General features: G+C 53.4%; 4 protein-coding genes and 1 long non-coding RNA gene across 11 annotated transcripts; 1 reads left to right on the top strand and 4 right to left on the bottom strand.

The window, feature by feature from the left end:
• Positions 1–3,105: 3,105 nt before the first annotated feature.
• Positions 3,106–8,933, bottom strand: LOC124226700 (uncharacterized). Its single transcript, XR_006885347.1, has 3 exons — positions 7,126–8,933; positions 4,569–7,016; positions 3,106–3,761 (listed from the first exon to the last, which is right to left on the bottom strand). It is a non-coding gene; the product is annotated as an uncharacterized LOC124226700 (long non-coding RNA).
• Positions 8,934–9,202: 269 nt separating this feature from the next.
• SFTA2 (surfactant associated 2) lies at positions 9,203–10,352 on the top strand. The gene is made up of 3 exons (XM_046640342.1): positions 9,203–9,402; positions 9,655–9,743; positions 9,886–10,352. Exons 1-3 carry the CDS (start codon positions 9,342–9,344, stop codon positions 9,970–9,972), a joined length of 237 nt encoding a protein of 78 aa, XP_046496298.1. The 5' UTR covers positions 9,203–9,341; the 3' UTR covers positions 9,973–10,352.
• Positions 10,353–12,858: 2,506 nt separating this feature from the next.
• VARS2 (valyl-tRNA synthetase 2, mitochondrial) lies at positions 12,859–24,670 on the bottom strand. Of its 2 annotated transcripts, XM_046640336.1 has the most exons (30): positions 24,552–24,670; positions 23,817–24,044; positions 23,599–23,680; positions 23,384–23,484; positions 22,977–23,098; positions 22,831–22,897; positions 22,633–22,730; positions 21,959–22,040; positions 21,677–21,796; positions 21,128–21,239; positions 20,314–20,402; positions 19,697–19,787; positions 19,334–19,461; positions 19,111–19,214; positions 18,799–18,880; positions 18,414–18,490; positions 18,256–18,331; positions 17,867–17,972; positions 17,599–17,669; positions 17,348–17,473; positions 17,047–17,151; positions 16,818–16,886; positions 16,614–16,692; positions 16,365–16,492; positions 16,070–16,222; positions 14,782–14,988; positions 13,952–14,063; positions 13,619–13,794; positions 13,330–13,458; positions 12,859–13,227 (listed from the first exon to the last, which is right to left on the bottom strand). In XM_046640336.1, exons 2-30 carry the CDS (start codon positions 24,015–24,017, stop codon positions 13,132–13,134), a joined length of 3,189 nt encoding a protein of 1,062 aa, XP_046496292.1. In that variant the 5' UTR covers positions 24,018–24,044; positions 24,552–24,670; the 3' UTR covers positions 12,859–13,131. The 2 variants fall into 2 exon arrangements, with proteins under 2 accessions (XP_046496292.1, XP_046496294.1); XM_046640338.1 differs by lacking the exons at positions 23,817–24,044; positions 24,552–24,670 and having other exon boundaries at positions 23,384–23,453.
• Positions 24,671–24,809: 139 nt separating this feature from the next.
• On the bottom strand, positions 24,810–30,400 carry GTF2H4 (general transcription factor IIH subunit 4). 2 transcript variants are annotated; one of them, XM_046640341.1, is made up of 15 exons: positions 30,197–30,400; positions 29,743–29,878; positions 29,432–29,574; positions 29,069–29,173; positions 28,588–28,719; positions 28,228–28,324; positions 28,046–28,134; positions 27,714–27,825; positions 27,495–27,563; positions 27,205–27,288; positions 26,827–26,959; positions 26,494–26,624; positions 25,813–25,860; positions 25,582–25,660; positions 24,810–25,115 (listed from the first exon to the last, which is right to left on the bottom strand). In XM_046640341.1, exons 3-15 carry the CDS (start codon positions 29,569–29,571, stop codon positions 24,943–24,945), a joined length of 1,392 nt encoding a protein of 463 aa, XP_046496297.1. In that variant the 5' UTR covers positions 29,572–29,574; positions 29,743–29,878; positions 30,197–30,400; the 3' UTR covers positions 24,810–24,942. The 2 variants fall into 2 exon arrangements, with proteins under 2 accessions (XP_046496297.1, XP_046496296.1); XM_046640340.1 differs by lacking the exon at positions 29,743–29,878.
• A 4,353-nt stretch (positions 30,401–34,753) lies between these two features.
• On the bottom strand, positions 34,754–50,379 carry DDR1 (discoidin domain receptor tyrosine kinase 1). 5 transcript variants are annotated; one of them, XM_046639630.1, is made up of 19 exons: positions 48,725–48,993; positions 48,227–48,315; positions 45,839–45,971; positions 45,644–45,746; positions 45,221–45,449; positions 43,677–43,824; positions 43,303–43,411; positions 42,630–42,816; positions 42,284–42,530; positions 41,637–41,732; positions 41,372–41,523; positions 40,306–40,471; positions 39,380–39,490; positions 38,050–38,294; positions 37,747–37,874; positions 37,283–37,501; positions 36,564–36,798; positions 35,869–36,018; positions 34,754–35,753 (listed from the first exon to the last, which is right to left on the bottom strand). In XM_046639630.1, exons 2-19 carry the CDS (start codon positions 48,227–48,229, stop codon positions 35,613–35,615), a joined length of 2,802 nt encoding a protein of 933 aa, XP_046495586.1. In that variant the 5' UTR covers positions 48,230–48,315; positions 48,725–48,993; the 3' UTR covers positions 34,754–35,612. The 5 variants fall into 5 exon arrangements, with proteins under 5 accessions (XP_046495586.1, XP_046495588.1, XP_046495587.1 ...); XM_046639632.1 differs by lacking the exons at positions 48,227–48,315; positions 48,725–48,993 and adding an exon at positions 50,355–50,379; XM_046639631.1 differs by lacking the exon at positions 48,227–48,315.
• Between the last annotated feature and the right edge of the window lie 17,483 nt (positions 50,380–67,862).

Here is a 67,862-nt window from a genome sequence, read left to right on the forward strand (position 1 = left end):
CGTGGACAAAGTGTCTAGAACAATGTCCTGGTCACAGTAAAAGCTCAGTAGGCATCAGCTCCCGGTATTGTCCAGGCAGCATCCTTCCCATTCAACAGATCTGTGGGAGTCTAGACTAATTAAAGGGTCAGAGTCAAGACTGGAGCCCAGACAGGAGCCCGGGGTGGCACAGGATGAGTTCTTGCCAGAGAAAGGCATCTAGTGCCGCCTGAAGGCAGCAGGCACTGTAGGGTGTCGGGATCCTTGCTTGCCTCCATGACTTCAGGCAAGCCCTTTGCCTCTCTGAGCCTCACTCTCCTCATTATAAAATGAGTTATTATTGACCACCTCAGGGGATGTGAGGGGATGAAATGAGAGGAAGCCCCTCAGCACCTGTGAGTCCCTTGCAGGTGCTCAGGGAATGTCAGGTCCCCACCGCTGCCCCCCCCCCCCCCAGGACCTCCAGCCCCTACTGTATCTTTATGCAACCTAGAAGAAGCCCCAGTCTGGCTGGGAGAAGCCTGGGGAGCCATGTCTTGAGGAGCAGAGCATAGGCTAGATTTCATCCCCTACATGCCCCTTAGCCAGCAAACTTGAGCAGTGAACACCACAGACAATTGTATGGAACAGCCCCGTACCCACTCCCCTTCCCATTGCAGTCTTCTGCTGTTCATTTCTATGATTGGTCATTCAACCCTATAAATTCTAAGAAACAACTCCTTTCTGTCTTCTATCCCCCTGTGTAATGGTGGCCCTTTCACCTCCAAGGGCATCTTACCTGCCTCCCAAGAAGCTAGAAGGAAGAGGAGGCAACACTGGAGGCCAAAGGTAGAGCGGATGCATTGGGCCGGCTGGGCCATGTCAGAGCTGGGCTGCTGCTTGGGGCTGTGTGGGCTGGGGTCCCCTCACCTTATATAGAACTAGGTTTGACGTCATGGGGGCTGGGGCCCCTCAGGACTAAACCTTAAGCAAATGGAGCCGCCCTACCCCACTGGAGTGGCCTGATAACAGGAGACCGCAGCTGGTGCGTCATGGAGCCAGGTAGGGTGCCGGCAGAAGGGGTGGGATCTGGGAGGGGGCCGACTCCCGAACCAGCTCCCGCAGAGGGAGAGGGAACCCAGAGAGGGCGGCCTTCAGGGCTCCTGGGAGGTGGGGAGCAACAGCCAGGTTCTAGAAGACCTGATTTCTGGCAGGACAAGGAGTGGGGGTGACTGGAGGCCAGAGCTCTGGGAGGAGATTCAAATTCTGGTTCTTCTCCAGCGTCAAGTTTGCCCTCTGGCCTCTCTCACGTCAGCCCAGCTCTCCACACCCCTTACTCACACATGGTCACTCTTTTTGCCCTGGGTGGAGCTGTCCATGAGTATCAGGTGAAAGAGCAAAGAAAGGGGAAAGACCTCACATGGCCCGCTGCTGTGGACAGGTGCTTCCGGACGCCCAGGGATGATAAAAGACGTGGACACAGTGGGGTGAGTGACAGACACAAGGCAGATACAGAACCCCAGAATGATCCTCACATACCTCACCAGGGATGCAGACAGGTCCTGGCCACCCAAAGGGTCTGAGGCCGAGACCTTTGGCAGAGACGCTCAGCGTACAGGAGCTCTGCCTTCACTCCGCTTCCCTTCCTGTCCCACCTCAGCCCTGCAGCGTCTCTTCGCCTCCAAACCCCCATCCACCCCTCTACAGAAATGCAGAAATCCAGTTCTAGGATTTCCCGGGAGCCTCCCTCTTCCTCCCTCTTGGTTCCTTGTCTGAAGCAAGCATTAGCTCAGAGAGTGTCAAAATTCATGTACTGAGCCCCCAGGTGACAGTGCCTGGGCTGGAGCAGGGGGAGGACAGACTTGACTACCAGGGGCTCTAAGGAGAGAGAAAGCTGTGGGTCCAGGTGTCTAAGTCACCACCCCATCACTCAAGTTGTTCACCGTGGGTCTCTAATGGAAAGTAAGCCCCTGCAGGCGCCGTTTCTGCCTTGACAACTGCTGCATCCCCAGCACCTGGGACAAGGCCTGGCACACAGCCAACAATGAATAAGCGTTTACTCAGCTGAATGGAGTGGATGCCAAGGCTGGCTACTGCCCATCTGGGGGACGTGGAGCAGGCAGAGGGAGTGGAGAGGGCCAGGACCTAGAGGGCAAGATGCCAGGGCCTCAGGCAGCGAGGCTCATAGGAGGACTAGAGGGCCGAACACGAATTCCTCTCATTACTTGGTGTGACTCGTCCCTAGGCAGGGCTGAAATGGGTGGGATGAAAAGAGGCCAACTGCTCATTAATGTGATTAATAGGAGATTAATAAGGCTCCGTGGAGTCAGGCCAAAGATTGACTACTCAGAAGTGGACAGCCTGCCTCCCAGGCAATGCATCCTGCAGGATAGGGAAACTGAGGCAGAGCCAAGCCCTCCTCTGCAACTCCATCTGAACTCATCAGTGACTGACAGCCCCCTATTCCACTAGTCCGATACCCCACACCTTCCTCCAGGGAGCCAGGCCTCTAGGAGAGTGGTTCTCAACAAGAAGAGGTAATTTTGCCCCCCAGGGGGCATCTGACAATGTCTGGAGACATTCTTGTCACAACTTGCAGGGGGTTGTTACTAGCATCTGGTGGAGAGATGCTGCTAAACATCCTATAATACACAGGACAGCCCCCACAAGAACTCACTCTCCAGCCCAATGTGTCAGTAGTGCTGAGGCTGGGGATCTCTGCTTTAATTGTGTAAATAAACATCCCCCCTTCTCTTCGAGCCACAACTTCCCCCAGAGGACATGGGCATCTGGGGTGGGGGAACCTGGAGGTAGGTGGAGCTCAAGTTGACTTCTTAGTGTAAGCAGAGGTTGTTCTCTCTGAGCCAGAGGCTGAGGGGCCGGTCACAAAACAACCCTATGAGCTACTGAAGTTTTAGCATTTTTGTGTACCTTGTTATAACCTATGAAGTTAGCAATGTCAGCCTCATTTAACAGATGAGAATAAACAACCTCGAATCAGGGAAGTGACTTGCCCAAGGTCACACACCTGGTAAGCAGCGGAGCCCAGACTTGGCCTGCACCTGCCCGACAGCAAAGCCCACGGACCTGGGCACATACACAGCGGCTGGGAGATCAGCGGAGGGAGTGCTGTTTTATTTAGCAAGAATTGTGTCCACCACCACCCAGAGGGCATCACAGAGCAGGTAAGAGAATCGGGGGTCTAGGGAGGATCAGGAGTCAGTCCAAGGGGACTCTGTATGGAAGGAGACGTGTAGGGGGAAAGTCCTGGGAGGTCCAAGCAAAGTGTCCTCAGCTAAGGAGCTTCTCTGATAGGGAAGAGGATGGGAAGAAAGGGTGAGGGCGAAGATACCAACTGCCCAGGCCCAGACTCCGTGAAGACCCCTAGACATCATCTAGCCCTGGTCCTTCCTCTTACTGATGAGAAACTGCAGCAGAGAAATCAGGTGCCAGACGGCAGGCTGGCGGCAGAACCAGGACTGGAATCTCAGCCTTCTGCTTGGTGACTGACAGTGGACTTCCTTTTACACTGTTGATGGAGAAGAGCTGGGGAGCCAGTGGTCCCAGGAACCCACCTGCAGGAAATAGCCCCAGCTAGTGTGAACGGGAAGGCTGAGCCTTGAATCAGGAGTCTGTTTAGGAGGGGAAGAGGGCAGGCCAAAGGCAGAGGGGCATTTGGCGATCCTGGCCCCGCCCCTTCACTTGATGGAGTAGCGCTGACCGGGGACCTCGCGGTGGCAGCTATAAGGGGTCACAGAGCCACAGCCACATCCCACACTCATCTCCTTCCGGAACTGGCAGGCCTGTGGGATGAGGGATGGATAGGATGGGTTAACTGAGGCCCCAGGAACCGGCTGCCCAGCCCTCAGCTCTCCCCATGAACAGCTGCGTCCCCTCAACAGCTCAGGGTCTCAGTGCTCCTCTTCCAGCAAAAGCAACAATAATAATGAACCAGACTAACTTACTGAGCACCCACTACATGCCAAGCACCTAAGTGCTTTATGTGCATGAGCTCATTTCATCCTCCAACAGCCCTCTGAGATGGACGCCATAATTCTCATTTATCCAGGACTCAATTACCTCATCTGTAGAGTGAGGGGTAATAATATTACTACATCACGGGATTGCTGTGAACTAAGATATGTACAGCACCTGGCACATAATAAGTGCTATTTAAGTATTAGTTATTGTTGTTGTTATTATTATTATTGTTTTATTATTATTATTAAGGAATCTGCAGCATAGAGAGGCTAAATAAATTTCACAAGGTCACACAGCTATAATGGCAGAGCCAGGACTCAAAACACAGGTTAACATGGCTCCACAGAGCTGGTGCTTCATTGCCTAGAGCTGAATTCAGTGCCTCTATGGGCTGGGCAGCCTCCAGCGCACGCCCAGTGTCTCTTTCAGTAGCCCCAAGCCCCTGCCTGGTCAATGTTTCCTCTCAGCCACCCAGACCGGGGTTCCTTTTTTTCCCTCATCCCTCCCTAAGTGTGGCAAGCTGTCATCCTTCCCCCTGAAGCCCCTGTTCTTCTCAGAGTCCTGGGGCAGCCGAGTCCCAGTCCCGCTGGCCTTGGGGACCCACACATTTGGACCACAGTTTCACTCACCTTCTTGATACCGTACAGTAGACCAACAATGGCTGCCGCCACAGTGAGGGTGATCAGCACGATGGCCCAATCCGGGACAGAGCCCTTCTCCTGAGGCTTCGGGCCTGAGGAGCAGAGAGGGACAGTGACTGAGGCAGGTAGGACCTCCACCCCCAACTCCTCACTGCCCTCCGTGACTTTCCATCTTTCCTTCTGTGACTCTGATGTCCACGTGACTCTAAGACCCCGTTTCTCTGTGGAATTCTTTCCTATTATCTTGGGATAAGAATCTCAATGGAGGAGGTTGAAGGCCCCCTTAGGGCTTCGATCTAAACCCCAGTCATCTCTTCCTCAACACCTGCGGACGTGTCTGTCGGTCTCTGACTCCTCACTGACATCCACATCTCTCCATCTTTCTGAACCCTCCTCCATATCTAAGGCTCCACTGTCCACGTCGCTCAATCGGTGATGTCTCTTCACTGTGAGGGTCCCCATGGGGGCCTCTCTCCTTCTGAACCCCAGTCTTCCCCACCACTCCTGACAGACGGTGACTCTGGTCACTAACAGGAGCCAGAGGCATTGTCCTGTCCTTCCTCCACTCATTTCTTGCCCTCGGACAGCCTATGGGGAGGCTAGGATTGAAGGGGAGGGGAGTAGGGAGACAGAAGGAGGGAGGAGGATGGCAGCTCTGGCAGGGATGCTTCTTGCCCTGGAAAGATAGATTCAGCAATGAGGAAGGAAGTTGAAAACCTTTCGAGGAAGCAATCAGGTAACAGACATCTGGGTATTGGTCTGATCAGAGGCTTGAGGGGGCACTGAAATGCCTTTAAGAATTGGAGACATCCTCAGACATACTCAAAACACAGTTGGAAGCAGGCACTAAGGCCTGTCCCTGTTCTCCACTCCAGGAGCCAGGGCGGCTGCAGGGGAATAAGAAAGAAGGGGCCCAACCAACATTTTCCTGGTAGAAGACCCAATGCGAATAAGAGCGCCTTACTGCTCGGGACACTGAGCCCAGGGGACATGGTGGCCGCTCCAGCCGTTGTGGGAGTGGAACCTCCTGAGACAGCCCCACTCGATGTGGAAGTCCCAGGCACAGCTGGAGCAGCTCCAGGGGCTGTCGTGGGGGAGACAGATCCTAGAAAGGCAGCGGGGGAAAATGACCGGAAGAGACCCAAGCAAGAGCAGAAGCAGAAATTGCATCTAACGCACCCTCAGTCAAAATCCTAGCAAGTTTTTGGTCGAAATTGATGAACTGACTCTATGGAAGTGAAAGGACTGAGAATAGCCAAGACATTCTCAAAAGAAAAACAAAAGCGAAAGACATACTACCATATCTTGAGACGTGCTACAAAGCTGCGGTCATTGAACACTGTGGCACTGGAATAAGAACAGACAAACAGAGGAACAGAACAGAGTCCAGAAATAGACCCACACGTATGTGGGCACCTGACCTTCGATAAAGGTACTCACATGATTCACCGGTGGGGAGAGAGGGAGGGTCTTTGACATAAATGGTTCTGGGGCAGTTGGTAATCCATAAGGGAAAAAAAATTAACCGTGACCTCTACCTCACTCCATACACAGAGATTAATCTGAGATAGAGCACAGGCTTAAATTTGAAAGCTAAAATAAGACAGCTTCTGAAAGGAAATGTAGGAGAATATTTTCATGACCTTGAGGTAGGCAAAAAAAAAAAAGCCTGAGGCAGGATACAGAAGACACCAACCACAAGAGAAAAGGTTGATAAATTGAAAGCAAAGAAGGGGGTCCTTGTACAGCCACCAAGGCCAGGGCCCTGGTCCAGGAGGTTCTGGGGCACTGCTGAGTACCCGTGGTGGAGCACAGGAAGGACCCCCGCCCCAGAGGTACAGCTAAAGAGTTCTTCAGAGATGGGTTGAGCAACAGAAATATTACCTGGCAATGTTGAGACTGTTCCTGAAGTGCTCCCAGAAATGGTCGGAGCCAAAGTCTGAGGACTACCCGAAAAACCCCCAGAGGCTGAAGAAACTGTTGAGAAACTCGCAGAGACAGTGGGGAGACCCACAGAGGCCCTGGGGAGACCCGCAGAGGTGGTGGGGAGACCCGCAGAGGCAGTGGGGAGACTCCCTGAGACGGTGGGGAGACTCCCTGAGGCGGTGGGGAGACTCCCTGAGACGGTGGCGGTGGGGAGACCCGCAGAGGCGGTGGGGAGACTCCCTGAGATGGTGGGGAGACCCGCAGAGGCGGTGGGGAGACCAGCAGAGGCGGTGGGGAGACTCCCTGAGACGGTGGGGAGACCAGCAGAGGCGGTGGGGAGACTCCCTGAGGCGGTGGGGAGACCCGCAGAGGCCGTGGGGAGACCCGCAGAGGCGGTGGGGAGACTCCCTGAGATGGTAGGGAGACCAGCAGAGGCGGTGGGGAGACTCCCTGAGACGGTGGGGAGACCAGCAGATACTGGATTAGAGATCCCCGATGGGGTCAGCTGAGCTGTTGGAAAAAAAGGAAAAATTATATGATGGGGTTAGAAGAGTTGGCTATCCTGGGCCCAGAGTCCACACGTCACCCCAACACTCCATGTTGGAGCCCCGGTTCTCACCAAGTCCCGCCAAGGCCTGCAGGCTCAGGAGCAGCACCAGTGCAGCGTCCATGGTGCCAGCTGTGTGTCTTTCCAGGCCCTTCTCCCTGGCTCTTTAAAGGCTCCCAGACCTATTACAAGTCTTGGGAGAGCCAGGTGTGCCGGGGCCTCCATCACCAGGATCTCCATCCCCAGGGAGAGGTCACCAAGCTGTCCCCAGAGGATTAACCTGTCCCAGCCTGATCCCAGGAAGCACTGGGCCAGGGGAAAAGTGAGTAAGAGCCTAAGGACTCCCCTACCTGGCCCCCGGGCTCTTCCCAGACTGGGACCTGTCCCTCAGGCCCAAGGCAGGCCCCAGCCCAGACCCTCCTGGGAGAGGGGACACCCAGGTGCCCTATCCCAAGGTCCTCCTCTTGCTCCTAGAAATACCACTGGGGGTGAGGATATATGGGTCCCTGGGGGAAGCAGGATTTGGGAGCTGGGTGGGAGTAGAGAACGTCATGGCCTGGGAACTGCAGCTGACCCTTAGGACACCCCAGGGCAGGTTAAGCAGATGAACACCTGAGCCATTACTCATCTAGACTGGCAGCAGCCCACGGAGTTTTCCATTCCTTTGGTGAAGAAGGGGCGAGGGGAGACGAGGGACACCAGGGAAGACGCAGTGTGTGCAGCGACAGTGCAACGTGGAGGCAGACTGTCCTGAATCCACTGCACTGGGATCCACCAGTTCCGAGCTGTGCACACTCGGACAAGTCACATGACCTATCTAAGTCTTAGTTTCTTCACCCCTAAAACTGAGTAGTCTAGTACCTAGTCTAGTACCTAGTTCAAAGGGTTGTCACAACATTAAAGGAAACAATGTTTCTAATGTGCCTAGCACACCACAGCGTCAGCTATGATTACATGGAAAGAGTACGGGCCACCGGCTGGGAAAGACACAGGGGCACTCCTACCCTCAAGACTCAGATGCCCCAAAGCATCTCTCTGTGTTCCCGCCTTCTTCCCCCTGCTCACACCTCCTGTATCTGCTGATCTTTTCATCCATTTATTCTTCCCTCCCTGGGCTTCTTGCTCCCAGTGCAAGTCTTAGTCCCTGGATGTCTCACTTTATTTACCGTGTAGACCGTGTGTCTCTCTCCATCTCTCCAATTTCCTCACCTTGCTTCTGGCTTCTCTCCTGACTCTGCCCAGTGCTCTCTCTGCCTCCATCCCTCTGTGCTGGGCCCACTGGTTTTCTGGGAAGAGGGGAAACGATGCTAAGGGAGGCGGATAGGAAGATGAAGTGTGTGTGCCTTTGTGTGTTCCAGGGGGTTACGTGACTGGTGTGTCAATCTGTTGAGTTGACCGCTGTGTCTGGCATTATGAGGGATGGGATCTCATCTCTCTGCTGCTGATTTGCCATGTGACCTTAGTAGGTCATTTACCCTCTCTGGGCCTTAGCTTCCTAGTTTCTAAAGAAAAATGGTAAACTAGATGGGCTCCAGACTCCCTCCACATGTCTGTCCTCGGATTTGCCACTCTGAGTGCCTATGTGTGAGGGTGTTGCTGGGAGTATGAGGCGTCCCTTTTGCACGAGTGCCCCGGGTGGGAGGGGGGAGGATGTCTGATGGAACTCATGTCTCCACCTGAGTATCCAGGATATTTTAGAGCAACTAAAACAAAACATTCAAAGATGAAAGTTCCCCATTACCCACATTTCTCACCCCAAAAGTCACTGTGACGGGGGGAGCAAGACACCTGGGTCTGGGAAAAAACTTGGCATAATCCACCCCTCCCTTTTGGGCCCACATTCCTGAGCCCTTCAGTGGCATGAATGATGAAAATTAACTGCAGTTAATAATTAATCCCTAAAGAGCAATGAGAGGTTCAGGCCTGGGTGGGGCCCAGACACCTGCAGGAGGGACACCTCCCTGGTCCCCACTCCCCTCTCAACCTCCCTCTCTGTGGGACCAGGCACCCACTCCCTCAAGCCTTGAATCATGGGGGAGCGGGAGGGCACAGGACTGAGAAAAGGGGACCACCCTCTATTCTCCCCTACAGCCCAGTGAAGGCCTCTCCTGGGTCCTCAAAGCCATGTTGGGAGAACTGGAAAATCCAGTTCCTGCTTCCCCCTCCCCATTCCCCCCAAACGTCTGTACTAAGGATTGAGTAGGGTATAGAAAGGCAGGCCTGGTCAGGAGAGGCCAGCCGGGGCTTCAGGCATCTCTTCCGTCCATCGGAGAAGCGAGGTGGCCACAATGGGGGCCGGACTGCCCCTCTTCCTCCTGCTGACCTTCCTCGGCAGCTCACATGGAGCAGGTGAGGGCTGACGGCTGGACAACGGGTCCCCAAGGAAAGAAGAGGCCAAGAAGGGGAGAGAGAGAGAGAGACGGAGGCACCCCAGTCCTGAGCGCCCGAGGGTTCGGGGCTGAACGGCCACCTGGAGAGGGTCTGAAATGGCATTGCCGGGGAAGAGGAACTTCGAGGGAGAGGGGTAGGAGGGGGTGCCCGCATCTCTGAGGGAATCTGGCCCTGACGGCTGGGTCCTAAGCTGTGCTTTTGGATCCTTAGGGCCAGGAATGACTTTGCAACTGAAGCTGAAGGACTCCTTTCTGGCAAATGTCTCCTATGATTCCAGCTTCCTGGAATTTCTCGAAAAGGTAGTTTTTCGGGAGGGGAAAGGATGGGGCTGTGTGGAGTGTGTCTGAATCAGTGTGGGCCTCCCTGCTGGGGGCTGGCTGTCTCCGGGGTGGGAGTGAGAGCCATCTTACACCTTGCCCTCCAACCCCTTGTCTCCCCCAGCTCTGCCTCCTCTTCCATCTCCCATCCGGGACCAACGTCACTCTCCATCGTGCAGGATGCCCACACCACGTCATCTGCAGAGTCTGAGAGCAATGGAAGCCTGTGCCCCTCTTGGCCCCAGGCATTTGGCCCCTGGAGTGCTGGGGGATGTGCTGGCCCTGTCTTCCAGCAGACCCTCACCCTGCTGAGTGGCATTAAATACGCTAAATCCAATGATTTGAGGCTGTGGGCTCATGAGCATAGGGCCGGCAACTGGACGCCCTGGTCTCTGATTCTCCCCCTTGTTAAGCAGAGGGGTTCCGGGATGGACACTCTCTCCCTCAACACCAGTGACAAAAGCCTAGAAAGAATCTAGGGAATTAACTGTTAAGGGATACACGCACCCCGCACACATATATGCATGAACATGAACACACACTTCAAGTGAGATCTTCAGAACCCCTGGGAATAAAGGAAAGAAACAAGTATTGAATTCCTACTTTGTTCCAGACGTGATGCCTTCTCATCTCCATGCTTGCGGCAATCTTGAATGTAGCAGGATAGGTATCAGTACCCAATCTTACAGATGAGGAAATTGAGGCTTCGAGAGGGTAAGTCCCTCACCTGAGTCCATTAGCAGTGGAGAGGTCAACCCCAGACAAATGCTGGCTTAAATGAGACTTTCATTTCATCTCCCTTTGCTTAAGCTTTGGGGCTGGGGGTTCAGGAACCCCAGACAGGGATGTGGACAGAACACCCGAGGACATGGGCCCCTGACCCAGGGATCCCCACAGGTCAGTCAGGGCAGGAGGTGGGTGGGAGGCAGCTCAGGTGAGAGATGAGGGATGAGGGGTTCAGCTTGTGAGCGGGTGGTGGGCCTGGCATAAGTCGGTGGTGGGGAGGAGAAGAGGGCGCCAGAGAGCTTGTCCTGCTAACCACGAGAACATGTAGTCACGCAGGCCCACGTGCGAGTCCTAGGTAAGTTCCTTATCCTCTCAGAGCTTCCACTTCTTCACCTGCAAAATGGGGGTAATGATAGTACCAGCTCATAGGATTATTGTGAAGATGACATGGATAAGCTACCTGAGGCACATGCCACAGTCTGTCAGATAAGTGGGCCTGGGATTATTAGGGTGGAAACCCGGTCCCAACACCTAAGTCCTAGTCTCCTCGAGGGTCCGGTGTCCTCCTGCTCCTGATTTTCTTGATGCGGGCACTCATCTGACTCCCCACTCAAAATTGTCTTGACTTCTTACCAGCTCTCTCAAAAGGCCAGCATGCAGCCCAGACATGCCCATTTGGAAGTATTGATATGATTGCTTCCTGTTCTCCACAGTACCCGTCCCCGCCTATTATACCCCCACACCCCCCATCACCACCATGTGAAATTAGAAACAGACTACTTTGGAGGGAGGTGAAGACAACAGTTTGGCATGGAGCATCCCTGAAGATGAGGGGAGCACAGGTATGGGAGAGTGAAAAGAAAAACTTACAGAATTCCTCTAGTTTCCTTTACAACCATCCTGGGACAATTAGCCCAAAGGAGAGGTAGTAGGGGGGCCCAAGGGGCCCCAGTATTTCATGGCTTGCCCCTAGCCTGCACCAACGGGCAGGTGACAGCTCTCTGCCTCCACATCAGCCTCCTTGCCATTCTTCGAGCACTCCAGGTGTGCTCCCATCTTACCTTTGCTCTGGCTCTTCCCTCCACCTGGAAACTTCCCCCAGACATCCGCTTGGTAACTGCTGCACCTCCTGCAAGTCTTTGCTTAAATCTCACCTTTACAAGAAGCTCTGCCCTGAACCCCTATTCAGCTACCACCTGCCCCCCAACATGTACACCTGGGTCCCCCCACTTTGTCCTACCCTTTTCTCCCCATAGCATTTATGACATAGTTTTACTTATTGACATGTTACTTCTGACTCTCCCTGCTGGAAGGAAAGTGCTACAAAGGCAGAGACCATGGTTTCCCTCATTGATGAACCCGAGCGTCCAAACTAGGGCCCAGCACATAGTGGGTGTTCAAGAAATACCCGTGCAACTGGGAGAGGAAAAAAAAGAAACCACCACCTCCTCCTTTTCCTCTTCCCTCTGGGTGGGAATGTGGATTTGGTGGTGGGAGCTGGAGCAGATCTTAGACCCAGAGTTGGAACGAGTGTAAGAGAATGGCAGGAAAATAAGATTGAAACAGGCATGGGCCCCCATTACTGCAGAGCCCTGCCCTGCTTCTGCTCAGCACTAGAAATGTCCATCTCATCCAAGCCACCATTATATCTGAAGCTTGGTCACAACAGCTAGAAAGAACCTGCACCTAATTTATTGGGTTGAATCCCAGCTGACACTTTGGCCAAGGTACTTTTATTCTCTAACAGCTTTCTCCAAAATGGGGTGAACATCCACCTCATGAGGTTCTTGGGAGAATTAAATGGCACCACAGAGGACCTCAATAAACGCACCATACAGGGTAGCTACTGAGAGCTGCTGGACAAAATGTAACTTGGGCGTGAAGGGCCAGACCCCTGAATTCCACTGAAATGAGACAAAGTGTTCAGGGTGGGTAGGTGGGCATCCGTGAATGAGGGGCTGGGCAGTGTGTCCCTGCACTCTGGTCTCAGGAGCACACAAAGAGGGAACTCAACTCCCGCACACCCTGCAGCCCTCAGGCCTGGAGGAAACCCCTGCTCCTCTCAGCACCCCTGGGGAAGGGCCAAGGAGCAGGGATGCTTCCATTCATTTGGTGAGGAGGAGGCAGGGCCTGCAGAAGTCAGGGCATTGTCAGTAATTCCGGAAAGTAGGTGGAACCCAAGTCACTGTGCCCAGGCCCTGCTGGAAAGCTCCACTGACCTCCAACAAGGCAGGCACCACCCAGCACCCACACTCCCACTGTGGCCCAGAGCCTGAGGCTAAGAGGCAGCCCTATTCTTTCCCCAGACCAAAGTCTCAGGAGCCAAGAAAGTCACCACTAGGGAAATGAGGGATAAAAGGACCACAGCCAGACGTGTTCAGGATTTTATAAGTTTGTCTGAATTTCCTCATTCCCAAACTTCCAGGTGGGACTGAATAGGAGGGAGACTGGGGCAGGAACGTGAGCATCTCGAGGCCACCCACAGGCAGGCTGACCGAGCTAGTCTGTGTCCTCATTTACAGAATGAGAGAGGTGGACCACACGGTCTCTCAGGCCCCATCACGCCCTGACAGCTGCCAGATCTGTTTGTCCTCAAGGGTGGGTCTGGGAGGGAAGGAAAGCGCCAGGGATGTTAAGTTAGAGCTCAGGGCTCCCTGGGGCTGGGAGACGCATCCATCAGCTGCCGGAGGTGAGAGGCTGCCTTGTCCAGCTTCGACAATTCCAACTGGAGGGAAGAAAGCTGGACGAGAGAAGCAGGTAAGGGGCCAGGTATGAGGCCACCCCCACCAGCCCACACTCCCTCAAGGAGGCGGGCTTCCCGGGTGGCCTCCCCCAGCCTCACCCTCTGCTGCCTCTGAGTCTCTGCCTCTCCCTCTGATGGGGTCCGGGCTCTGAGGCCATCAAGCTGCTTCTGCAACTTGTGTCTTCGGGCAGCTAGCAGAGGTAGATGGGTCTGGGGGTCCACGAGGCCCTGCAGAAGAAGAGAGAGAGAAGGCTCAGACATCTGCGGCCCGCCCAGCACCTCCCTCGTCTCCATTCTAAGGAGCCCCTCCTCACCTTCATAGAACCCACCACTTCCCCTCCTCCCCACACTCTCTTCGACTCCTCCCCCTCCAGTCTCTTCTGGTCACCTGCAGCTCCATGTAGACCTGAATGGTGTCACTGAGTGGGGCCTGGGCCCAGCCGGAGGGAGCTGCTGCGCCTGGGGGTAAGAGGCCCACGGCCCCACAGTAGCCCAGGGTGCCCAGGGGCTCCAGGAAGGCCTCGAAGAGGCCCTGCTCTCCAGGCTCTGAGCTCTGCAGCAGCACTGGGGAGGAAAGGGAATCCGTCAGGGTCAAGACATCAGATCCTGCCTCCCTTCCCACCCTGCACCTCCTAACTCTGGGCTCTGCCCTCCAGGCTTTCCCCTCTTCCCGCCAGCCCCTTCTTTCTGCAGGGACTCGGGAGCCCAGGACCCGACTCACCTCGAGGCCGGGCCTTAGTGAGCTGGTACGTGGCTCGGAGAGCCCTCAGCGCCTGCACGGCCTCCTGGACCCAGGAAAAGTGCTGTTCCAGCTGGGGCTGGTGCCAGTGTTCCTGGAGATGGGGACCCAGAGTTAACAAGCGGGCTCCTGGAGACTCAGTTCAACTCTCCTGGTTCTATCCTCCATCTGCCCACCCCTATCTCCTCAGAGCAACAGATCTGTCCTCTCCACTACACGCAAAATGCACCACCTCAAGGAGCACAACACAGCGAAAACTGGAGCGTCATCTAAGAAGGTCTTAGATGGTCGGGGGTTGATGTCTGTTTAGTCACTCTGATTGAAGATGGCAAACCACCAAAAACAAATTAGAATTGAAAATGTATTATTCAAAACTCACAAAACCAAGTATGTATAAAAGAAACTTGAATAAACTTTAAAATGACTTTTTGGGTGAGTTTGTAGCATTTACCCTTCTGAAGTTTTCAAAGCTTAAAACTGCACTGACATTTTTGGGATATCCTATTACTAACATCTAATCCTCATCACAACCATGACATGTACTATCACTATCCCCAGTTCAGAGACAGGGGAAACTGAGGCAGAGTCACACAGCTAGTAAGTGTCAGTCTCGTGACAGAGTCCTGCTCTTGACCACTTTGCTAATACTGCCCCCAAGTCAGCCCTGCAGGAACAATCCATGTCCCCAAAGACTCCAGGGTAAAGTACAAACCCTCACTGTCAATGACTCCACCGCAGCAAACTTTTAGAAGATGGCTCCCCAAGTCTTCAGCAGCAGCCCCCCTCCCAGACACCACAGGCGCGTGACTCACCAGGCTGCGGGCACTGGGGTAGGGGGCAACAGAGATGCTGGGGGCAGGGGGCGTGCCAGGCCTGGGGGGCAGCCTCTGCCAGAGCTCTTCGGCCAGGAAGGGCATCAGCGGGGCGAGGAGGCGGAGACCGACATCCGCGCAGGAGAACAGGACCTGAGGAGGCCCTGGCGGGCGAGGCGAGTGCAACAGCACTGGCTTCACAGCCTCCTAGGGAGGAAGCCAACGGGTCAGGGGACGGCCCACGGCCACGTCCTTCCTCCACACACTTGCCACCCTACCAGTGGGGAATCTGTGGGCAGAAGCACCATCAGCTGCCCCAGAATATACTATGGAGCACGTGAAAAGTGGAAATCTAAGGCAGGGATTCTCAGACGTGGGTGGGAAATAAAACTGTCAGGAATGTTTGCATAGTTTAAAGAAAAGCACTGAGTTTTTTGCTTATCAAAAAGGGACAGAGGGGGCCGGCCCTGTGGCCGAGTGGTTAAGTTCCCCCACTCTGCTTCGGCAGCCCAGGGTTTCGCCGGTTTGGATCCTGGGGGCAGAAATGTCACCACTCATCAGGCCATGCTGAGGTGGCATCCCACACAGCACAACCAGAGGGACCCACAACTAGAACATACAACTATGTACTGGGGGGCTTCGGGGAGAAGAAGAAGAAGAAGAAAAGATTGGCAACAGTTGTTAACTCAGGTGCCAATCTTTAAAAAAATAAAAGGGACAGAGGTTTTTAAAAAGGTTGAGAAACAGTGAGCTAGGGCAGGGATCTTGAGCCAGCAGCATCACCTGTGACAAAAAATGAAAATTCTTGCCATCCCAACCCCCGCCTGCTGAATGAGCCGCTCTGCGTGGGGCCTGCGCTCCTGGTGAACGGCCCTTGGGCAATTCTCACGCAGGATCAAGTGTGAGAACCCCTGGGCTAAAGGACCACTATTCCTCCTCCCCATCTGCTCACAGCTCCCGGCCTGCCCAGGGCCCAAACTCAGCAGTCACCAGGGCTCAGAGAGGATCTCCATCTGCCTTCCAACCCTGCTCTGTTAGACTGTTTTCTAGAAGTCTCCCCTGGTCCTCCTCTCTCCTCAGATGACAGGCAGGGAACGGCGCCCAGGCTGCACTACAGACACCAGTCCCGGGGAAGAGGGGAATTGGGATGTCCCGTCTCGTCTCCCTTCCTGTCCTAACCTAACGGGACAATCAGGAACCCAGTTCAGAGCTCTCTGCCAGGGAACCCGATTTCAAGAAGCAGGTCTACAGGAGCGGAGCGCCACACCTGGCCCCCAGCCTCACTCACCAAGTAGACATCACAGAGGTTGTGGAGCCAGAAGTGGTGCAGGGCGTGAGTGACAAGCGAGAGCTCTTGGGTCAGAAAGCCTCGCTCACACTCCCGGGCAGTGCGGGCAAGGCAGCTCAGGATCCAGGCGTCCACAGGGGAGGAGGGGGACAGCTGCAGGCAAAAGGGGGCTCAGGACTGGGACGGCTCAACTCCCACCCCCTTGCCTCCTTTCCTTCCAGACGCCACCTTCAACGCTCAGACAGCTGACTCCCCACCCCAGAGGGAAGAAGAAAGCATCTCTTCTTTCTTGTACCTCCTCTGCAGGCTGGGGTACAAATTTCTCCCCTAGAGCATTGAGGATAAAGCGCAGGGCATTCCAGATCTTGTTGCAGAAATGTCGGGAGCTCAGGACCTCAGAGACAGACAGATGTAAGTCGCCCCCTGGGAAGGAGAGAAAGGAGAGAATCTGTATGTGGGTGGTGGCAGCACAGGGAGTCCTGGGCCCTGCTCGCCCCTCTGCGCAGGTGCCCACTGCCCCAACACCTCCCTTGCCCAGGCTTACCCAGGGCCCCATGGGAGCACAGGGTGAATCTCAGGGCATCTGTCCCACACTCAGGGATCCCATGAGGGAAGTCCTTCCTCTGCAACCAGAGGGAGAAGAGGAGTGGCAGGAGCCTATGAGGCTGTAGGGTCAGAAGCCTGGGTGGTACAGGAAATCAGCGGCCACAAGCTAGAAGCTGGGACAGGGTAGCCACTGCGGACTCACCTGTGCGGCAGCCGCGATCGCCAGCTCCGCAGGATCCAAGTTCCCATCCTCCAGCTTTTCCTGCAGCACCTGGGATGGGCAGTTCACTAGCCTCGGCTGAAGTCCCTGCCCCTGCAAGGGTCCCACCCACTGTCCCTCACAACTCCAGCTGTCCAGTCAGCCCCTCTCCTCAGGCTCCCTCCCTCTCTACTGCAAACCCCATCCCTCATGCTGGGCTCCGCATCCTGACCTGCAGCTCCACACCACTGATGATGTCCCGTGGGTCCAGCACATTCCCCAGGGACTTGCTCATCTTCCGGCCCTGTCTGTCCCGAACCATGGAGTGAAGAAGCACCTAGGAGCATGGAAGAAGGCAGCAGAGGGGGGCCTAGAGAGCCTTTCCCTGGAGGGTCCCTTGGGGTGGAAAGTAAGTCAGGAAAAAGGGATAGGGAACACGAATACCAACACATTAGGGGTTAGAGCGGAGGACAAGTTTTGGGGAACACTGAGGGGGTCACAGAGAGGGACAGGGGCATTGAAGGACCAACTACCTTGCTGAAGGGGAGCTGCCCTGTGAGCTGCGTCCCCAACATGACCATGCGGCCCACCCAGAACAGCAGGAGGTCACTGCCCGTTTCCAAAAGTGATAGGGGGTAGAAACGAGCAAGGTCTTGGGTCTAGGAGAAAAGACAGAAGGAGTAAGAGGCCCAAGCTCTGGGCCTCCAGCTCTTCTCAAGACTCAGGGGGACCCCTTTGTTGACATCATCCCCACGTTCACGCCCTTCCTCTCAACCCGCCTCACCTCTTGGGGCCAGCCCAGGGCAGAAAAGGGGAAAAGGGCTGAAGAGAACCATGTATCCAGGACATCAGGGTCTGGGAAACAGAATAGGGAATGGGGACAATTGGAACCTCAGCTTCTAGAACCTCAGCCAGCTACTGCCCACCCTGCCAGCCCAACCCCCATCCCCAGAGACCAGGGGTCAGGCCTTGGCCCCATTCCCTGTTTTCCCAGCCCCACCTTCTCCACTCAGTATCTTCCCTCCCCGGCCCTCCGGCCCTCTGGCACTCACCCCTCGCCAGGGTCAGCTCGGTCCCTGGTCTCCCTGTCAGTTCTGCAGCTACCTCTCTGGCCTCGGCCTCTGTCCGCCCAACCACCCAACAGTCCTTCCTGCCGTCCTGCAGAAGTCAGGGGGAGGGGGAGCCTGAGGAAGAATAATACCTGATAGGTGTGAAACATCACTGAGTTTCAAGTTCTCTTCCGTGGTTTGACAATGGCCGGCCCCCTCTGGTGGTGAGATGACGAAATGCCGGCTCAGGGGTCCTCTTGGCCGCAGGTTACATGACCAAGCCCCAAAAGTGCAGGAACAGGTCGGGTGCTGGGCCTGGCTGGAAGTCCTCTGACTGGGGCGCTAGGTCTCCTTCCGCCACGCCTGCCCTCCCATCCCTTCCTCCTACCAACCTCTGCATGCTCTTCTACGACTAGGTAGGCTGGAATCCGATGGCCCCACCACAGCTGCCGGGAGACACACCAGTCCCTGCCGAGAAGCCATGAGCTATTTCTCAGAACAACCAGTGGGTCCTCCCTCCCCATCCCCACGAGAGCTCCCCACCCCTTACCCAATGTGGGAAAACCAGTGCTGCCAGTTCTTCTGGTGGAAGGACGGACTGAGCTCCAGGGCCCCGGACTCCACAGCCTGGGGAAAAGGGCCGTTAGACAGGGCTTCCCCTCCTGCACCGGCACCCCTCCCAGGATGGGACAGGTGCCTCTGGGGTGGTTCTAAAACTCAGAAAAGACCTCCCAAGGCTCCTGAGAAGATTCTGGACTTGAGTGAAAACATAAGCCAGCCCTTTCTGGGCCACTCCATCCCCACAGCTCTCCTCTCAGTTTCCACAGCTAGAGAGGTCTCTGGGGCAGGAGGGCTCCACCCCGTGTCTCTTCACTCCAATCCTCCGGGAGCTGCCCCCCACCAGGCCCCAGTCCATCCTCGCACTGCAGCCTCACCTGGGCAGCTCGGTCCCCCATCTCCCGGCAGCGGACAAACCACTGGCTCTTTAGCAGGTACTCTACCACATCCCCGGAACGACTGAAAGGGAGACAGGGCGAGTCCACCGCTGCTCCGGCCCTGGGCCTTTCCCCCAGGGACATGGGCCCTCCTGTGCCAGGCCCTCAGTACGGAGAACACAGCAGCAAATAAACTGACACAGAGCTTCTCTTCTAGTGGAAGGAGTGCACAACCCACCCTACTGTCACTCTTAAGCTCCACCCATTCCCTTCTGGGGGTGGTCCTAAGTAAAGGAGTTAAAACGGGGTTACCTGCAAATGGGCAGCACCACAGGGTGGTCCTGGAGGCCCCGGAACAGACCCCGCTCCCTCAGTGCAGACATAATCTTGCCCCGGGCCACAAATCGGTGAAGACCCTGGGGGAAAAGTGGCCATAAGAAAGGTTAAAGGCCTCTAGAAAAACAAGAAAGTGGAAGAGGGGAGGAGGGGCAGGGGGTGCCCCCAAAATATGAGGTAGCATGGAGGCCAGTCCCACCTGCAGCCAGTCCCCACAGAGGGAGGTCATGGTCCCATCCTCCGCAATGACACTCAGGGGGCTCAAGCCGTGTCGGGCCCCCAGCTCAGCATCAGCAGGGCTGTGAGCTGGAGTCACTTTCACTGCCCCTGGGGGAGCAGAACCACCGTGAGCACTGAGCCCCGACCTTGGCTTTTGCTTTTCCAGAGGTGTTGTCATCACCCACGCCTCCCTCCTCTCCTTGTCTGTGCCTCCCTTTTGTTCCCCACTGCCCATTCAGACCACCCTACATGGAGATTCCCCCAACACTTTCTTCCTCTTCCTGGTTCCTTCCCTCTCTCCCAAAACCCCTGACTTTTTCTCCTTCCCCTGACCTCCACTCACCTGTGCCCACATGTGGCTGAACAGCAGAGTCTGTGATGAGGGGGAGAAGCTGCCCCGTCAAGGGGTGACGAAGTTGTCGCCCGTGTAGATGCTGAAGAAAGGGGAAAGGGATCAAGGACAGGCATGTGTGGGATGGAAAGGTCTGGGCTGGGCCCAAGAACCCTGGGAATGAGGGTGAGAACCAGAAGGTGAAGAGCTAAAGAGGGGTCAGCAAACTTTTTCTTAAGGGGCCTGAGTGTATATATTTTAGGCTTTGTGAGCCAAGAGGCAAATCCAGTGTCTCTTCAATTACTCCCCTCTGCCACTGTAGCAGAGCTAGATGATACATGACACAGCCAGCTGTAGAAAATACACAAGCGAATGAGTGCGGCTCAGACAAAAACCGGCAGAGGGGTGGATTTGGCTCATGGGCCATAGCTTGTCAACCCCTGAGCTAGAGAAAAAGTGCAACCTCAAAAAGAGAAGGGAGCAGACTCAGAGACCCTGGAGAGCTGGGAGGAGAGAAGTCTTAGGAAAAGGAAGTAGAAGCAGGAGAGAAGGAGCTACCATCCTCAAAGGAAGGGAAGAAAAAGCTGTGGGGGCAGGAAGGCCGGGGCAGGGAGCACACTGGGTATTACTGTGTATCGGGAGTCGTCAGGATGAACGGCCACAGCCACGTCTCCAGGCAACGTCTCTGGCCTTGTGGTCCCCACCACGACCTCTGCATCTGAAGACAAAATTTAAGCACGTATAGCTGGTCATCACCCCGGCCCCTCACTCCTGACACAGCTAAAGCCAGAACTGGAAAAGGGAGGGTGCATGGAGCAACCAACGTTGAGCAGACCCCCAGGAGTAACTAGAGCAAATTAGGACCAGTGTCTATAGGAATCCGGGGTTTCCATGTCAGCTAATGACCAGAGGCCTCTCCTGAGAGGGTGTCTGGTGCTAAGGAATTCCTCAATAAGTTGTGTTGGAAAAATAGATATAGTGTTAATAAAAGCAACCAGAATCCTGGCTTGGTGCCCAGAGGACACTGCGGGTTCTTGGCACCCCAATCACAAACGTGGTGCATTCCTCAGGGCTAGCAGCAGCCCCTTCTAGAAGAAACTTCCTCTGACTATTCCAGCTCATCCATCTTCCCCTTCTCTGAACTCTTTGGAACACTTACTGTCCAAACTACACTTTAGAACTTTTGTCTCTTTCGGGGGCAGCGGCCTCCTGAAGAATTATGCTAAGTTCCCAAAAGAAACTGACCATGTGCACCTTTCTTACATGGCCCAGAATTCCCAGGGTAAGTGCCCATAAGAATACAAACACCACCAAGGTTCCCTATGCCCCTCCCACCAGGTCATGTGGAAACAGGCTGGCGGGTCCCTCCCATCAGCCCAACATGGCTCAAGAAAACAAGGCAGGCAGAGACAAGTGGACGACCCTTCCAAAGACTACCCTCACCAGGCTCTCCATCCACGGGGAAGGCCACAGAAACAAGGAGGCCAAAGGACACGGGGGTGGGGCAGCCGGGCAGTCGAAGCTCCGTGCGGCCAGGCAGGGGCCGGCTCTCCACCTGGGGGCGGCGAGGCAGTAGGGCTGGAGGGCAGCCTTTCTGCAAGGCTCCCACCTCCACGCATCGTCCACCCCAGCCTCCCTGCAACCCATGTAAAAGCCATTCAGAGGATTCAGGAGCCACCTCCCTCTCCCCTCACCTAATTCTTGTGCAGTCACAGTTATAGAAAACATTCACTGAGCACTTAAACCATGCGCAGGTATTGTGCTGAGCACCTTCCATGAGTTCTCATTTAATTCTCACAACACCCCCATGATGCAGGCAGTTCCATCATCCCTAATTTACAGACTGAGGCTGAAAGAGGCTAACAGGCTGCCAGAAGTCACACAGCTGGTAGGTGGCAGAACTCGGATGTGAATCCAGGCAGCCTGGCTTCAGAGCCTGAGCTTTCACCCTGCCTGGGAGCTCTCGCAAACCTGCTTCCTTTCCCTTCTCACCTCAATATCCGAGATGGCTGATCTTAAAGCGCATGACCAGTTGACAAGCTGCCGGTTCCGGTACAACAACCCCGCCTTGTGGAGTCGCACGAAAGCTTCGGTCACAGCCGCTGAGGAGCCCTAGAACAGCCTGAGAGTCCACATCCAACAGCCCTTTCCCAGCCCATCACCCCACTCAGGGACCCAGGCATTCCCACCCTCCTACCCCCAACACACACAACAACCCGCCTCCCTGCACAGGTCTCTAAAGACCCCCGACACCACAAGGCATGGAACACTCACAGGATCCATAGTAAAACACTCTCGGTCCCAGTCCAGGGAGGCCCCTAGAGCTCGGAGCTGCTCACAGATCTCTCCACCTTTCCTGTGCCCAGGGAGATCTCTGTCAGCAAACATGTCCTGAGCACCAGCCATGTACCAGGCTCAGTGACGCCCCCAGCAATGCTGGGTGCTGCAGTGAGTGTGGCATTGATCTGGCCTCTAGAAGCTAATGGAGACAGACACACAAGCCCACTATGGAGCCTTCTATGACTTTAAAAGAAGCATAAAGTTCTACATAACAGAGGAGGTGGCAGCTGATTCATGGGAAACCCAAAGAAGCTTTACAGAGAAGATGGCATATGATAACAGGTCTGAAAGAATGAGGGTGATTTCAAGCAGACAGAAGGTGGGAAAGGGTGAGGAGAGATGATGAAATCTAGGCAAAGGAAAATGGAATAAGTGGAGGAAAAAATATACATACATATATGTGTGCACATAGACAATTTAATGTATATCACATACACACACAAAGCTAGGAGATGCCACCAAACGCTAAGGGGCTTCAGAGCTTATTTCTCTAAGGGAAGTTCAGGCTGGACGGCAAGAGCCATGATTACAAATTAGGAAAGAGTGGGTGGGAAGCCAGGACCCCAACCTGCTCTTTCAGCCCCTCCAGCCCTGCCCATTATACTCACTCGTCCTTCCACTTCCACACCTCCCTAAGGAATTCCTCCCGGCTCAGCTCATGTCTCCTCACTCGTCGCTCCTTCCACAGTTGTTTCTCCACCACAGCCTACAGTAAGATTAGGGGGCAAATGAACAGAGAACCAGGTTTGCTTTGTGGGAAGAAATCTCTTTCACTCAAGAAAAGGAAAAAGTGGCAAAAGACATACTTGGGTAGCAATTCCTGCATGATCTGAACCAGGGACCCACAGCACCTGATCCCCACGCATCCGGTGCCTGCAAAAGAAATACCCTCATGTGAATCCCTGGGCTTCTGTGTTTATCCTCACTCCTTCCCATGCTTTCTACTTCTCACCAGCGCACGAGGGCATCCTGTATGGCCACTGTTAGTGCATGACCGATGTGTAGGGAGCCAGTGACGTTGGGAGGTGGGATACACATGGAAAAGGTCTCCCCTGTGGCGTGGGGCAGCTGGGTCTGGAAGGGAGGTAAAAAGTCAAAGGGTGAGAAGACTGGATGTTACCTGTGGGAATAGCACCCTCTAGTGTCTCCCAGGCAGAAAGAACTGCAAGGAAGGGGAAAAGCGGACAAGAAAATGCTTTGGAGACACCAGGAGCCAAAGACAAGCTCTCCCTGTTTTTTGGCAGGCTCTGCAATGTGGCTGGTTGCGAGCTCCAGGCTCTGAGGCTCAGTTGTGCCCACCAACCTCACGGGCCATTCCATCCGGGGGACGGTTTAGTACCCCTCCTGCCAGGTACTAACCTGATATTCCGGTTTGAAGAAGCCTTCTCGCACCCACCATGGGTACCAGGCAGCCTCAACGTATCGGGGGCTGTAGGCAGGAGGCAGGGGCTGTGAGACGTCTGTGGAGGCAGAGGAGAGCTCCACTAACTGCCGAACTTTGTTCCCACGCTGCATTCCAGCAGACCAAATGGGCAACAAGACATGGGACAAAAAGCCTTCAAGCTCCTAGTTACCTTTCTTTTCACCGGGTTCCGTGGGGATTTCATATAAAACTATCTCCTTAGGAGTCCAGGCCTTACTGGATTCTGCAGGTGACTGGGGGAGGAGGGAAGCAGAAAGGGGAGATGCAACTCCCAGGATACCCTAGGCATCTGGAATCCAGCCAGGCTCTCCTCCAGCCCCCTCCCAAATCTTCTCAGCCAATCAAGGACACGCTGTGTGACCCCCTAACCTTGCTCTTCCGGGCTATCCCGGCCTCCAGTGCCGCCTGCTTCTCTCGCAGGCGCTTCTGTTTGGCTTCACGGTTTCTCCGGGTGATGTGAGATCCATGGGGCTCTGACTGGGTAGAAAGGGGATGGGACCTGGGGAGGCCCCGTGAGGGCCTCAGCCCCCAAAGTGGTGGTCGAAAAGAAGCCAGAGGTAAATGAGGCATCAGGAGTGCTTGGAAACGGGTCAAGATCTGTTCCACACAGACAGAGCACATTAGTATATGGGGGTGGCGGAGGGTCACACCCCCTAAAGTCACACCGTATTCCTTATTCCCTGCCTCCTGCTAGCACTGGTCTGTTATTCTAAGTATCTATCCCTTCCCACATAACCCTTCTTCCGGAAAGACTAGAGGGCACGGTGTCGACAGTGACAGGTTCCTGGGAGTCAGAGACCTTCTGGGTCTTCACGGAGGCTCTTCTGGGGCAGGATGGGAGTCTCTGGCCCTCAACCTACTCATCTGCGATCTGGGGGTGACCGCTGACACACGAGAGGGGAAACGTCTCGGAGATTTGGGGGATGATCAACATCAGCGCGCCCGAGAGCCAGCAATGAGTCCCCCCAGCATCACTGCGATCAGCCTAAATCCGCCCGCACTGCCCCCAGCCCCGCGCGGCCCGGCCTTCCAGCGGGTGCCACCGCGTGGGCCCCAGCCAGGCAGCGCCTCCCACTCCCCAGAAGCCGCCTCGCGCGAGCTCACCCGGCGAGCCTGCCGCTATCCCAGGGCGCCCCACGGCGGCAGCTACACGAGCCGCAGGAACGCGCCAGCCCGACCCCAGAACGTGCCCCGCGATCGGCGCTGCACAGGGAGGCGGGGCCCGCCGGGCGCATGCGCGGTCGCTGGCCTCGGCCCCACCCCCTCCCCCAGCGGGTCCAATGGCCGTCGACGCCGTGAGGAGCGCGTCCGCCGCGGAGAGGGGAAGCCCCGCGGGGAGGCGCCCGGGCCGCGTGGCTCACTTCCATAACTTTATTAAACAAGAGTCCCCACGTGTCAATAAAAAACGCCTGAGTTCTGAGGCCGCCGCCGGCTCGGCCCGCCCGCCCGGTCCCGCCCCGCCCAGGTCCGGTCCGGTCTGGTCTGTCCCGCTTTCTCAGGAGCTGTGCTTCTGCCGCTTCCAGAAGCGCTTGACGTCGCTGTGCCCGGCCGGGGTCACCACCATGAGCCGCTTGGCCGAATTCTCGAACACCAGCACGCCCAGCTCCCGCGCGTGCGCCAGCAGCAGCTCAAAGTCCACTTGCGACAGGAACTGGTTATACAAGACGCCTGGGTGCCGGGACAGGAGCGGGGAGAGAGGGAGAAGGCCGGACGTGAGGGGAGAGCCCTCCTGGCAGCCTCAGGGCAGGGGTCTAGGCTTGGCACCCACCACTGTTTACAAACTAACCCTCTGTGCTTGTCTATTCCAGGGCTCATCCTAACGCTAGTGTGATCCACCCATATTCAGGAACGCGATGTAATACAATTAAGAAAACCCCTTGATGCTCATCAAAACCAGAGAAATTATGTGAATTACCCCTCCCGATTTCCCACTTACAGCTAAATCCAAATTGCACTGATTTGAGACCATTTACTACTACCAACTCACCCCAAAGTGAAATGTGTCTTGCCAGCTTTTCTCTCCCAGCCCATGCAGTAAGCAAATAAAATGCATGAATAGCTTTTTCAGCTCATCAAGACTGAATTGTCCTTCCTCTGGCTAGTGACCAAGAATCAACCACCAGAGGCCACTCACCCTCAGTGAACCGGAGTCTGTCCCTTTCCAGCTCCCACAGCCGGATCTGGTCAGTGATGGTGGGGGGCAACACAGGTGTCTGTAGGGGCAAGGGATGGCTGTCGGATTTAGGAACACTGCCCCAGACAACCCCAGCCCTCTGCTCATTCCCCAGATTTGGATGCCCCTCTATCACTTCATGACCAGGGACCAGGGGCTGTCAGCCTCCAGCAGCCTGGTACCTGTTTGTACCTGTTTAAGCATCACTGGGTGGGCCCTTGTCCTTAGGAAATGGATGATCTAGGAAAATAGACAAGAATGGGTTCAAGGGCTTGAGTAAAAGGACAGGAAAGCTACCTAAGCTGTCACTGGAACATCAACTTACCGTTTAAAAACTCATAGCCACATGCCTGTTGTCAACTCAACCCATCCCTGTTCAGCTGTTGTCCCAAGTAGCTGTTCCCACTGGTCATGTCTGCCACTCCTTCCCTGGCCCTTTCCATAGTCTTGTTTTGTGTTTCTCTTTCTTTAAAATAGCAGCAGCTATTATTTTGTGAGCATTTACTGCACGGCAGGCTCTGAGCTACGTGCTTTACCTCTCTTCTTTCATTGAATCCTCCCAACAACTGTCGTCATTTCCATTTTCCAGATGAGGAAACTGAGGCTCAGGGAAGTGAAGCAACTAGACGATTTACGCAGGTAGGAAGTGGTGGTGCCAAGACTCAAATCCAGAGCTCTATCTCCTCCCCCTGTTTTTTCCCCGAGGGTCTCCCTATTCCCAAACCTAGAGCCTTGACTTCTCATGTGCCTGGTGCTCAGACAGCTCACCACCACCCACTGTAACAGACCCGGTGCTAGCTTTCTGTAAGGTGACCACCCTGGACCCCAAGAGCAGCCTGGCTTTCCACCCCTACCTCCAGAAAGTAGAGATACCTGCTGGGCTGTGATGCCACTGGCGATGGCCTGCTGCACGCTCTCTCTGGTCACCTGTGCCACCACCATGTTGGGAAAGCGATAGAGCATCTCGGAGAAGAGGGCAATGAGGGCGATCTGCAGCTCCGACTCTGACCCAGGGTAGGAGAAGAGGCTGAAGTGGCTCCCCATACCAGACTCCCCCAGCCCTGCCTTCAGGTGTGACAAGAAGTGTCAGAGAGCGCTCTCAACTGCCAGGTAAACGTGAACATAAACTGGCATTCCCTCCTGCGCCCTTCCCCCAACCCACTCCCATCCCCAACCTGCTCTCCCAGGGGCCCTGTCGGGCCTCACCCGTGTAGGCATACAGTCGGTAATTGGTTTCCACGACAATGAAGCCGGGCTGATGTGCAGTGCCCCCAGCCCCAGAAACACCTGATGAGAGATTGATGGCCAGGCGCGTGGGGTAGTAACGCCGAGATTTCCTCTGCAGAGGATAGAAGGGAAAGGCAGACGGCCTCAGGTGTCACTGCCCTACATCTTCCTGACACATCTCTGATCCCCACCAGCGCACAGAACCTCAACTTCCAACTTCTCTCCCACAAGGGACCCAAGTATCCAGTCCCAGCACTGCTTCCCGCTCCTGCCTCCCAAGACCCCGCTGCTTTTTAAAGGCCCAGGAACCATACCACCCTGCCTCTTCCCTAGAACCATGTATCCCGGTGCTCGTACCTTCCTCTGGAAAACAAGCCCAAACTCACGTAGATGTTGCAGGAAGTTCAACAGAGAATCACTCATACCTTCTACAGAGTAATCCTGGGCAAGAGAGGTGGCTGGCTGGGGTACAAAACATCCCATTCTCCCTTTCCCAACCCCATACACTCGCTCCCTCTTTTCCCATCTCTGGTCCTTCTTTGTTCATTCTTATCTTTCACTCTATTGCCCCATAACCTCATTTCCCCTTCCCATCTCTCTCCCTTCAGCTCACCCACCCAAGCCCCCAGCTCTGGCCCCTTGCTTACCTTGCCCAGAGTAGAGAAGCTGAGCTGGAAGAGGAAGGAGAGAATCTCCACTAGGTCCATGCCCCGACTCTAGGGAGGAATGGCAGAGACAAAGGAGGAGGGATGGGAGGGAGAATACGAGAGGAGAGAAAATCGAGGAACTGAGTCTGTAGGCAGTGGTCTCTCAGTGGGTCCTGAGAAGAGCAGAGCATGCCAGCAAGCAGCCCCTGGCCTCCTCACCTGGGCTGTCTGCAGATACTGCAACATAAAGTACCAGAGCTGGGCAGGGGTGTCCAGCAACAGGAACTGGAAGCCGGCAGAAGTAATGCAGGGTGGCTCTCCAGGTTCAGTACTAGAGACGTAAAGAGGGACAGTGGTGGAGGTATGCAGAGAAAGGCCACCATCCCCACTTATCCTCTCATGGTTTTTCTTGGTTTATCTCTGGCCATACTCCACTCAGCTCTCCTTTTTCAGTTAACTCCCTCTAAGTCTGACCTGCCCCAGACACTCAGTTTAGCAGGGACCCAAGGAGATGGCAAAGCAGGGAGCTGTTGTACCTCTGGCCTCCTCACCTCTTCATGAGCCCAGCCTGGCTGAGGAGCTGAGCCAGGTCCTGGCTGACGGCTGCACTAGGGGAGCCCACCATGAAGTGCAGGACCACCTGAGGAATGGAAGAGGGACAGAGACTGATGCCTCTAAGGGTCGTGGGAAGTAGGAGCACAGCAGAGACACACACCAAGTCCCAAGGCCTCACCTCCCATCGCTCCTCGGCATACTTGTCAAGTGAGGGAACATCCCGGGCATGCTTGTCTGGTCCCAGCTGACTCGTGTCATCAGACCAGGCCTTGCCCCTGTGCCAGGATGGGCCAAGAATAAGGAAACCTGCCTGTGTTCCCTGCCCACCCCTCTGCCTTCTTTCCACCCTCACCCCCATGGGCCAGGAGTGGGAGACATTTCCTATACCGTGCAGCTACATCTGGTCCACCTCATTCCTAAAGGAGCTCCTAAAGGTGGAGCCCACAAGGTTCCCAAAAGGCCCCTCAGAAGCTCCCCCTCCAGCAGTTTAATTACTAGTTCCCCTGGCCTAGCTTAAGAAGAAACAGAAGTGACATACCCACCCAGAAGGGCAATGCGGAGGTTCTGGCGGAAGACGGGGTTGAGGATGAGGCCCTGGAGACCACCAGGGAGCAGCTGGGTGTGCCAGATACGGAGGCCGCTCAAAAGCCCTGTACTTTCCTCCTGAGCTCTGGAACAGAAGCACAGAAGCGAGGAGGGTGTCAGGAGAACAAAAAGGAGGAGGCCCAGAAAGGCCTCCATTTCTGCCTTTTCTGAACTGGTGATCCTTGGAATACTTTCACAGAGGGAAATCAGTGTCCTCTTAAGGCAAATTTTTTTACTACAACACCTGCCAGAGCCTTGTCATAGATATCAAACTCTCCAAGAGGGAAAATATAGTATGCAGAGATTCCCAAACTTATTCAGTTACAAGTTTTGTGGTGTACCCAATATTTCCTGGAAGTGTTCCAAGAACAGCAGTTTGGGAAATCTAGCTGTCTAGAAACTTGTATGTGGCTGAGAATGCAGCAGAGACTCACTTGCTGAATTCCTTCTTCACCCACAGAGCTACAGCAGCTTGTGGCAAAGGCTGCTCCAGAAAGAGCATCCGCATCACCCAGTTCTTAGCCAAAGATGGGAGCTCCCTGTAAGGAGGTAGAGGTAAAATGTTAGTATCAGAAACTGCCTTAGTCTGCATCTCTGCCCACCACAGCCTCTCAAACATCTCATCTCACCCCCTACACCTTCACTAGTCTTGCTGCCCCGACAAACTCTGTTTTGGTCTGACATACTTTAATCTCCAAGCTCCCCAGGGCTAAGCTTCTGCCCATGGTAACTTATTCCAGTCTGCAGGCCCCATTACATTTCCTCACCACGGTCCCTGCCATGAAAGGGGTCCTCACCTGAAGACAGCCAGACAGGTGGCAGGGTGCCCATATAATCGGTCCAAAACCCCAGGGCTCAGGCTCCCTAGGAATTCCTGCAGATTCCTGCATTGTAGGTGTACTCGGTTCAGTCCACCCCTTGAGGGGGTGCTCTCCATCACCTGAGAGATGCAAGTGTTAGAAACGCACCCCCACAATCCATGCAAGTGTCACCCCCTCACCTTTCTCATACATTTCCACACCCACTCCTCCCCACAATAACCCATCTTTCCTATAATTTCCTTTTCCATGTCACTCCTCTCCTCTTGTTTCTCCCAAACCTCACTAACCTCCTCTCCTCTCCTGTCTCCTCACTCCACTTCGAGCCTCAACTCCAGGGTCCTCTCAATTTCCAAGTGACAGAATTGTTAATTGTCCCATATTTGCAAAATCACTTTGTATTTCAGTGACTTGTCTCATCTTTATCTAAAATGTGACAAAGAAACTTCTTTGAGCCCAGTCCTCTCTACCTTCCACCTCTGCTGGTCAGATCAGCCTATAAGCTCCAAATCTGTCAGTCCTACCCACTTATCTCTCGGCCCCATTTCTCGCGCTGGGCATTGCAATAGACTACCTTTCCCCTCCCTGTCTCCCAAATCTAATTCCACCTCTTTCCCCCCAAGACTACTTCACCCCACTCACCCTGATCCAAACCCGATCTCCTAACTTCTCTCCTACTTTCGTCCCACTCAACTCTCTCTCTGTCTTAGACCTCCGCCTCCCCCTCTCTCCCGGCCCCCTTACCACTCCGTGTCGATCCCCCCTCGTGCACCCTGAGTCTCAAGCCGTCGCTTAATCGGAGCCAATGTCTTCCATTGGCTCTCGGGAATAGGGGAAAATATGGTGAAAAATGAGAGGAAAAGATGGGGAGAGGGACGAAGGATCTCACAAACAGGAGCCCGAAGTAGAGGATTCACAAGAGAGGGGAAGAAAGGGAAGGAGTGGGAAAGCAAGGAGGATAAGAATAAGCGCTGCACTCGCCCGTCGCGGGGCACACTGGGAGTTGGAGTCTCGTCTTGGACCACTCTGGAGCAGGCTGACGTGCGTTTGACTACAACTCCCAAAAGGCACCACGGGAAAGCAGCGAGGACGGAGGCTGGGTTTTAATAGAGAGAGCCCGGGACATCAGAGGCGGGGTCGCATTGTTCCGCAGAGCTCTTTACCCACGCAGCTTAACGGTGCCTGTAACCGACTATAGTGTGGGAGGGGGGACCGTGGGCGTAGAAATTCCCCGAGGGCTTTCTGGAGGAGGCGCGGAGACGGCTGGGTGGTGAGGTGCTTAGGTTAAGAGACGGACGAAACTGGGTTCTTTGAGCTCAGTTGCTCCTGGTATGATAGGAGTAATACGCTCTCCGGAGCGTTTTCGCTAGTTAGGCGTTAACATGATCAGGCCGCCTTACTCTGCACGTACTCAATAAAGCTTAATTGCCACGTCCGCCATGCCCCCCCCCCCCTTTTTAGTTAGAAAATCCTAGTAAAGACAATATTTAAAAGAAACCACTTGTTTGATCTGACTTGATTTATGAAACTGCTGCAGGCAAAGGGAGGGGACCGTCTTCGGCTAAGGCCGGAGCTACACGTTCCCCCAAGTTTGTATAAGGCGAGTTGTTTTATTCCCACTTTACAGACTAGAAGACCGAAGCTCGGTGAGATTCAAATGTTTGCCCGCGACCAGACAGAAGGCCCCGCAGCTGGGGGTTGAAGTCCTTCTCGAGGGACCAGGGACCAAAACGAGAACTGGGTAAGATTCTGTTACGCTTTGTAGCTCAACCATGTTTGTTTTGTTCCGTTTCTTTAGCAGGGTTTAAAATCCTCAAAAAATGACACAAAACGGACAGTTTCTTTATGGCAAACGTTAAGGTAGGTTAAAAGACAAATTACAGTCTGGGAAGAAATATTTGATAAAATAGACAAAATAGAGCTCTTACAAAGCAATAAAAAAAAAGAACACAATAGAAAGATTGACAAAAGAGATTAGAGGCAATAAACAGAAGAAATACAAATCATTTATTACCAAATGAAAAAACTCTCAACTTCACTAGTAATTAAGGAAAAGTAAATTAAAGAAACAATAAAATATCCAGTTAGCAAAAAAAAAATTAAAGATTGACAACCTCAGTGTCAGCATTGGTGTACATGAGCGTATGAGCATACTCACACTTTTGTTGAAGGTTGACATAGGCAGGCCTTTTTAAGGGCAATTTGGCAGTATGTACCAAACGATTTTAATATGACTAACCTTTGACCTAGCGACTCCCCATTTAGGAATGTATTGTGCGACTCCCCATTTAGGAATGTATCATAATGAAATTCTCCCACATGGGCACAGAGATATGCATGCAAAGATTTTTACTGAAGTGTATTTGTCATTGTATTATGGAAACAGCCCAAGTGTCCATCATTGGGAGTTGGTTAGATAAAATGTGGGTCATTACAACAATGTAGAATACTGGCTGGCACTTAGGTCACTGTGTGTGTACTGGCCTGAGCTTTGCACGACCTATCAGTGGGGGAGAAAAGCAGATTACAAAATGGCATTCATAATCCAATGCCATCTTTGTAAGAAGCTTTTATGTGTCTAAAACTGAGATGGGTCATATGCTTATGGTTGACAGGAGCAAGCACAGGGGAGCTGGGCAGACTGGGAACCTACAATGTAGGGAAAACTCTAAGCCTACTTTGTCCAGAACAGGAGCCACAGGAGCCACCTCTTTGCCTATTTGAGTTTAACTAAAATATTTAAAATTCAGTTCCTCAGTCACATTAGCCCCATTTTTGTACTGAATAGCCACGTGTGGCTAGTGGCTATCTGTTGGATGGTGCAGACGTAGACCATTTCCATCATCGCAGAGTTCTCCTGGGGAGTCCTCCTGGAAGGGACGCAGTGGATGAGGGCAGGGTGTCTGATGGCGGGAACTGAGCACAGGCTGAGTTCCTGGAACTGGCCTTCAGGAAGACGATCAGCCCAGCTCCTCGGAGCTGAAATTGTGGAAAGAGCTCCCTGACATAGGGCTATCCAGCCTGAGCTTGAAAACCTCCTGTGATGGATGATGGAGAGCTCACGACCTCCTCCCTCAGGCAGCATCATGGAGAGAAAGAACTGAGAGCCAGGAGCCAACAGGCCTCCTTCCAACCAGCTTCTCCATTTCCTGGCTGTGCTGCCTTGAGCAAGTTGCTTAACCTAATAGAGAAGTTTTCTTCTCTGTGAAATGGCAGTAATTTTAACTACTTCATACGTTGTGAGTATTAAATAAGGTATAATATGTAATAAGTACGGTACCCGGCACATAGTAGGTGCCCAGTAAATATTGCCTTCTTTCTTAAAACAAAAAACGTGTAAAATCACACCAGTAGTAAGTACTACAAAGAAGAGAGCCATGTTCTGAAAGCAACAAAGGGGATCTGACCTGGTCGGGCAAGTCAGGGAAGACTGCTGAAGGACAAGCAGGAGTTAACAAGGCAAAGACAGTAGGGAACTGTGTTCAGATGGGGGAACAGCATGCTACAAAGGCCATGTGACAGGAGGGACTATGACCTGTTAGAAGAACTGAAAGGCCAGCGGAGCATAAAAGAGAGTGCAGAAGGACACTGGAAGAAGGAGGGGGTGGCAAACTTGGCCAGGACGATTTTGTTCTTTATTCTAAGGTCAATGGGAAGCTATTAAAGGATTTGAAGTCAAGGAGTGGGGTCCGATTTTACATATTTTAAAGATCACTCTGGTTGCAAGGCTGAAAACAAACCAGAGAGGAGCAGGAATAGATCCTGGGAGACTACTGCAGTGATCCAGGCAAGAGATGTAGCGTGTGCCAGGATGGCGATGGAAACTGAAAGAAATGGCACACTTAAGGGAAATTTGGGAAGGAAAGTTAGCTGTGCTTCATGATAGACTGGACTTGGGAGGCAGGAGTAAGGGACAGGGGGTGTCAGGGAGGATCCCCAGGTTTCTGGCTTGTGCAGCTGAGTGGATAATGCCGCCACTCACTGAGTCAGGAAACACGGAGGAGGAGCAGGTTTGAACATGCCGAGACTGACATTCAAATGATTTCTAGGTGGTTGCATAGGTCTAGAGCTTAAGAGTTCTAAGGTCAGAAATTTGGAAGTTCTTGGCTCACTGCCATGGCTTCTATTGCTCACCATTTGGGGTTCTGGCCTCTAAACTCTTGACAGGTCAGTGCCTCTCTTAAAGCGAGGTCACGGTGGTCTGACCTCTCAGCAGGACTCAGATCTGTGACCTGCACCCCAAGGCCTATTAGTTCAACCTAAGATTGAATTATCTTATCCTCATTATCCAGTTGGCTCATTTTGTGAATACCATCAACCAAGACCCCAGGGTCTTTATTTCACATTAACTGCCATCAAGATGGGTCTGCCTTTTCCAGTCCTTGCAGCTGACTTTTTTCTTTCCAACCAAATTTGAACTCTTTGTTAAATGCTCTCTTGGAGATTGTGGCTTATCCTTCCAAGCCTGAGGTAATTTAGGATCTTGGTTCTGGCTCCCAGCCAAACAGCTCACACCTGTTGGGTCATTTGCACACTTGATCAGCCTAATCCAGGGATTCTCCACCTGGACCCTCGGTGGCAAGGGCCTAGAATTTGAGCAAAAGAAAAGCTCCACCTCTATTATTAACCTCTAACTGAAATTTAGCATTTCCTCCAATTATGAATCCTACCCCCTGTAGTATTAGCAGTACCTGTGGGTTGTAACTATTAAGACACCACAGCTATTTTCACATCCCACTAAAGTTGTTATTGTAGAAATCTCAGAATATCGTTTATGCTCCTTACTATTGGAAATGTCAGTAGTTGTTATACCTTCTGCTAGATCTCATTAAACATATTTAAAATAAGCATATGTTACAATATCATAATTTTTTTAACATTTTGGTAAACTTTCAACTGATTTCCTCTGTAATCTTATACATATATATTATGTAAAATATATAAAAATATATAATATACATATTTTTAATGGGTTTTAAAACGCAATTCTGAGGAGGAATCAGTAGACCTCTCTTGACTACCAAAGGGGTCCATGGATCAAACAAGGTGAAGCCCCCTGGCCTAATCCACCTCCCTCCAGGCTCCTGCCAGAGGTCCTGTTGGAGTTGACAAGGTTCACGCATTCACATGGGACCCGAGGTCCTACAGGCAGGGTCCAGATTATGGAGAAACAGAACACTCTGCTGGGCAAAATCCGTGCTAGGAAATGGAGTGGGGGGAGGAGGAGGAGGGAGGGGATAGGTTGGGGGGGGTGCCAGCAGGAGGCAGATTTCACCAAAACCCCAAGAACCCACTCCCAGCTGTGGAAAACTCAACCTTTATTGTTACCTGCCTAGCGCAGGGGATTAAAATTGCATTGAGCTAGATCCATATATTAGTGTAAAAATCTGTGTCTCTCCCCCCAAAAATGTACAAACCCCAAGTGATTATAGAAAAACCAATGTGGCAGCTACAATAGAGATGTCCAACCCCAGGGCCACAGGCCACTGCTCCCGCTTTCCCCCCTAATCCCAATATTTAGTCCACAGAAACATACAGCCTTCGAGAAGTTCTAGCTACAACACGGCAGGTGGGAAGTGGGGATGGCTGGGGTTGGGGGCAGGATCACCCCATGTCCAGTGTTTCAGAGGATGGAGGAGGGAGAGGCCAAAGCTGAGGACAATTCCAGGAATAAGCACAAAGGAACAGCTTTCTCCCTTTCTTGTCCTCCTCACTCCCCAGATTCTCAGCCAGTGGGGTCCAGTGTGTGACGGAAAGAGAGAGAGGCTGGAGGGGCCACAGCCTTCTCTCCAGGAACCAGTGTTGTCCAGTGGGGCCCAGGTTCTCAAATGGGCCATGTCCAGTGTCTGCCCTATATTTGTCCCTACCCTGCCCCTAGGGATGGCTAGAAAAGGTCAGAGAGGATCCCATCCACAGGGCCAGCTGGGTGGGTGGTGGGGGCTTCTAGGAGAGGAGCAGGAAGGGGGCATGAGAGCTTGTCTAGGGAAGGGAAGGCGTCAGCTCCCTGGCAGGCCCAGCCCACCTGCGGTCACACTGCCTCTCTCTCAGAGATGAAGGGTGGTCGGGAGGGGAATGGAGTTGGGGTGCCGTGAGCTCCTCTTGTTTAGTGCCGCTGGCTTCCCCTGGATCCTCCCTGAGGGAGGGGCAGCTGGGTGTTGATTCACACTGTATTGAGCGCATCCTCTGCCAGGAACTGATACAGCTGGGAAAAAGGTGGTCGCTGCTCAGGCTCCCGGCTCCAGCACCGAAGCATCAGCTCATATAGGCCCAGTGGGCAGGCAGGGGGCCGGGACAGGTACACCTACATTGTGGCAGGGGGGGCAAAAGGCAGGGAACAAATGTTCTTTAGTCCCCAAGATGACAGGCTCTGGCCCTCCAGGACCACCAGCCCCATCTTCCCGTCCCTCTGCTCTGACCTGCCGACCCTGGTCCCGGAAGAACTCCCCTGCATTCTCGATGACTTGCTCGTCGGTGAGCTGCCCAAAGGGCTGGGCCCGGCAGAGCATCAGCACCTCCCAGAGTGTCACCCCAAAGGCCCACACGTCACTCGCGGTCGTGAACTTCCCCTGGTGCATGGATAAGGTGACAGAGGCAGAGAAAGGCATCAGGCAACATAGGCCCTCCTCCCCTGCCCACAGGGAGCCCATGTCCACTCAGCACCTCCCAGCCTGACTCCCTCCCACTCCTCGCCTCCACTCTCCTTAGCTGGCCCTCTTTCCCACTCAGCCTGCTCCTCCCTGGGCTCTGCCTTCTTCCTCCTGCTCTAGCCTCTCCCTCACCTCTTCCCTTTTCCACCCGTCCTGCCCCCATTTTATGGTGCTGACTTTCTCCAAACTCCTCCCCTTCTATCCCTAGCCTCCCCTCTCCTTTTTTCTCTCTTGGTCTCTGACACCCTGACTCCAGCTCTCATACCCACTCCTGGCTCATGGGCCCTTTCCCATCCCACCACACCTCCCCGCTTTCTCCAGACCAGAGGGAAGCTTAGAGAGCACTGATCCAACCCCACACTTGATAGAGGAGAAAACTGCAGTCCAGGGAAGGTAAGTGACATTCCTGAACAAGACTACAGAGCAGCCAATGCTCTCCTGCCCTGCCCCTCTGGGCCTCTCACCATGAGGATGCACTCCCAGGCCATCCACCGGATGGGCAGCACCGCTCGGCCCTGCACACGGTAATAGTCCCCTGCGTAGAGGTTCCGACTCATGCCGAAGTCAGCAATTTTGATGGTGAAATTTTCCCCAACCAGGCAGTTTCTCGTCGCCAGGTCCCGATGCACAAAGTTGAGTGTGGCCAGATAGCGCATGCCTGAGGCAATCTGGGCTGCCACGTGCAACAGCATCGGGTAGCTGAGCAAGGGAGCCCACAGAGGAGGGTCACTGTGGGCAGCCCCAGACTCATCCCCACCTCATAGATTCCCAGGACAGGAAAGGGAGCCCACTCCCCAGGACCAAGTTACACCTATTCCCGGTGCAGAGGTGGAACACCCATGCGGAGGGCAGGAGGTAGGTGCCCGCTCAACCTTTCTTTGGCTCATCTGGCCCCAGGGAGATATCTCTTTTATTATGCTCCCCAATCTGGACTCAGGGGCAATGGGGGTCAGAGAGGACAGAGGGATATTCCTGACACAGGCCAAGTCCCTTCTCCACCCTCAGCATAGTAATCTCCGGCATTTCTGCCCCTCAGATTCCTAGATGAACATGGTCATGGATTCCTCGTCCCAAGCCCCCTTCTGGAACCTCTACCAGCCTTCCTGCCCCATGCTCCCTTCTTTCCCTCCAAGAGACCCTATTGGGAGCTCTCAGGGAAGGGCCAGCCTGGGCAAGCAGGTACCTGATGGTGGGCCCCTGGTCAGCCTCCCCATCCCCGGGGGCCCCCTCAGCCGCCTTGTCCTCTAGCTGGTGGGCACTGAGGAACTGGTTAAGGTCGCCATTCTCCATGTAATCGGTAATCATGCAGAGAGGGTCGTCCTGCACACACACGCCCAGGAGCCGGATGATGTTGGGGTCCTTTAGCCTCGACATGATCTTCACTTCCTTCAGGAAATCATTCCTAGAGAAGCCAGGAGAAGGTGGCAGGGACCCTGAGGGGCTGTCCTGCACCTTCCCTCCTGCTCACGCAGACAGCGCCCCACCCCCCAGTGCACATGCTGCTCACTCCCTGGTGATGCAGCGGCCTGGGATGGAAACCTTCCCCAGACACTCCCCACTGCTGGTCTCTACCATAGTTCGCTCTAGATCGCTCCCCGCTCTTCATGGCCTCCCTCCCTTCTTCCGGATGCCATCCTTGGTCCTCACCTGGCATTCTTTGTGGCATCTGGCCGTAGGATCTTGACAGCTACCAGCAAGGGATGTCCCTTGCGCACATTAAGGGGGAAGTCAAGACTGACCAGATCTTGAGGGCTCTCTACCTCACACAGGTGCACCTGGAGAAGGAAGGTCATTGACTAGGAGGTTACAAGGTTCACCAAGGTCATAGGGTCAACTGGGATAACACAGTCACAGATGACAGGCTCCTGGCCAAGGAGGATGTGTGAGTATGGCATCAAAGCCCCAGACAGACTCAGACACTACAGATGGCTGGGCAGGGATCCTCCTTACCTCCCCAAACTGGCCCTCGCCAAGCTTCTCCTTGAAGCGGAGCCGCGACCGAGGAAAATCCACTCTGGGGGGCCCATCCCCTGCCACCCCTGGGGGCAGCGCGGGCACAGCATAGGTGTTGCCCCCGGTGACGCCCTGCAGGGTGACAATGTCAGCCTCGGCATAGTGGGGGACGCTGTTCTGGGGAGGTGGGGGCAAAAGCGGGGCACCCGGCTTCTCAGGCTCCATATAGTCCCCACTGCAGGCTGGAGGGGTGAGGGGAGAGAAGACAGGACATAGGCGTCAGCAGCAGCCCCTGAGAGCCACGGTTCTCCACACTCCAGCCTCCCAGGGGCCCCCCGTCTCCCAGTTGGGTGAGAAAATAGGTCTACCCTCCATCTTCCTGGTATTCCACCCACCAACCTCAAACCAGAGAAGACAGCTCTTCCAGAGTTTTCAAGGCAATGGAAATGGTTGAGCGAAGAATGTCATAAAGTCTTATTCTGTAGGGATCCAGCACAGCCCAAGAGCCCATGAGGTAAGTCTTGGCTGGAAGAGGAACTCCTCTACCCACCCTCAGAAGAAGGATGGTCCCAGCCATCCAGGCATCTTCCACTTTCCAAACCCTTGTCCTACTCCCCACCGGCCCCTTCCGTTCATTTAGCTGTTCTATCCCCCTCTTTCAGCCTTGGATCCCCGCCGCCATGGTTACCCAGACCCTCCCTGACCCAACACACCAAGCTCAAAGACAAGCAGAGACAGGGGCAAACAGAGAGGGAAGGGGGAACAGTTCCTCAGAGCCCACGCAACGCGGAGTCTACAGACAGAGGGGAGGAAGCAGAGCTGCCCCTCTCAGCCCAGGGGAAGGGGCGACAATGAGATGACAACAGTGAGGAGAGGAGCAGCAGACAGAAGGGGCGGGGTGTGAGCCTTCACCTCAGGGACTGCAGAGAGGGGACACATTGGGGGAGAGGGCAAGCACCCAGGGGGAGAGACCCTCCTCCTTGCAGCTCTAGAGAGAGGAGAGAATGAAGGAGGAGTTACAAGAGAACCTGGGCCACCACAGCAGCCTCCTCTCTGGCTCTGGAGAGCTGAAGAGATGGCATGGAAGAGTAGGAGGGGGCAGAGCTGAGAACCAGTGAGCTCTCCACTCCTCAGCTCCAGGGGAGGCCTTAAAAAGGAGCAAGCAGCAGCAGAGGAGAGCTAAGGGCACAAGAGCTTCCTCTTTGGGAGCTCAGGAGAGTAAAAGAGGCCACAGTGGGGAGAGGAGGGAATGCAAGGTGTGAGGACTTTTCCCTGCTCCAGTAGAGGTATGGGGAGCCTGGCGGAGCCCAGGGGCAGAGGGGCTTACCCTGGGTGTTGGTGGGTTTGGCCCAGGCGGGTGTGGGGGGGCCCGGGCCTCGAGGGGGACGGGCGTAAGTGGCCAGAAGGAGGCGGTAGGCTGGATTGGAGAGCAGCAACGCTGTCGGGAGAAGGAGGAGGAGAGACACGGGGAAGGGATGAGACTCAAGGCTAGACACACAGGGAGACCCGGAATAGGGCGAGACCAGGGCTGCTGGGAACAAATGTACTAAGAGACAGAGACAGGATAAAACAAGGATCTGGAGAGCATTGCAGAGCAGGATGAATAATGAATGGATACAGAGATGATGGGTGAACAAGTAGATGATGGATGGATAATAAACAAATAGTTGGATGGATGACAGATGAATGGTTGGATGGTGGATGGACAGATGGATGAATGATGAATGGATGAATGGGTGTATGAACATAGATGGATGGATAACAATGGTTGGATAGATAGATGAAGAATGGATGGGTGGTTGGATGGATGGATGGACGAATGGATGTATGAATATATATGGATGGGTAGATGGATGGATGGAGAGATGGATGAATGGATATATGAATACAGATAGATGGATAGATGGATGGATGGATGGATGGAATGAACATGGTGAGTCTAGGAGGAAGGAGAGGAGTCAGGAAGACACAATGAGATGGCACAACAGAGAAGAGAGAGAGATGTGTATGGGACACAAAGACAGGATGAGACCACTGGGGATCATGAATGATACGTGGGAAATTCTTGAGAGAGATTATATGGTTGGGATATGGAGTGATATAGAGGGTGGTGACCAGGGACACAGAAATAAGAAAATAAGTTGAAACTGGAGAAGACAGGCAAAGAAGGGACTGGGAAAGAAGAGAGAAGGAGATACACTAAGAAAACAGGCAGAGAGGATGGAGGTGGGACTGGAACAAGGCAGGTCTTACCAGAGCCATTAGGGACACTGGGAGCAGAGTGGGGCGGATTCCCACGAGGCCGGGGCTCCTGGTAAGGGGGTGGCTCTCGAGGTCCTGGGCGGTTGTTGATGAGGATGGTGTCCCCAGGGACAGAGAGATGAACCGTCAGCTCCTCTTCTAATACCCGACGCTCGGCCTTGACATGAGGAATGGGAAATGTTAACTGCGGCTGCCGCTCAGCACATACTTCCCAGCTCTTTGTGAAATGCTACACCCCCGTTCTTCCCTTCAGTCCTCACAACCATCCTATAGTTGTATCTGCTATTAATTTACCATTTCACAAGTAAAGAAACAGAGGCTCAAGAGCATTTAAGGGAATTCCCTGAGGTCCCACAATGGGATTCCAACCCAAATCTGACCAGATAATTATGGAATTATCCACTTAATGTGCATCACCACCACTGGACTCTCTCCCAGGAGACACGGGAGTGGGGCGTGCCAGACGTCTTCTGGATGCTTCTCTAGCTTCACTCTCCACCTTTTTCCCCCTGGCATCTGCCCCAAGAGGTTGACCAGTGTGGACTGCATCAATCGGCTTGGTTCGAGTTGGCAGAGAGGAGCTCCAACAGGAATTTGGAGGGTGGACAGGGAGTGAGGCCGGGTGATTATTCTCCCAGCCCCTCCCCACGGGGTGGACTCGGGCTCCCACATTCATGAATCAAAGTCCGCTGCTCCTCTCACAGTGCCCTCTCCAGATTCACTCCTCCTGGGTTCCGGTACCTGCTGCCTCCCCTCACCCTGCAGGCCCAGGGATGGTGACAGCTCTGCGGGACCAGGCCTGGGGAGCTGCACTACTCCTGTGATTTCCACACACCCACCCATACCTTCGTAAGTGGTCTCTTTACTAAGCCCTCTTCTAATTATTGTAACTAGACTGTGCTTTGTGCTCCCTGCTGGACCCTAACTAATATAGGAGTCCCCACACACACTGGCCTCAGCTCTCCACACCCACAACCTGCCCACCCCTCTCCAGGTGGCCCAACCCCAGGGCTGGGGTAGGGGGAAGGACGGGGTGGGGGTGACCCACTCTGCCCACCTTGCTGAGGAGCCTGCGCCAGTGCAGCCGCCAGAGCATGAGGGCGATGATGAGCAGCAGCAGGAGGATGATGGCCACGAGGCAGCCAATGAGGATGGCAGTTGGGCTCCCCTCAGCCTTGGCCACAGGCTGCTGGCCCCGGGGCTCCAGCTCTGGCGGAGGCAGGAGGGTCAGAACCACAGGAGGCTTCCCACCCAAGCTGGCCCCAGCGAGGAACAGGGGCACAGGACCCACATGCCCCAGAGGAGGGCCCAGGGCTGCTCACCCAAGCTGCTGAAGTTGGTGGGAGGTGGGCCAGGGGGCCACCAGGGGGCTGGTGGGAAGGTGCCCCCGAGAGCCAGAGAGGAATCATTCACAACATCTGGGGAGAAGGAAGAAAAGAGAGGAGGGAGTCAGATAGGGAGGGGGAGACCAAAGGCAGGCCTACCTGCATGGGACCTAGGAAATGCAACTATCACGTGAGGGAGCAGGAGTAGGGCTGATACTCAACATATGTACCAATCAGAAGACATGGTGAGAACAGGGGCCTGGAGGGGCCTGGCTGTGGGGGATGTTAACCTTTTAGTTGCTGGATTGTGGGGAGATGCAGGGCCCCTGGGGGGAGACCAGGGTGGGGCCCCTGTGTATCAGGAGGCTTAGAGAAGAGGCTAATTCTCAACCAGCATAGAGTATTTCAATATTTATCAGCCAGCAATGTCAGACTGGCTCAATATCAGTCACGGTAAGGGTCTCATAAAGGAAAGACAGATAGGTGGGGGAAAGAGGGAGGGAGGCGTTCAAATTATTTTGGGCAGCACTGCTTTTGAAGTCTCAGGGATGATCAGTAGACATCGAGCCAGGAGTGGATGTTCTGGGGCACTGTGGGGCTGGCGATCCCAGAGGCTGGGACCCAGGCATGGACCAGGGGCTTACCAGAGATGAAGGAGATCTCACTGAAGAGTAACCAAGGCCCAGCAAAGAGGAAGCGGCACTGCAGAAAGCGGCCCACGCGGCCACCCAGCGGCACTGACACTGTCCGGGCTCTCGGGTCCCCCAGGCTGCCCCCCAGGGCATGGCGCACAGGCTCCCCCTCCCAGGCCATGGCAGGGCCCCGCTTAAAGCGACACTCTACCCCGCCAGGCAGGCGGGCTCCCAGCGTGTGCATGTTGTTGCAGTGGACCTGGGGGGAAGAGGGGAGGGACACAGGGTCAAGACCAGGAGAGCCCGGCAGGCCCCTGCCCTGGTCTCAGAGCCCTCACTGGGGGCTGGACGCACTCACCTGCATGGCCTGGAAGGCCCTCAGCCGGTCAAACTCAAATTCCATCTCCACATAGCCACTGGGGAAACTGTGGTTGCTCCATCCCACGTAGTCATAGCCTGGCCAGACCCGCAGCTCCTGGCTCTTCCTAAAGTCATCCAGCCCCACCACGCCATCTGCCAGCTGGCCCAGACCTCCATACTGCAGCCTGGAGAGGAGGGGGGCCGAGGAAGAGGTTGGAAGAGAAGGAAGTGTCACCTATCCAGGTGCTCTTGCCCCCGCCAGTGGCCTGGCCAGCCTGGCAGCCCAAACCTCCTGTCCGAACCTCACACAGCTCTCTCTTCCCCACCCCCAGGACTATCACGGGGACTTTGCAGTCACATGCTACACAAAGGCACCATCTCTAAGGGGCACCATGCAATCTATGACGTGTGTATTTATTGTTTCAATTTCCAACAGATGTACGTGTCTTAGCAAAGGGGGTGCCCTTTTCTAACCTGCACAGTGTCATATGAGCTAGTGGTCACCTTGCTACCCTTAAGCCTGGTCTTGTCCCTTGACGCCCCACCTAACCCATCCCTCTCCAGAGTTCTTCCACCTTATTGCCTAGATGACTTACCCACCCCCTTCCTCCCCCCACTGCATCTTCCCTCCCATCCCTGGCTCCTCGTCCTGCAGGGCCCAAATCTTTCACCCGCCAATGGTGTGTGTGGTGTGTCCATCGTAGGTGGAGTCGTTGAGGTGCACAGCCTCAGATAAGTACATCGTCTGCCCCACAGGGGCTGTGTAAGACAGGAGTCCATCTGGGGCAGGGCGGGAGGAGGGGTGTTAGAGGCACGAAGCTCCTGTCCCCCCACCCCTGTGTCGGGCTTGGGTGGGTTTCAGGCCCCTTTCTCACATCCCTCCACAGGCCCATTGGCATGGAGGAGGCAATGTTGGCCAGTCCCCTCCTCATTCAGAGGGACGGCTTCCAAACAGGAGAAAGAGGATCCTGGATGCCCCTCTCCCAGGCCCCACTCCCCAGTTCCCAGGACAGGAAATGAATTCTCAGGGTGCTGAACGACTCACCCTTCCAGAGGCAGCCATACAGCTCCACCCGCAGACAGACACTCATGACCCGGTCAGCCCGGGGGTAGAAGCGAACCAGTCGGGCCACCATGGGGGGCCCAAGGTCCTTCAGCACCACTCCCCCAGGGTCCTCATTACCTAAGATCACCTGTGGGCCAGGAAACGGGGTGGATGAGCGGGAAAGGCTCCAGGTCGGATCTAACCTCCCTTAGCAGCTGCTCCCTGGCCCAGCCCACAGTGGCCACAAAAAGACTCATGAAGGGTGGCATTGCACACACAGGGCTGTGGGATACAGCCAGGTGTTTGTACAACGAGGGGCTGCAGCAGAGACCTCTGACACCTCTCAGCCTGGTGGTCTCTCCTCCACCTCCAGGGGCAAGCCTCCCACTCCTTGCCTGGCTCTATCCTTTTGTCTCTAAGCCACTGGTCCCATCGTGCCCGGATTCCACCCTGTCCCTCACAGCCCTGCACCCCTGTTTTGGCCCCCCTCTCTTCCTTCCCCCCATTCCCTCTGTTCATTCAGCAGGCATTAACTGAGCGTCCACTCTGTGCCAGCCAGGCACGTTCTCAGCGGTAAACATTAGTCCCTCCACTACAGGACTGCAATTCCCGATTCTCAATTCCCGTAGGAGAAACAGCTGCAAAGAACAAGCAGGGGCGTGTGGGGCCAGAGCAGGGGGAGGTGGGCCATCAGAAAAGGCTCTCTGAGGAGGTGACATCTAGGGGAGAATTGACTGGAGCGAGGGAGAGCCTGTGGCCATCTGCGGAAGGAGCTTTCCTGGCCCAGAGAACAGCAAGTGAAAATGTGGCTGTGGGACAAGCCCTAGCTTGTTCCAGGAACAACAAGAAAACCAGTGTGGCCCAGGTGGAGAGAGAACAGGAGAGAGTAAGACATGCAGGCAAGCGCCAGGGCAGAGGCTGTTTCTGCACCCAGGCAGGAGTTTGTTCTAGAAGATTGGAGAGCCAGCGGAGGGCTGGGAACCAGGTGTGATGCATCTGATTTGCATTTTCTAAGTGCACAGACAGACGGATGGACGGACGTAGCCTCTAGGTGGAGATTTGACCCTGGGCAGGAAAGGGCAGAAGCAGAGAGAAGGGTTTGGAGACTACCGCGTTCATCTAAGCTGGGGGCGCCAGGGGCCTGGCCTAGGGCAGTAGAGGCAGATGTGGTGACAAGTGGTCGGATTCAGGAAATATCATGGAGGTAGAACAGACTGGCCTGGCTGATGCTTTGGAAGTAGGAGGTGAGACAAGAGGAAGGGGGATATCATCTTAGCTACAGCCTGAGCAACTGGGAAAATGGTGGTCCCATTTCCTGAGCTAGAGCATGCTGGGGGAGGAGCAGGTTTGGGGTGAGAATGGGACTCGAACTCAGCTGGGAAGTTTATGGTAAGTTTTAGATGCCCATTAGACATCCAGGTGGAAGGTGGTCAGGTCTGCAACACTAGATGGAGCTCAGTGGGGAGGACGGGGCTGGAGATGGTATAAACTGGAGAGTGCCAGTGGATGGGTAGTGTTTAAAGCACCGCCCCTGCCAGCCTCACCTCCTGACCCCAGCGGTCCCTCCAGTCCATCCAGCGGTGGCCATCCCGGGAGTAACGCAGCCGGTAGCTGGGGGAGAACTCCTTGCCCAGGCCCCCAGCGTGCCGCCCCTGGGTGCCCACCAGAGCCACCAGGTGCAGCCGCCGCAGATCCACCTGCAGGTACTCCTCCTCCTTGGGAAAGACAGGCCCTGCGGGGCACCATGCCCCATCCCCGTCACTGCTCTCCAGCCTGGGAGGGGGTGGGAGATCACAGGAGACATCTGGCCCTACGTCCACCTCTGTCTCTGGTATTTAAAGCCCTCCCCCCAGGACTGTGAGAGTTTCACTGGCATTGGTCCTCTCAGAAGCTTGGGCAGAGGGGTTGGAAGCACAAAGAGAGGGCCCAGGAACTCCCTCCACGGCAGCCCCAGGTCAGCCAGGTACCTGCTGTGGCGAGCAGCAGTGGAGTCCGACCAGGAGCTGGAGGCAGAAATATCCCCATCTGGGATGGTCCGGTCCTGCATGCCCAGGGCATAGCGGCACTTGGCTGGGTGAACACAGGCATATGGAGGGTCAAGGCCCCTGACTCTTTGTCTCCCAAGCCCCCTCCCTCAGGGGCCCAAGAGCCAGTCTCCTCACCAGGGTCAAAATGTCCCTTCATGTCAGCGTCTCCAGTTGCCACCAAGAGCAGCAGCAGCAGCAGTGGAAATGAGAGGCCCCTTGGCCCCATAGCTTCTGATCCCTGGGGCCTAAGGGGGTGGGGGCAGCATCTCTGCAGGGGACAAAATGGATGGTGGGCTAAGTTAAATGCCAATCAGGGAGATGGGTCACACCGAACAGCAACAGACAGAGAGACAGAATGAACTGCTCTGGGGATAAAAGCAGAAAAATGACAACAATGGTAATTGTTTAGCAGCATCAGCTATATTTTTAGAATGTTTCCTACATGCCAGACACTGGGCTAAACACTAATTCTCACCCTCCAAGAGCCCAGAATTCTAAGAGAAGGGGGGACCCGAGCACCTTCCAGTCCCACTGTCCTCTGTAGCCCTGCTAGGCCCAGTGTGGTCCCTGGACCAGCAGCCTCGACAACACCTGGGAGCTTGGGAGAAATGCAGAAGCTCAGGCCACGCCCTAGACCTGCTGAATCAGACTCTGCATTTTGACACAATCCCCAAGTAGTCTGTGCCCATTAAAGTTTGAGATATCACTGCTTTTCTTCACTGAGGCCCAGGCAGCTTGCCCCGGCTAAACCATTCCAGCTGGCATCTCCTTATGAACCCAGGGATCCACCTCCCGGCCCCAGCTGCAGGAAAAGCTGTCCTGGCCTGTATTCTTCCCAGAGCACTGCACTGAGTTCTCCAGGCCCTGGGATCCTGAGGGACCCCCAGTGCTGGCCCTCACACCCATACTCTGCCCCTGCCATCAGGTCCTAAGCATCCCGTCCCCAGCTCTCCCCGCTCTGCCTTCACTTCCTAAGACCAGATCTCCTGTCCCCTAGTTCCCACTTTCTGAAGGTAGCTGCCTCTGAAGGAAGGGCCCAGGGCTGAGAAGGCTGAGTTGCCTTGGAGATGAGGGCGGGTCTAAAGACAGGGAAGCCAGGTCACCCCAGGAGGTAGGAGGAGTGGGGGGATACTCCCCCATCCCTTTGTCCTCCTCCAGCTGCTCCCATAATGCTCTGGGGCAGGAATGTAAGAGGCAGCTGAGACCCCACAGCTCTGAAGCAGCAGCTGAGGGAGATGACTGAGTAGTGGGGGGCACCCGGGTATCAAAAGAGAGGTAGAACCAGAGGCATCATGCCTGGTCCCTTGGGGGTCGAGGAGCCCTGCATAGGGGAGCAGGGAGCCGGAGTCCCAGGCGGCCAGCCTCGAATTCCTGGGTGCTGCTCTCCACCCCCACCTCTCTTGGGAACAGCGGGGCCCTTGTTCCCCTGAGTAACCTTCATGCCTATCCCAGATGAGTCATCGGAGCCAGACGGAGCAAAAGGAGCCCCGGGCAGAGATACAAAGACAGGCAGAGGCTAGGAGGCAGGGAGAGACCGAGAGGGAAACAAAAGCAAGAGGTAAATAGAGCGGCTCACAAGCACAGGGCACAGAGCCAAGCAGAGAAACGCACAGACATCTGGGGAAATCCGTTCTCCGACAGCCCCACACCCATTTCTCTCCACTGGGTCAGACAGGCCCAGAAGACCTACCCCAAACCCCTTCCCACCCCATTACAGCCAATTACAAGCCAGGGGCCCCAGACACAGTGCTGCAGGCCCTTTACCCTCCTCCTCCAACCCCCACCCCACACCCCTGACAACAACATATACACACACACAGACAGACTCACAGAGCTAGCTGTAAACACTGGGGCTAGATGTAACATGCACACACGTGCACGCGCGCACACACACACACCCCTCTGTGTCTCACAGACAACCCCTCACAGGCTTCCAGAGACGGACACTCACATGTGACATCCACATGAATCGGTTACACACACAGACTCCCAACCAGGACAAACAGCCGTGCACGCTCCATCCACACACCTCGGCATTCTCTAAAGTCCAATCCCATCACTTAGTTAATAGGCATCCTCAGACACCTGTGAGGATGAAAGGACAGACACAACATGCACCTACGATCAGAGGACAGTGTGAGACACACACTCACGCCCTGAGCACAGGATCCCAAGAGAACTGGGACCCACCCTCTAATACACAAGTTGACCAAGGCAGAGGGAGGTCAAGGGGGTGGCAGACAGAAGGAAACCTGAGTGGCTGGAGTGGCAATTAGAAAAAGAGCTCTCTCTCCATTTTCCCGTACGCTCAGCTTTCACCTGTCTCCACTGTCCGGCTCAATTGGGGGCACACCTATGTGCTCTCAGCAACAGTGAGTCTGAGCACCTGACTCGGGCTGGGGGTGGAGGTGCTAGCAAGGAATGTCCAGCCAGCAGGGGACCTGTGGGGTGAAGGCTGGGGGAGGGGGTGGGGAGAGAGACACAGAGGATGGCGCTCCTTATCTCACGGCAGGACCCACTCACCATCCAGCGTGGATGAGCGGCTGTCACTGACAGGTTAGGGTGTCAGTCCCTCTCTCTGCTGGGCTGTGGCCAGGCTGCCCAATTGGAAGCTGGTTGGGTGGAGGCTTAACAGTTAGTAATGCCCGCAGGGACCGGCCAGGTGAGAGGGCAGGCCCACTTCTCCAGGGAGAGGAGGAGATGTTTCAGTGGGGCCACAGAGAAGCACCTGTCTTCCCCGCTGAGTAAAGTGTTGGGGGGGGGGGGGGGGGGGGTTTTCCTCCGGGGTGGAACGCGCTTCCGGGGGGGGGGGGGGGTTCCCCCCCTTTTCAGACATTAAGCCAGAGCGCGGGGGGGGGGGCAGGGACAGACTCAGAGGAGCTGGACAGCCAAGTACAGCCCTGGAACATTCTGCCTTCGCTGCCGCCAGGCTCTCACCCTTGGCCGCCGTGCCTCCCCTGCAGCCCCGGGCCGCCGCCCTCGCCCCTCCGCCCGCAGGGGTCCTCCGGCCGCTCTCCCTACCTCTCATCGCTCTTCCCGGCGGACCCAGGAGTCCGGCCCCGGAGCTGGGCCTCCTCGGCGGCGAGGCGAGGGGAGGGGGAGGCGGAGGGAGCCAGGAGCCGGGAGCGGGAGGCGCCGGCGGGGCTCGGGTGTCGGGAGGCGGCTCCCGAGAGCAGCTGTCGGGGGCCTGTTCCGGGGAGAGGAGCCAGGGCTGGGGCGGCTCGGGCCCAGGCGCCGCCTCCCCCTCCCTTCCCCCGCTGCCCCCTCCGCCTGCCGCCGCGCTCAGCCCGCAGCCCTCCCTTCCCCCTCCCGGCCGGAGCCGTGCCCGCCGCTCCCACGCCCGGCGCCGCCCTCCGGCCCCGCGCTCCTGTCCGCGCCGCCACGCCCACCCCGCATTCCCCCGCGCGCCCCGGCCTCTCCCAGGTAACCAGCCTGTGGTGCCCCCAGTACCGCCGCCCACTCGGCGCTGCGTGCCCATCCCCCTCCACCTACCCACAGCCCACCCCCTGGGTTCCCACAAAAGAGAACCGCCGAAGCTGAGGCTTCAGGGGGTTAAGGCCTCCCACAAATTCAGGCCCCAGGATGGCATGGCCCCCCTCCAGACTCCCCCCTTTCTGGGCTCAGTTCCTGGCGAGGAAGGTGAAGAGGGGCAGCCCCAGGGCACACGGAAGGAGCAGGTTCCCACAGGCCCGTGCCCAGCCCAGCAGCGGGAGTTTGGATGGGGGAAGGGAGCAGGGCTCACCTGTTCAACCAGCCCCCCTAAACCCACTCTTCTCACCACCAACCTTTGCTTCTCTCTGGCACCCTCTGGGCCTCCCATCCTCTACACCCCAACCTAGATTGCCCCAGAGCCTGACGGCCAGCCCACTCTCTCCTAGCCCCTCCCTCTCTCCGCTTTCACCTTCCAGTTCCTTCCCCCAACTCTCCAGGACCCTCCCCAGTCCCTTCAAGGACCCTGGGGTCCAGACTCCTAGGCCCTGGTTCCCTGCTCAAGGGCCAGGAGTCCTCCTCGGGGCAGACCTCCCTGAAGCCCAGCCAGCTCTGGCCCTGGTGGGGGTCGGAGGGTCTGACCACTGGCAAGGATAGGCCTGGACAAGGTGAGTGGTGGGGAGGAGGAGGAGGATAGAAGCAAAGAGAAAATCAGACAAGAGACCCAGAGAAGATGAGTGCAAGGAGGCTAAGTAAACAAACCCAATGGGGGAGAGAGAACTGCTGGGTGAGGGGAGCAGGACAGAAGAGCTGTGGTGGAAAGTGTTTGACGCGTGGGCCCCACCACCTCTCTCCACACCCCCACACCTGCCAATCACCCGCACAGTAAGATCTCTCACTCCCTTGCAATCTCCGCCCCTCTGCACCTCACAGCAGATTATAAACTCGCACCCTACGTGCAGGCCCAGACAGCAGTCCCAAGAAAGAAACACGACGTCCCAACCAGACAAGTACACAAAAGCACTACCAGGAAGAGGCCGGCCCTTGGGAGAGGCCAAGGCACACATGGGCACGGACTCCAACCCACGGGTCGGCACACAAACCCCAGGACGCCCCACCTGCTAAGGGGCCCCCTAAGAGACAGTCCCGTGGTCAGTCGGAGAATTGCCTCTTCCCACCGTCCCTTCCTACCAACCCCCCAGGGTTCCTCCGGAGCACCTACCCCTTAGAGACGGCCGTTGGGGAATCTGGGCCCCGAGTGGCTGGGCCGAGGGTGGAGCCGGGCCGGGGGCGGGGCCAAGGTTTCCCAAGTAACCTCACCTGGGCGGACTCTCAGCCCCTCCTTCCAGGAGCTGGGCTCGGGGAAGCCCCCGGCGCTGCGGCCAGGCGCCTCAGGAAAGGAGCCGCAGCCCCTTACACCCCAGTAGGACATTCCACACCCTAGGCCCACGCTGATCTGGGCCAGGTGGCATGGCGGTGCCAGAGAAAGGGGTCCACTGCGGAGAGTAGGGTTAACCATAAAATCTTGAAACCCTTGCCCCCTTGTCTCCCCTAGGAGAAATTCCTAGCCGGTGATGCCCACCTCGCCCCAGCCCAGGGCTGGAGGAGTGGGAGGGATGCAGGGCTGGGGCCCAGCGGAGTCAAGTGACAGCAGAAAGGGGGCTGGAGCCGGCTGGAATGCGGGGCTCGGAGCCGAGAGATTCCCAGGGGCCAGAGAGGGAAATCCCAGCCATCGTGGGGCCCCCAGAGCAGTGCTAAAGACCTAGAGCATCCAGTCACCAGTCCGTGGCCCCCAGAGCCCATCCCATATCTCCTGCATCACTCCCAACTCCAGAGGCCCCCATGTCCTCCTAAGCCCCAGAGGACTCTCTTCTCCCCTATCCATGCCCTCCCATCCAGGCTTCCCTCCCCTTCAAGCCAATGGCATCCTGCTGCCCAGGAAGGAGGGGAGGGAAAACAGCTGAAAAAATGTGAGGAGAGGCACGTAGGAGAGAGCAGACCACCCGGCCACTGCAGGGAAGCCCAGCAGGACCAGTGAGAGGAAGGATGGACCAGATGGGCCCCACACACACTAGCTACAGTCCCTGTCCCAAGAGATGCAGCTGCCTCTGGGGCTAGCAGGCTGGGTCAGCAGCTGGGGAGAGTGAGAATCCACTGGTGGGGGGCAGGGGGAGGGGGTGGACAAGGCCCTGGGCATGAATCAGACCTTGATACCACTGAATACAAATGGGAAACTGAGGCCCAGGAGTGGAAGAAAGAAGAAGAAATGATGTAGCACTGGGAGAAAGATGAGACTGAGCACAGCTGTGGATAGCCTAGGGGATGGCGAAAGATGGGACGATGGTGATGGAACTCAGAGAGACAGGAGATAAACTGAGGCTGAGGCTGAGGAGACCTGGGGGTCAGAGAGAGGAAAGGAAGGGTGGAGACCCAGGGCACACACAGCAAAAGGGGGGAAGACTGAAGTTTGGGGAGAAAGGAGCTGGACAGAGCAAGTGGAGTGGAGACGGAGGGCAAAGGGTGGGGACAGTCGGGGGGAAGGCAGGAAAGTGAGCCCTAAGAAGTGAGCAGACACACCAAGGGGACAAGAAATGAGGACAAGGGAGAGAAGGGCCTGGAGTGAAACCGAAAGCTAGGGAAGAAGAGGGATACTGAGGCCCAGGGTTGAAAGGAAGGGACATGGGGGATAAGACGTATAAGAGGCTGAGAAAGATAGGGCCACTGAGGGACAGACCAGGAGAGACAGAGGCCAAAGACTGAATCAAACCTGTTTCTTGGCATCAGAATACAGAGGCCCCAGACCTCCCCTTGGGGACATCCTAGGCCCTAAGCCCATTTGCCGCAACTCTATTCCCCATCTTTCTCCTCCTCTTGCTGCCACTGGCCATGCTCCCCTCCTCCCACCACACCTCCAGCTTGGACCGCCTGGTCCCTCCCCGTGAGGGCAGGGCCCAACTCCAATCCCCGCTCCTGCCCTCCCACTTCAGCTCTGGCTTCCTCCCTCTCACCTCCAGCTCAGGGTTCTCGTGGGTCCTAGTACCCCCAGTCTCAGGCCTTTGGGGTTCCAGGTCTGGGGCTGCCAAGACCGCCTGGCTTTGTCCGCCCATCCAAGCCCAGGAGCAGCTGCCCGGGCCAGCTGCGGCCGGCTTCGATGTGACCATGGCAACCCAGCCCCGCTCCCCTCCGCAGAGCCTCCCGGCCCCCGCAGAGAGGGAGGGAGCAGCCTGGCCGGAGAGAAAGGGAGAGGAGGCCGAGGGCTGTGAAACTGAACCAAAAGGAGACTGCAGACAAAGAGACCCCAAACAAAGGAGATAAAGGCAGGCAGCGTAGGGAGAAAGCAGCCTTGGCTAGCTGTGGCTGAGAGCTTAGGCTGCGGGCTTTTGGTCCTGCTGAGTGGGGAGAATCCAGGCAAGAGAGCCAGACAGACATGAGGTAGGTGAGGAAGGATGAGAATTGAACAGTGAAGGTCCTTTGGAGACCTCCTTCTGGTCCCAAACAATTCACTTCCTTCTCTCAGGATTCTGTACTCTGCCGAGACTCAGAATAGCACCTTCTTAGTGGGCTGCCCCCAAAGTGTTACATGGTGAGCATCCCCCTAATTGCACCAGCAGCTGTAGGAAGTACCTGAGGCCAAAAGGCACCTCCAGTTTTCAAGAACAGCCAACCCCAATTTCAAACATACTCCATCCTGTCACCTCTGAAGTACAAATGTCCTCGTCAGACAATGTACTCCAATTCTCCATTTGGAAAATATGACCCCCAAAGCCAAAGGTGACTGCTTAGGCTTGGAGGGGGTGGGGCAGGTAGGGAGGTAGTGATGACTCTCCCAGCACGGGAGAGGAAGCAGAGCACCAAACGGGCAGGGGAGAAAGCAAGGCTGTGCCTTTGAGCGGAGAGGATTGGAATTGGCACTCCCCATCTAGCTTCTCTTGCTGAGTCCTACAACATCCCAGCTGCCTCACCAGTAACATGGAGAGACTAACACCTGCCCCGGGAGTCTGTTGGGATGATCATGGGAGATGACATCGGTAAAGTGCAGGTCCTTTTGACGAAGCAGCCATCCAAACTCTGCTAAGCTGATCTCCCTCTGTGGCTTTCTCATGGGTCATTTGGGTCTCTGATTTCTACCTCCTGATTCATTCCACGGTTAGTAAGTCTTTGGGGAGGGCAGGGGTCTGATGGCAAGAGCTATGAAAGATACATTGGGGAACCCAGCCTACTCCCCATCCTCCAGACATTTACAGTCTAGAGGGGAAGCCAGGCATGTACATGTATATGTATATCGACATCTATATCTCTGTCTAATCACAGAAGGCAGCATGACCTGTGCGGTAGTCAGAGCTGGAAGGGGCTGTGGAAACTCAGGGGAGGGGCAGGCCAGGCCCTGCGGAGTAGGGCAGGAGGCGAGATCCAGGAAGACCTCATGGAAGTCTTGGAGCTTGAACTGGGCCTTAAGTGAGACATTTGCTGAGATGAGGCAAGGCTGTTCCCGGGTGGAGAAGCTGAGGGAACAACAGCAAGGAGGCGTGCCCACGGTTCTGTGAAAATGCAGCTGTGACTGGAAGACAGTCTGTCCCGATGAGTAAGCCCAGAAAGGCAGAGTGAGGTGAGGTAATCTCATTAGTAGTTTGCCTTATCCTGAAGGTGAGGAGGAAGGGCCTTGAATTTTCAGCTGGGAAATGGCATGATTAGATTAGTGTTATTTTTAAAGTGTTTTCTGGCAGAAACATGTTACATGCACTGGCTGGGGAGGAGGGGGCGGGGGCGGGGTTAGTTCCATCTTTATCTTGTCCGCATCCGCCTGGTACTTCACCCCAGCCCCCCAGCCAGGAATGCCAGGAGGAAATGGTGACATCCTACAGGAAGGCAGTGCACATGCCAGGTATTTTCCTGGTGTTTTCATCTATCATTCGGTTGTCTTCTCAGGGCCTCTGAGGTGGTTGGGGCAGCGCTCTTCACAAAAAGGGAGCCAGGCCCAGAGAGGTTGTGACTTGCCTTAGATCTGTGGCAAGTTACTGCTTCCCACTCAGGACTTCTCCTAGATTCCTCTGCCTCATTCTTCCAAAAGGGGGAGGAGGCTGGGAGGGGCATCCAGAACGGCCTCTGTGGGGCTGGACTAGACACTGCCTGAGCCTTTTGAGTCCTGCCCCACCCCCCCAACCCCACCTTTGATCCGTTTTTTGTGGGCCTCATGGTCTCTGCAATGAAAAGGAAGGCCACAGGGGGGCGCTCGCTTCACAGGTGACCAATACTAATTACCAGAGGAAGTAGTGAAAGCCTGGAAGGGAAAGAGACTCGAGCCTGGGCTGGGAAGGGCAGGGAAGAGCGCTGGAGGGGCAGAGAGCACCGAGAAATGAAAATGGCTGAATGGAAGCTTAAGGCTGCTGCAGGGCTCATTAGGGTGAAACATCCTGATAGTCATAGATCAGAAGTATTGTTATTTATAGACAGAATCTTAGAACCTTCACTTTCTCTTTTCTGTGGTCCTTTGCCAAAGCCTGTGGCATTCTCATAGCCCTTGGCCTCTTCCTGATAACGGCCACTGATTATCTAGCCTTGCCAGGTGCCAGGCTCTGCCCTCAGCAATTTCCCAAGTCACCTCATTTGGCCCTCACCGCAGCTCGGTGATGAGGCGTTTTAAAATACTAAGGCAGAAACTGAGGATCAGAGAAGTCAAGTAACTTGCCCACAGACACATACACAGCAACTGGCAGATCCTGGAATTCAAACCCAAGTCCTTTTGACTCCAAAGCGAAGGCTAGGCTGGAGGGTCTTAGCCACCATTATTCTCCCAACTCTAGGGGTCTGTAATAAATCCTTATCCCTTCCTTTATAGTGCTTGAAGATCCTCTAACTTCCTTCCTCTCCCAAGAATACTGGTGGCCCAAATCATTCTTCTTTGTGTACGAAGGATGTACAGAGATCTGACAATGGCAAAACATTTGCTCAAAGTCACTGGAAGTCAAGGTCAGTGCTAGGATAGTGTTTCTCAAACTGAGGTCCCTGGACTCCTGAGGACTCATAAATGCCCAGTGAAAGTTACTAAATTCCGTGTTTTTGTTTCCTTGGGAATTTTTTTAAGGTGATATAAGCATGCTCTGGATCATATGTAACTGATCTTGGCCCTGCATGTGAGTGCCTGCATTTGTCCTTGTTTACCTTCTTATGGTCAAGTTAGCACTTCTTTAATTGTCTGGGTTGCATTTTTACCAAGTCAAGTTCAGTGGATGTGTATTGACAGAGATTTCTCAGTAATTCGAATAGACACAGGTAGGGGGAGAATTAAGTCATCACCGGGCACACAGTGGAATATGGTGTCAATTTCAAAAGCACCCCCATTAGGCAGTAGGTGTTCATGTCTCCAGCAGCAACTTGATTTCAGAAAAACACCACCATTCATCACATCAAATTACTGTTAGTTTAAATTGCCCTTCTTTTTTGTTTGTGTTTGCTGCTACTTTGTTTTGGTTTTAGAACTGCTTAAAAGCATTGAAGCATCAAGAGTTCATGGTTAGCTGTGTTTGCACACATGGTTTGCACAACGTTTAAGTCAAGTTCATGGGAACCGTATTTCTTCCAAATACGTTACTCAAGTTCTAGCCCTCAGAGCAGGGCTACACTAAACCTGGGCCTTCAGAGGACTGCAAAGGAAACCTGTAGTGATGGAATCCCTGTTAAAGGCCCCAAATCTCCCCACCCTCAAGATCCAGTGCAGGGAAGTTAGCCTGGGACTTCTAGGCTACCAAGGCTGCAGGAGGGGAGGAGTGGCTCCACAAGTATGGAGGTCATAGGGCAGGAACCTGGGGAAACTGCAAGGAGGATTTACATGACAAAACCAAGAACTGAGGTGAGAATGTGTAGAATTTTTCCAAATAAGTATACACAAATTTTTGAAGGAAATGGCAGTGTCTGTGAAAATGTTGAATGTGCATAATTTTACTCAGAAATTCTACCCCTAGAAATTTATCCTACAGATAGATGTGTGTACATTTGTGCAAAGATGTGTACAGGGTTTCCATGCCAAAATGAGGGAAAGAAGGAAGGAAGAAAGAAAGGTGGATAGTGTCCTTAGAAGATGAGGAAGATACTAGAGCTCTGCTCTGTCTCTCCACGATGTGAGGATGTAGCAAGAAAGGCAGCCATCTTCAAATCAGGAAGAGAGTTCTCACGAGACATCAAATCTGCCAGCACCTTGATCCTAGACTGTGGGAGAGAAATATGGTGTTTTGTTCCAGAATCCTGAGCTAAGGCGGTGGGTAAACAGTCCTCCATCCCTTAGGAAGACAAATCTGAGGAGCATTCTGTACAGTTCCTTAGAGGGTCCTGAACAGTTTTAGGTCCCCGTTGCCCCCAACAGTAATCCACAAGTTAACACACGCTTTATCGGCTCTTTTCCTTCCCCATCTCACTCCTCCCAGCCCTTCATTTGTGCTTCCTGGGCTCCTCTCCCAAATAAACTACTTTTATCCAAGTCCTTGTCTCAGGGTGTGCTATTGGAGACACTTAAACTAAAACAACCATAATTGTTGTGGCTATTTACCCCATTTAATGAGCATTTAACTGTCTTCCTTTCTTTTCCTTTTCTTTCTGTTCCTTCCTTCCTTACTTCTCTTTTTCGGCTTATACAGGACGCTAATCCCATCATGGGGTCTCCACTCTCATCACCTCATCTAAACATAATTACCTCCCAAAGCCCCTCCTCCAAATACCATTCCATTTGGGATTAGGGGATCAGCATATGAATTTGGGGGAGACATAAACATTCAGTGCCTATCACCCCCTCTACCCTTGTCCCTCATTGCGGGGTGGAGGAGGGTTGCCCTTCGAGGTATTGATTCCCTGGACTTCTAGGCTGCCTTCAATGGCTGGGCAAGCTCTTGTGGCAGTAGAGAAAGCCACCAAACAGAGAAGCAGAGAGACCAGGGCACTTGAGTAGTGTTCATGTCCATACATACATATATACGTGCATGTGTGTGCATATGCCCGTGAGTAGGTAGACGCATGTGAGTGCTATAAAACCATATCTGGAGGGAATCGCAGAGGTCTAGGGATGGAGGAGGAAAGGAAGTTTTACTTTGTACTTTTCCGTATATTTTAATTTTTTAAAAGGAGCTTAACTAATTTTATATTTTAAAAAGTCATAATTTGGACCTAGCAAGACAGAAAACCAAGACAACAATGGCCCTATCCCAGCCAAAGACCATGGAAAAAATGCAGCTTCACCCCGCCCTCCCCCCCCCCACTCCAATCAGCAGAGGCTGTGAGGAGCCTAGACTTCCGCTGATGCCTGGCCGTGACAGGATGCCCCTTGAGTGCCTCCTCTCCCTTCCTGGGGTGGTGTCAGAGAAGACTAAGTGAGGATCCCTGACTTCCATCCCTGCCCAATAGTGAGGAGCCCCCAACTACTGGGCTTTTCTTTCAGAACTAAAAAATACCATAACCAAAAAAAATTCACTGGATGGGCTCAATAGCGGAGTACCTGTGTGGCTGTAAAAAACGATCTAACATTTGTGTCATTGGGGTCTCAGAAAGACGGGAAAGACAGAACTAAAAAAGAATTTGACGAAAACAATGGCTGAAAATTTCCTAAATTTGGCAAAAGACATAAGCAGATTCAAGAGGCTGAGCAAACCACAAACAGAATAAACTCGAAGAAATCCCCATCGAGACACATCATAACGAAACTCCTGAAAACCGGTGACAAAAAATCTTGCATGTAGCAAGAAATGACACATTATCTGTAGGGGTAAAACTGTTCCAATGACAGAATCCATGGAAACCAGAAAGGAAGTGGCACAACATTTTTTCAAGTGCTGAGGGAAAAGTTCTGTCAGCCCAGAATCCTATATCCATTGAGAATATCCTTCAGGAATGAAGGGGAAATCAACACATTCTTGGCAGAAGGAAAACTAAAGCATCTGTCATCAGCATACCTACCCAGAAAGATGACTAAAATAAATTATTGAAACGGAAAGGAAATGATAAAAAAAGGAATCTTGGAACATCAGGAAAGAAGAAGCAACAATGGAACAAGCAAAAATATAGGAGGATTACACTTTCTCACCTTTTAATGTCAAGTTTGGCCATGTGACCTTCTCTAGCCAATGAAATGTGAACAGAAGTGTCATGTGTTATTTCTAAGAAGTAGCTTGAAAGGCCACTGGATGGTTCTCCATGGCTTTTTCTCCTCTATCACCAACAACTGTCACTGCTCCAGCTAGAGACTGCTCTGCCCTCTGGGTCCTGGAGGGAGATGACAGGGACAGGGCTATAGCCAACCTGTAATGGACATACAGCAAGAGCAAAAAGGAAACCTTGGATGTGGTGAACCCTTAAGAGTTTGGAGTTTTTGTCACCGTAACAAAACCTAACCTTTCCTGACTGTTAGATAATCCCTGATACATTTGCATAGTTCTTTTGTGCTCCCAAACCTTTTTCACGTTATTTGCTTTGACCTTCTCAAAGCCCTATGATTTATGGAGGCCAGTTGAAGATAGGTCTATAGCATCTGACACAGAGAGATATATCATATCTACATTGTGATTGCTGTTTGTTGTCTTCATCCACAGCGCCTTAGTAGGCTTGGAATGTCTTTCCAGGCCTCTCATTGTACGTAAATCTAATCTACTCCGGTGGGTGGCTGCTAATTTCTTTGAGGTGACCCCACAGGCCCACTAAATAAGATACAGTGTGTGCCCCATGGCATGTATTTTAAGTCATACTTCATCAAACAAACCCTTCAAATTTGGTGAAAATCCATTGTGTTAATCTATTGCTGTGTAACAAATTACCCCAAAAGTTAGTAGCTTAAAACTACAGTAAACAATTATTCTCTCTCTCTCACACACACATGCACAAAAGTAATAATTTATTATTTTTGAAGTTTTCAAAAATAATTGGCACATCAAAAGCCTACCATTTGTCCTTGACACCCAAACTGGACCTCTTCTGGTGTCCTTCTCTCAGAAAACAGCCCACCACCCACCATCCAACTGAACAAGCCCAGTTTCTCCGAGTCCACCTGGACACCTCGTTCTCTCTTTTATACCCACACCCAATCCATCACTGGGTCCTGTGGATTTTACTCTATAAATATTTCTCAAACCTGGCCATGTCTTTCTATCCCCCCATCAGCCCTCCTAATTCACATGCTGTCTTGCCCGGAATGTTCCAGGGCTCACTCACCTCCACCCTGGGCTCCTCCAATCAATCCTTCACTACTGACAGAAGAACCTTCTCAAAATGAACCTCTGATATGTTATCCCCTGACTAAAACTCTTTATTGATTCCATTGGTTCTCCCAGAATGAAGATAATATTCCCCAACCTGACCTACAGAGCCCCTGCTCACCCCTGCAGCCTCATCTGCTGTCATGATCCCTCCACTGTTTTCTCTCTGCACCATGAGCTCCCTCCCACCAACTTCCAGGCCCTCCTGGTCCCTTCCCCAGAGACAATGATGCCAATGGGTTCTTTGTATCCTTCCACTTGCATTCTTTTCTTCTTTCTTTCTTTCTTTTTTGGTGAGGAAGACTGACCCTGGGCTAAGATCTGTTGCCAATCTTCCTCTACGTTGTATGCGGGATGTTGCCACAGCAGGGCTTGATGAGCAGTACGTAGGTCCATGCCTGAGATCTGAACCTGCGAACCCCGGGCTGCCAAAGCAGAGTACACAAACTTAACCACTACACAACTGGGCCAGCCCCTACTTATTAAAAAAGTATATATATATATATATATATATACTTATATGTGTGTGTGTGTATATATATATATGTGTGTGTACTATTGTGTTCCTTGCTTTTTTCCCTTAGTATGACTTGGGCGTTGTTTGATATCAGTATACAAAGAGCTTGCACATCTTTTTTTGCAGCTGCACAGTGTTACACCCTATGGAAATACCATCATTTTGTAAAACCAGCTTCCTATTCACAGCCATTTGAGTTGTTTCCAACCTTTTGCACAAACAATGCCGCAGCAATCCCCTTGTACGGGCGTCATGTTACTCACAAATGCGTGTGTTTGTCAGAAGGTTCATAGAGGTGGACTTGCTGAGTAAGGGGAAGCTGTGATGTTGATAGACTCGGCCATTGCCTTCCACAGAAATTGAATCGGTTTACACTCACACTGCAAGTGTAGGAGGGTCTTCTCAGTATAACTTTTGATAGCGAGCATTTGCCCCTATGAACGAACTGGCAAAATTAACAAGTTGAAGAAACTGAGATCTAGCTAGAGGCACTGTAATTAAAAACTGAAAAAAAACGAAGAAAATGCCTCCTCTTCTGTGCTGAGAAGAGTTTTAAAGCCACTTTCTGCTTTCTCCTGAGAGGGGCTTTTGCTTATTGCAGTCTACACGTTACTGACCACGAAAGCCTGTCCTCTGTGCCCTTGTTTGGCAAGTGTGGGGTCCTGCCCTCCAAACTCTAGTTCTATTCAGAATGCTGAGAACAAAAAAAGCTTGGCTAAATTAGAAAGGCGTGGTATAAAGAAGGACATGGGGATAAATCGAATTTAAATGATTTTTTAAAGGGACTTGAGACATATCAACCACTTGCAACATATGGCTCTCATTTGGATCCTGATTTTCCAAAAAACTGTGTGTGTGTGTGTAAAATAGTCAGAACAATCAGAGAAAATTAATCCTTTAACCTTGACTGAATATTTAATGATATTATGAAGGAATTAATACTGATATTTTGAGATGTGGTAATGCTATTGTGGTTATGTTTCTTTTTAAAAAAGAGCTGTTACTCTTTTTTTTTTTTTTGAGGAAGATTAGCCCTGAGCTAACTGCTGCCAATCCTCCTCTTTCTGCTGAGGAAGACTGGCCCTGAGCTAACATCCGTGCCCATCTTCCTCTACTTTGTATGTAGGACGCCTACCACAGCATGGCGCACCAAGCGGTGCCATGTCCACACCCGGGATCCGAACTGGTGAACACCGGGCCACTGAAGTGGAACATTCAAACTTAACTGCTGCACCACCAGGCTGGCCCCAAGAGCTGTTACTCTTAGAGATCAGAGTACAATATTAATGGGTGAAATGACATGATATTTGAGACTGCCTCAAAACAGTGGGGCAGGGGCTCTGGCAGTGGATGAACTAAGATTGGCCATGAGTTTATACACCACAGCCAGGCAATGGGTACAATGGGGTCTATTATAACATTGCGTCTCCTATTAAATATGTTTGAAATTTTCCATAATAAAAAGGGTGTTTTAATTTAAAATTTTGAATGTTTTAAAAACATATTTACCACCCCTTCTCCCCCCAGTAATGCATCCCTAAAGATGCTTGAATTTGCCCATGACATAGATTAGTAAAAGAAGATTTGGAGACAATTTTGCTCATAAAATGATTTTGATAAGAGAAGGTGGGGAAGTTCTTATCCGTTCCACAAATGGAAGCATTGCTCCTGTAGAGATTGGAGCAATGAGGGGCAGTGGGGACACAGAGATGTCTGCCCATGAGTCTGCTTGGGGGCTGCAAAGACCTCACAGAGGAGGTCACACCTGGGCTGGACAGGAAGGATGAATAGTTTCCAGGCAGAGAAGTAGGGAAAGAGCATTCCAGGCAGAAGGAACTGTTATTTGCAAGAGTGTAGAGGTGTGAGAGAGACCACTACAGGCTTTAAGGAGAAGGAAAGAAAAGGTGAATTGTAAGAGATGATATTGGTCAGGCTTATCAGTCAGAATGCTTGTGGCTTCAAGTATCAGAAGAAGCTTAAACAGGGGGCCGGCCTGGTGGTGCAGTTGTGTGTGCACTTTCTGCTTTGGCGGCCCAGGGTTTGCCAGTTCAGATCCTGGGTGCGGATATGGCACCACTTGGCAAGCCATGCTGTGTCAGACATCCCACATATAAAGTAGAGGAAAATGGACACGGATGTTAGCTCAGGGCTAGTCTTCCTCAGCAAAAAGAGGAGGATTGGCAGCAGTTAGCTCAGGGCTGATCTTCCTCAAAAAAAAAAAAAAAAAGAAGAAGAAGCAGCTTAAACAAATGGTCTGGAAGGTTCCAGGTTAATTTGGTGGTTTGATGATGTCATCAAGGACCCAACTTCTTTCTCTTTCTGCTCTCCCATCCTCAGAGTGTTGGGGTTGCTTCTAATAGACCTTGGTGGGCTGCCACAGCTGCAAAAACCACATCCTCTACAACCGTGTCCAGAGGCAGAGAACATTTCCCAGAAGCGCCCCAGCCAACGTTCTCCCATGTCTCCCTGGGCCTGGGGCCCGGCTCCTAAATCCATCAGGGCAAGAGGAGTGGAAGTGGCATGGCCATCTTAGACCAGTCCTAGTAATACATCCTTTTGTGCTATGAAGGGACCTCCTCCTCCAAACATAGGTGAAGACAGCTCTGAAACAATAAAGAAATATATTTGTAAAAGCTTGGCCACCGCAGAAGTAGGGGTGGCTGTTGTGTGGACACCAGAAGTGTCTTCTACAAAAGGCTTCCATGAGACTGAACAGGCTTTCTTGAAGGAACTTGCCTGCCATGCCAAGGGATTTGGATCTTATCCAGTAAGTTCTGGAAGGCCTTTTAAAAAACTGAGCCTGGGCATGATCAGATTTGCATAATGCCATAAAGGATGAGGTGAAGGGGAAGTGAAATTAGAGGCAGCCGTAAGTTGTAAGGCTCTTTTTTGTGTGCTTCTAATTCTAAATCATATACGTTCTAAATCATACAAACCAGAACTGGCAGGTAGATGGATAACCTAGCACGCCTGCTGGATCTGAGGGGCGGCAGGAAATGACCCTCTTGGAGATCTTCCACCATGAGCTTTATGGCTATTCAGCCACAGCGGAGTCAACCTAAGTATAAACAGCAGATCTTAGTGCCTGACTAGGATCCAGGGCCACCTGGTTGGAGGGGGGCAGGGGGCAGGTTCTACAGTTTCAGAGGTCAGGGTGGGAAGGGGCTGATAATGCTTTAATCAAAGGAGGTTCACACAAGTGCTAAATTCTGCCACTCTGCTCCCCGAACAGACCACCGTGTCCCATTCGAGGCACCAAAAGTGACAACATGAGATTCCTAATTGCCTAATTTTAAGCATCATGCCATAAACTATACTCCCATCTATGACACATTCACGTAGGAGGAGGGGAGTTCCAAAGGGCCATCTGTGCATCTCTCGCTGAGACTCCAGGGGAACCACAGACAAGGACTTCGTAATGACCTACTCCCTGACCTGAGGGCCGTAGTGACACAAAGTGGCCCACGTATCCCCTGTCCTGGGCAAGTCCCTCCATTCATCAAAGAAATAGTCTGCCGCCACTGCACAACCACGTGAGCATCAGCTGGGCCTTGAAGTTCACTCATGTCTCTGGAAAATTTGTTGTTAGTGCTGTTGAGTCGATTCTGACTCCTGGCAACCCTGTGTACCCTGAGTGGAACCCTGACGGGTCTTTTTGCACCATCCCCTCCTCTTCCGTTGCTGTATCAGACAATACTCCACTGTTATTCATAGGGTTTTCATGGCCAATTTTTTCGCAAGTGGGTGGCCACACACGTCCTTCGTCCTAGGCTGTCTAGTCTGGAAGCTCCACTGAAACCTGTCCACCACAGGTGCCCCTGCTGGTATTTGAAATACTGGTGGCATAGCTTTCAGCATCACAGCAACATACAACCACCACAGTAGGAGAACCAACAGATGGGTGATGTGGTTCCCTCACTGGGAAACAAACCCAGGCTGTGGTGGTGAGAGCACGAAATCTTAACCTCTAGACCACCAGGGCTGGCTCTCTGGAAAAATAGCTTTCGGATTTCTCCACTGGAGAAGTTGCCTATCCACTTACTGCTGCCCACAACCAGGGGCCAGATACAGTATATCAGCCACCTTCTGGAGGCGTTCCTCCAATCTTAGCAGAGTTCCCACCTTGAGTGAGGTTTGACTGACGTGCTTCATGAAAACCCTGGGCTGAGGAGGAGGGTTAGAGGTGGGAGGTGGAAGAGGAAAAGTTTCTGCAGAGATCTATCCTCCCCATAATGGGATTGGCCTTTTAAGTTACTGAACTCACTTTATAACATCAATTCTAGAACATTCTACTTGCAAAGTGATATTTTTTAAATTATGCAAGAATATCCCACTTGATAAAAGAATCATATAATCTCATTAAGTCGCATCTTCTGTCAATGTTTTCACAGTGTGTGTTTTCAGATCAACAAACACTGAGCAGAGGGAGGAACTGAAAGTTTCTGTATTCCAAGCCACAGAACCAATTAGAAAGTAAGCAAATAAAAAAGGAACTCTGAAATTCTAATAGGAAAAAAAACAATTTATATGTCTGGTTTTTCCTGGACAGGAAGCTAAAATTCCGGGCTGGCGTTCAACCGTGGACGACTGTCAGACTGAGCTGGAGCCTCAGCGGGTCTCTCTGGACTACAGAGCTGGAGCGGGATGTGCAGTGCGGGTGAGGGGGCTCAATCTTATGTTTGTTCACCCAGATGTCTGCACAAGATCCTTTCTTCACCTTGGCAGATGAGGCAAGAACACATCTCCTTTAGCCCATGTGGGAGCTGGGAAGACTTTTCACCTTCATGGAAAACCCCAAGGAAGGTTGGTTCTCAAGATTTTCAAGGCCAAGATCCAAACAGTACAGTCTCTGGGTATGCGCCAAGCACCCCTTGCCATGCCCTCGCTGCCAGGCCTTTGGGCTCTCTTCTGCGCAGTATTCCCTAGACCGACAGAGAATGTGCCTCCAAATCCTCCCCTAGTTCCTCCCATCCCTCCTTCTTCAACCTTCCCCTTCCCCCTCTGCAAATCCCCCTTCCTTTTACCTTCTCTCCAAATTTCCCACCTCCCCATGTCTGCAGTGGCCTGCCCTCCATTCCCCAAGGATTAGCAAATCCCAGGCCTCCTCTTAGATTTTTGAGGTTATCACAGCCACCTGGCCAGTCTCTTCACCATCCAACTTTGCTGCAGGGGATAGAGAGCTTAGAAAGCGTGGTGTGGGGTGGGGGAGGAAGAAAGCTCTTCATGTTTTTCTTTGGTTGTCACTGAGTGTCAACAAAAACCAGACACGTTTAGCACAGCAAGGGTTAACCTGCACTAGGCCCCGGTAGATCAGTGTAGGGGCGGAGTGAGGGGAGGGTAGCCCTCCATCTGGTATGACAAGCTGTCAGCGTCTATTTGCCTGAGAGTTGACAGGCTTCATGCACAAAACTCACTGGAGCAGAAGCAGCAGCCAAGCACGATGAACTTGACCCAATCACAAAGTCTTCAACATTAAATTTTAAGTGGCTTTTTTGTTTGTTTGTGGGTGTGTGTTTTGTTTGTTTTTTGAGGCTGTAAACTCCGTGGGTGCAGAGACCACAGTTATCTTGTTCACCACGTGGCTAGCATGGAAGAAGAATTCAGGAAGTATTTGTTGACCAAAAGAGTAAGTGGATGTTGTTTGTTACCACTTCTAGTCCAGTCCTGCCTCCACCGCAGGCAGAAAGGAGGCCTAATGTCAACATGGAAGCTGTGTTTCTGCAAGCTCCACGAGACCCCGGAGCACACAGGCACGGCTTGGGAGGCCTCTAATGAAGTGGAACATGAAAGAGAGGGAAGGCCTTGCCCCACTAGGAGTAGACACCCCGCCCCCCCATGCAGATTTGTTGCCTTAAAGGCTCCAATTCAATGGGGGTGATGCTCAGCAGGGCATGGAGACAGAGTTCCAGTATACCTGGATTAATGGATTTATGAGAACACGTGAGACTTCCCTCAGACCCCCTAGAAATACTTGGGCAGAGAAGGGGACTTTGCAGGGGTTGAGAAGAGACATTGAAATTTGGATTATTACCTTAAGGTGGCCCCATTTGCACATCCTTGTAGGCTAGGGAGATCAAAGGAAACTCAAGTTACATTTTTGAAACAATCTTGGCATATTACTTGCAACACAGGCTAATTACTACCCCTGGGATGAGAGCCCCTGATCTATTGGGGATAGTGGCAGTGACAGTGGAACTGGTGGAATCCTGCTGTATGTGGCCTTGGGTAAGGTGGGCCGGAAATTCAAACAGAGAAACAATGTGAATGCAGCGTCACCAGAGCTTCTGGGTAGGTTGATTCCTCTGCCATGCTCACATCACTTCGAAACAGGTCCCTTTGGCCAGAAGTTAGTCGTGTGGCCACGCCAGCTTCAAGAGATGCTGGGAAATGTAGTCTTTATTCAGGGCAGCCACAAGTCTAGCAAAAATTTGGAAGTCCTGTTAATAAGGAAGAAGGGGAGAATGCACACTAGGGGACAATAGCAGTTTCTGCCACAAAGCACAAAGTGGGAAATGAGAGATCATACCCCTCTCAATTCCCACTGAGGGTAGCTGGTCTATAAATAGTGCTAAGAAAAAGAAGAGGGCTCGAATTAATAAAGTTTGAAGTTTTTACTATTACTTGAGACTGGAACATTTAATTGCTGAACTATTTGGGGATTTAGAGTGAGCAGATGACCTTTGATTACCTACAGATGACCAGAAAGGTCATGGAAACTGTTTTAAATCTCATCTAAGGGCAGAAGGAGAATGGATCCCACAAAATGGGCTTAAAGGGACAGAGGGAAATGAAAATAAAGTTCCTTCCAGATCCTACCCTCTATTAGGGTAGAGTAGGCTGTGGTAACAAAAAGACCTTAAAGTTTCAGTGCCTGTCATAATACAAACTTATTTCTTATGTTACACTCCTGAGCAGGCTTGGCTTCCAAGGGCAGCTCTCCTCCTCATGGTCAGTCAGGAACTTGGACTGATAAGGGCTCTGTTGTTTCAACTCATGGCTTCCAAGGTCACCTTGGGTGTCAAGCTCTCAGTGAGCCAGAAGGGGAAGAGAGAAAGGAAGAGGAATGTGGAAGGTTGTTAAAGACCAGGTCTGGAGTTTGGCACTACACTTCTGCTCGCATCCATTGGGGAGAATTAGTCATGTGGCCACACCTGTTTGCAAGGGAGGCTGGGAAATGTAGTCTGTGTACCCCAAGAAGAGAGGGGATTTTGGTATGCAGCTGGCAGTCTCCACCATTATGCCCCATGATTTTTTTCTTACCCCATGTAATGGTTATAACAATGAGTTACCAAAAATCCAAAGCCTTTGGACCAAAGATGATTTCTGGTAGTATTGCTCCAGGTCCAGAGAATGAGCCATTTAATATGCTGGCTAGAACTTTCCTCTAAGACACTAGAGGACTAACAGAGTCATAAAGGGGGAAAGAAAAGGAGGCTAGTACAAAGCTTACAGGTCCTGTAATAGAAATATCCCTGATGTCAGCACAGACTGGGCTCTGGGGCAAGACGCTTGGGTTGGCACCTATACATGGGTTAGAATTGTGGAGAGCTACAGGACCATGCCATTAAATTTCATAGAAAATGTTAGAATGCAAAGGAGACTCTCCATGTGTAGCTGTTAGAAACCTCTTCACAGAAAGTAGAAAAGAAAGGGACCCCCCACACAAGAAACGGCAGTTCTGGCTCACCTCATCAAGTCAGGAGTGGTGGGCAGCAGCAGCCCACCCATGTCCCATGGTTAGTGACACAAATACAGGAAGAGATAACAAAAAAAAGGAAGCCTAAGGGGCCGGCCCGGTGGCGCAGCGGTTAAGTTCGCACGTTCGGCTTCTCGGCGGCCCAGGGTTCGCTGGTTTGGATCCCGGGTGCGGACATGGCACTGCTTGGCAGCCATGCTGTGGTAGGCGTCCCACGTATAAACTAGAGGAAGACGGGCACGGATGTTAGCTCAGAGCCAGGCTTCCTCAGCAAAAAGAGGAGGACTG

This window comes from Equus quagga, chromosome 15, assembly GCF_021613505.1.
Source record: "Equus quagga isolate Etosha38 chromosome 15, UCLA_HA_Equagga_1.0, whole genome shotgun sequence".
Classification (NCBI taxonomy): Eukaryota; Metazoa; Chordata; class Mammalia; order Perissodactyla; family Equidae; genus Equus; species Equus quagga.

Coding starts and splice junctions, on each gene's coding strand:
- SFTA2 (XM_046640342.1), top strand. CDS start 9,342: ATGGGGGCCGGACTGCCCCTCTTCCTCCTGCTGACCTTCCTCGGCAGC. Junction 9,403..9,654: donor CGGCAGCTCACATGGAGCAG/GTGAGGGCTGAC, acceptor TTGGATCCTTAG/GGCCAGGAATGACTTTGCAA. Junction 9,744..9,885: donor TCCTGGAATTTCTCGAAAAG/GTAGTTTTTCGG, acceptor TGTCTCCCCCAG/CTCTGCCTCCTCTTCCATCT.
- VARS2 (XM_046640336.1), bottom strand. CDS start 24,017: ATGCCTCATTTACCTCTGGCTTCTTTTCGACCACCACTTTGGGGGCTG. Junction 16,693..16,817: donor CGATCGCGGCTGCCGCACAG/GTGAGTCCGCAG, acceptor CTCTGGTTGCAG/AGGAAGGACTTCCCTCATGG. Junction 13,228..13,329: donor AGACTCAGAGGCAGCAGAGG/GTGAGGCTGGGG, acceptor TCTCTCGTCCAG/CTTTCTTCCCTCCAGTTGGA.
- GTF2H4 (XM_046640340.1), bottom strand. CDS start 29,571: ATGGAGAGCACCCCCTCAAGGGGTGGACTGAACCGAGTACACCTACAA. Junction 28,720..29,068: donor GTGAAGAAGGAATTCAGCAA/GTGAGTCTCTGC, acceptor CTTCTGTTCCAG/AGCTCAGGAGGAAAGTACAG. Junction 28,135..28,227: donor ATGCCGAGGAGCGATGGGAG/GTGAGGCCTTGG, acceptor TCCATTCCTCAG/GTGGTCCTGCACTTCATGGT.
- DDR1 (XM_046639628.1), bottom strand. Junction 41,733..42,283: donor TGAGATCTCCTTCATCTCTG/GTAAGCCCCTGG, acceptor CCTTCTCCCCAG/ATGTTGTGAATGATTCCTCT. Junction 41,524..41,636: donor CACCAACTTCAGCAGCTTGG/GTGAGCAGCCCT, acceptor TGCCTCCGCCAG/AGCTGGAGCCCCGGGGCCAG.